This window comes from Gossypium hirsutum, chromosome A10 (genome assembly GCF_007990345.1).
Source record: "Gossypium hirsutum isolate 1008001.06 chromosome A10, Gossypium_hirsutum_v2.1, whole genome shotgun sequence".
NCBI lineage: Eukaryota > Viridiplantae > Streptophyta > Magnoliopsida > Malvales > Malvaceae > Gossypium > Gossypium hirsutum.
Window position 1 is genome coordinate 113,057,800 of NC_053433.1, and position 72,089 is coordinate 113,129,888.

General features: G+C 32.2%; 4 protein-coding genes, 1 long non-coding RNA gene and 1 pseudogene across 6 annotated transcripts; 3 read left to right on the plus strand and 3 right to left on the minus strand.

Annotated features, from left to right (window-relative positions):
* The first annotated feature begins 4,778 nt into the window (after positions 1 to 4,778).
* LOC107897796 (ABC transporter B family member 6) lies at positions 4,779 to 12,951 on the plus strand. The gene is given in 12 exon segments (XM_041078128.1): positions 4,779 to 5,530; positions 6,885 to 6,939; positions 7,040 to 7,215; positions 7,328 to 7,528; positions 8,300 to 8,559; positions 8,634 to 8,854; positions 8,857 to 8,943; positions 9,061 to 9,281; positions 9,389 to 9,729; positions 9,863 to 10,641; positions 10,731 to 10,972; positions 11,150 to 12,951. Coding segments are annotated over 12 exon segments (4,218 nt in total). The 5' UTR covers positions 4,779 to 5,125; the 3' UTR covers positions 12,380 to 12,951.
* A 13,447-nt stretch (positions 12,952 to 26,398) lies between these two features.
* On the plus strand, positions 26,399 to 29,106 carry LOC107895852 (receptor-like protein kinase THESEUS 1). Its single transcript, XM_016821068.2, has one exon. The coding sequence runs from the start codon at positions 26,429 to 26,431 to the stop codon at positions 28,931 to 28,933; it is 2,505 nt and encodes an 834-aa protein (XP_016676557.1). The 5' UTR covers positions 26,399 to 26,428; the 3' UTR covers positions 28,934 to 29,106.
* A 4,249-nt stretch (positions 29,107 to 33,355) lies between these two features.
* Positions 33,356 to 34,747, plus strand: LOC107897797 (aquaporin TIP1-3). The gene is made up of 3 exons (XM_016823367.2): positions 33,356 to 33,653; positions 33,781 to 34,031; positions 34,118 to 34,747. Exons 1-3 carry the CDS (start codon positions 33,521 to 33,523, stop codon positions 34,490 to 34,492), a joined length of 759 nt encoding a protein of 252 aa, XP_016678856.1. The 5' UTR covers positions 33,356 to 33,520; the 3' UTR covers positions 34,493 to 34,747.
* Positions 34,748 to 37,412: 2,665 nt separating this feature from the next.
* LOC107896177 (F-box protein At2g39490) lies at positions 37,413 to 39,542 on the minus strand. Of its 2 annotated transcripts, XM_016821292.2 has the most exons (3): positions 38,604 to 39,528; positions 38,087 to 38,239; positions 37,413 to 37,979 (listed from the first exon to the last, which is right to left on the minus strand). In XM_016821292.2, exons 1-3 carry the CDS (start codon positions 39,396 to 39,398, stop codon positions 37,809 to 37,811), a joined length of 1,119 nt encoding a protein of 372 aa, XP_016676781.1. In that variant the 5' UTR covers positions 39,399 to 39,528; the 3' UTR covers positions 37,413 to 37,808. The 2 variants fall into 2 exon arrangements, with proteins under 2 accessions (XP_016676781.1, XP_016676782.1); XM_016821293.2 differs by lacking the exon at positions 38,087 to 38,239 and having other exon boundaries at positions 38,604 to 39,542.
* Positions 39,543 to 56,345: 16,803 nt separating this feature from the next.
* On the minus strand, positions 56,346 to 58,528 carry LOC107895853 (F-box protein At2g39490-like; annotated as a pseudogene).
* Positions 58,529 to 59,192: 664 nt separating this feature from the next.
* Positions 59,193 to 60,021, minus strand: LOC107897798 (uncharacterized). The gene is made up of 2 exons (XR_001684280.2): positions 59,785 to 60,021; positions 59,193 to 59,486 (listed from the first exon to the last, which is right to left on the minus strand). It is a non-coding gene; the product is annotated as an uncharacterized lncRNA (long non-coding RNA).
* Between the last annotated feature and the right edge of the window lie 12,068 nt (positions 60,022 to 72,089).

Genomic DNA, 72,089 nt, shown 5'->3' on the forward strand with positions numbered 1-72,089 from the left:
GCAAGTAAAATCATAACACAAAAGGTTTTATTATCAATATGCGTTCATAAAAAAGTTGCTCACTTGAATAAAGTTAGTGCTCTCAATTCTAGTTACAAAAACCTATATAAGTCTCTCAATTTATAAAGAATATTTCAATACTTGCTAAGGTAGAGATATATATAATAAAATAATAATAATTAAGGTAAACAAGAATTACTAACAGCTAAATTTTTAGTAATTCAATCCAATCCCACTTTCTTGATTCTAGGGATTAAATAAGGGTAATATGATTTTATCCAAGCTTCAAAATATGTTTCCCTAAGTGAAATGATCTTAATTAATGACCTAGATGACGTCCATATACTCAACGTAGCCATTCAAACCGTTTAATAAATTGCCAACACTTCAAATATAGAAGTTGTCTTCTCACAGATCTAGCGCTAGGAAAGTGCCCACTTCCCTAACACTCAATGACCAGTTTCATATTTTTCAACAGTAATCGTACTGTCGACTTGGACTAACATATTATATAAAAGGATTTAATTTAGGTTTTGTTACTTGTTTAGAGATTTTTTTACAAGTGTTATTGACAAAATTTATATTAATTAACATGTTTTTAGAATTTAAAATTATATAGTTGTGTAATTATAATTAATACTACTAAACATGATATTCAAAATTACCATATAATTACACTTTATCAATCATGTTTAGAGAACTAAAATTTTTATATTTAGAATAGAACGTATTTATTGTCCTTATAATTATATGTTTATCCAATTATTTTACCGTATCTAAAAAAATAAATATATTCCCCAATTTCAAAGAGAATAGTGGATTAATTTTAAAATTTTCTAATGCATCATCTTTACCAAGTGTCATTTGTTCAATAATGCATTAAAAAATCATTTTTATTATTAATATATTTATTTTTTGTAATTACGATTTTAATTCTTATACTTTAATTTCATTTTTAGTTATTATAACTTTCTAATTTTAAAATTTTGGTTTTTGACATAGGTTGTATCCATAATTTCATTAAATTAAATTATGTTATTTTTATAATTTTATACAATAATCATAATATCATATATATAATTTTATATCAACTTGTTATTTTCATATGATATTTATAACAACAATAAAATATGTTATTTTAGTTAATGGATTTGGCATCTACTGTTTGAGTTAGTATTAAAATTTCATAATTCATATAATGTTGAGACTAAAAGTATCAAATTAGAGAATAGAGACCAAATCCATAACTTATACATAATAGGGAATTAATTGCATAATTTAACCTAAAAAATTTATTTGTTATATTTTAAATAATTTCAATTTTTTTTAAAATATAAAAATTAAATAAGTGACCTTAAAATTTCACCAATAAAATTAAAATGATTAATGTTTTTTAGTGAATTTACAACAAAAAAAAGAAAAGCTTTAATAATAAAGCAACTAACGTGACTCGAACTCAGGCCATATTTAGAACGGTGAATATCCTGACTATCAAGCCAACATATAAAGTTTTAAACTTATTAATTTTTAAATTAACTTAACTTGATTCATCATTTAGGGTAGTTTAATAGAAATTTAATATTACATGGTTGTGGTATTTTCGCAGCCTCTCACTCTTAAAAGCAGTGAAGTGTTTAATGGTATCCAAAGTTTTTAAATATTTTATTGATGTTTGTGGCAATAGGACATATGCTCCAATCTGTCCATGATCAAATACCCCATATTATTATTATCTAAAACAACACAACACAAATTTTGGAATCACAATTTACCCCCTTTTTTTTCTAAAAATAAATCTTCTTTTCTTGGTTTCATCTAAATGAATCCATTGATGATTCTCCTACTTTGGAAATAGGTTTAAATTCAACCAAGAAACTTTAAAGGAATTAGTTCATACTTTTTTTGTAATCAATCTTTTTATAGTGATCATAACTTGTATTTTAAACTTGTCAAGTGGGAATGCTCCTAAAAGAAATTATGCTATTAATAATCAAAGCTTAAGATGTATTACATAAATGATATTGGTTTTTAATCCATATCCCTCGAGAAGACAATTAGAGGTTAACTATATTACTAAGATGGTCTATAACTGTTCCTAGAAAATTTATTAGATTATTTTTAATTTTATCTGTTTTTTTTAAAATGCAGATAAATGATGTTGGTTTTTAGTTTTATACGTAAATTTGAGTTTTATATCTTTAAATATGATACTAATTAATTTTAGGACATTTCCAAATTGCTCAATTTTTTTAATCATTGTTTAAATTTTAAATTGATTTTTAAATTTCAAAATATTTTAATTGACTTAATAAAAATTAATATCAATCAACCGAGTCTTTTAATCAATTAAGGTATCATTTTGGGCGTTAAAATACCTACTAAAACACATTTAAAACACATATTTATTGCATTGATGACTTATATTTAACGCATTAAAAAGGACAATCATCATAAATTTTAAGAGGTTGTCTTTTTTTTAATATGCTAAGTCTAAACTATCTATATAATAAATTTACATGTATTCATAATTTAATCAATATGTTTTAAATATGCTTTAGGTAAAATTCAAACTAGCTTTTGATATCCAGATTGTTTAATTCAATGATTAAATTAATAGAAAAACTTAATGGTAAAAATACTATGGAGGTCACTGTACTAAAAGTCAGATTACATTTGGCTCCATTTATTTCTGTTTGTCATTATATATTAGATCAAAGAGTAAAGTGATTATTTTGTTAAAAGTTCCATCAATTTTAATTGTTAAAAATTGATATTTCTACATCAATATGAGGTACACGGGTATACTACATGTCATTATCTAATTATTCTATCAATCATGCTAGTTTTTAACAGTACAAATGAACAGAAATTTTAACAGAATTAATCAATTTATTCTTTAATCTAATGTACAAATATTAATTTTCCTATTTTTAATATTAAAGCCTCTATAATACTTTTACCGAACTTAATCGATTTAAAAAATAAAAAATAAAAAATTGAAAATAATAATAATTAACAATCATTGGCATAACCAAATTGTATATAAAAATAAAGGAAAGGAGAAGACAGAAAGGGAGAAAGTGAAAAGATAAAAAAATCAAAGGGAACAACAACAAAGCAAATGGACTGGCAATGGCAGAGGGGAAATCAAAAGGTTTAGAGCTCCTTTGGATGCCCAGTTACTACCGGTGCAGCACGTTTACCCTTAATTTTGGTGCAATTGCACCACGTATAGCTGTTTGGATAACATTCAAATTTGGCCAGTTAAAATCCTTCAACGCACTGGAGAGGAAATTTTAGACTGGAGTGTTAAACACCAGTAAACAAAAAGAAACGTCAGTGGGTAATATTTTTACCATTTTATTTTTCATATGAGTGTGAAAATAAGACATTTTAATATTTTAATGTTATAACTATTATTTAAATAAATACAAATATAATAATTTATAGGATAATAAATATAAATAAATAGAATATTAAAAGATACATTTTAATATTTTATTAAATGAATTTATAAATTCACATATTTTAATAATTTTAAAAAAGTAAAATAATTTAAAAAACTTATATTATATATCAATTCTAATTTGATGTCCTTAATAGTCATTTCTTATTCTCATCTCACCGCTACAGCTGCGTTTGAATCCAAACACACACTCCACCATTGTTTCTAATCTCACCGCTACAGTATCCAATCTCACCGCTACAGTAATTAATCTCACCGCCACCGCTGTTTTTAATCTTACCGGAGGTAAACACACCACCCATCCAAACTAATCCTTAGTCTCTAAAAATGTTCCTCTGAGCAATGCTAAACTTACCCTGACACTTACACACATCCACACGTGTCATTATTTAAATATCCAATGTCAAGCGAAGATCCAGCTGTTCACCCTATTTCCCAAAAATATACTTTTAAATTTGGATTACACTAATTTACTTCAAATCTTCTTCTTCTTTTTTTAATTTTTAAGTCATGAATAAATTATTATTATTTTCATATAATATTAAAAAATATAAATACATTTATTAATGAATTTAATGATTATTATTTTAAGTCATGACTAAAATTTAAAAACTTAAAAATATAGAAATTAAATATAATTAAATTAAAAAACTGAGACTAAATAAATAATTTTTAAATAACATGAGATTAATAGTAGAAATTATTGTATAGGTTTATCTGTTATCTTTCGGGTTTTGAATAAGAATATGAAAATTTGAAAATATAAATAGTGGAAGGACTAATACCTGTATTTAACCTATAATTAATTTTTGAGAAAACAGTTTTTTGAATTTAAGACACATTGAAGTTGGTATTAATTTTCTATTAATAAACAACACCAATTATGGAATTTATAAATATTATAAGTAGGCTTTCAAATATACTTTAAAATTATTTTCACCTTTTAGATTTATATAATTCATTTTATTATAATTTAATATCTATACTACATATTTAATTGAATTAATATTAAAAAACTATGATTTTACTAAATAAATTATATTATTTTTTACATAAATCAATAAAAAATACTTACATAATATCCTATAATTATAAAATTATTAATAAACACAGATCAATATCATAAAATCTACTTTGAATATATTTTCAGACAATTTAATTAAGAAAAAATAATTAAAAAAAGAAAATTGAAATATCTTATAAGCATTTTACCAGAAAAATATATATCCTAGAAGCAAAATTTTGTCAAAAAAAAGAAAAATCCTATAAGCAAATATATATATGTATATACTTTTTGCCGTTAACAAAAAACAAAAAATGGAATCATTAAAAAGCCTCCAAAAATCGAAATCTCCTAAATTTTAATTTTTTTTTCTTTTGCTTGAATGTAACCGTGGGTTACTTCAGTTTTTTTTTTCTTTCTTTCTCTCTTCTTTCTTATGTTTCTTCCGCCATAGTTGACCTGCTCTCCAAATTTTTAATAAACAAAAAACCCAATTTATATAAAAGAAAACCCAAACCTTTAATTAACTAAGTGGAGGAAAAATCTGATATTTTTTTTGCAATTTTTTTGGTCTCTGAATTTAGCAGATCGGCTTAAAGTTTCTGCTAAATTTAGAGGAAGAGTACTTAGGGTTAGGGTTTGGGTTTGGTTTCAAGATGATGATATCAAGGGGTTTGTTTGGGTGGTCACCACCCCATATACAGCCGTTGACACCAGTATCAGAGGTTTCGGAACCACCGGAATCGCCTTCTCCATACTTGGATACATCTGCGGAAGCAGCAGCAGCTGCTGCTGCGGCGCAGGTGGAGGCGGAGGAGGAAATGGAGGAGGCTGAAGAGCTGGAGCCGCCACCGGCTGCTGTTCCTTTCTCGAGACTCTTCGCCTGTGCTGATAGGCTTGATTGGGTTCTCATGATCGTTGGATCGGTTGCTGCTGCTGCTCATGGAACGGCTCTTGTTGTTTACTTGCATTACTTTGCGAAGATTGTTCATGTTCTTGGAATTGGGTCGTCACTAACGGGGCCGGAGAGATTGGATGAGCAGATTGACAGGTTTAGAGAGGTTAGCTATATTTATTTATTTATTAAGGAAGTAAAGAAAAAACCTAAATTTTAGGATTTTAAAGGTTTAGGTTAGTGTCTTAGTTGATCAATTTATAGTTTCTCAGGAATTTGCAATTTTGACAGTGTAGTTAACTATGTTTTATATTTGGAAAGTTGGTATAATTTGGGAAGATGGACCATTTGATTCTGAATTTAAGCAATTTCCTTACTCTTTAATTTTTGGTATATTGGATAATGTTGTTTATTGAAAATGTGTTCTGGAAATGACAAGGTGTATAAAAGTTTTGGGTTTTAAGTTTTGTTGGCTTCCAATTGGCAAAAGCAATTTATTTTTGGTTTGTTGTTTTTTATTTTTTTTGGGGGGGGGGGGGCGCTGAGATTTTAGCTTTGAAATGGATCGTAAGGAAATTTTGTGGTGTCAAAAAACATGAAATGTTGGAAATCTATTTTATATGAGATTAAGATTAATGGTTATTGCTTTTATAGGCTTCTGTACTGTCATAGTAGGATATTGCTGTTCTAGTATTTTGGGTGGATGGATGGTCTTTAACCTATGTTATATGGGATCTTCATTTTTCTTAAAATAGAAGATACCTTTGTCTTGACACCTAATCCTCCAAATATTTGGACATGGATATGGATATAATCCTCCAAACATATTGAAAACTTGGGACAAACTTGAGCATGTCTGTATTGGACACATTACCATATCTGACCCTAACCCTCAATCCGCTAAACATAGGCTTAATTACTTCCTTCCCTCTAGGTTGGGGACGGCATCATTCTTACACATTCAAGCTCAAGCCTTCATTAGAAGAAATGATTAGCATATTATTCAGAAGTGAAGGATGTGTTTCATCTTTAGATTTTTTGAGGCTTTTATATTTGTTAGCGGAAAGAAGGTGGATGAATAGGTGTGAACTGCAGAGAGAATGGAATTTTTAATTTGATGGTTTAGTTAATTGCAAATCGAAATGTGACATTTTGGTTGTAGTTCCAGTTTGATGCTATGTGTATTGCAACTCTCTCATGTAATTGCTATCATGGGTGCATGTAAACCGATTCCATGTGAATATCTCTACTTGTTTGCAACTAATATATCATTTTTAATTGTTACTATGAAGATGTAAAAACTCTCTATCTTCTGGATTAAATCTGGATTGCTTTTATTCTTATAGGTGTTAATGTGTAAATAACATGGGAAAAAGCAAAACCATCTTTTGTAGCTTTAGTTTTTGTCTAATTCTTCTCTTCTTTTGCTTGATATAAGCAGCTAAAATTTGTAGTCTTCTTCAGACTCTCTGTTGTTTGTACTTCTGCATGCCACCAACTGTTTCATTCTTGTTTTGCAGCTTGCTTTAACCATTGTTTATATTGCTGCTGGTGTTTTTGCCACTGGCTGGATTGGTAAGTTGATCTATATCAAATCCGGTTATTTCTTCATCTCTGTTTCCTTCTGATTGATGCATCATTCCTGCCACTTGTCACTGACTTCTCTGTGTAATAGAGGTTTCGTGCTGGATTTTGACGGGAGAGAGGCAGACTGCTGTCATCAGGTCAAAATATGTTCAAGTTTTATTGAACCAAGATATGAGCTTTTTTGATACTTATGGGAATAATGGAGACATAGTGAGTCAAGTATTGAGTGATGTACTGCTCATCCAGTCTGCTCTTAGTGAAAAAGTATGTTCAGTTACATGTGGGTTTCCCTACTTTTTTTAATTAGTGACTTATTCTTTGGTGGTATTTCCTCATAGATGTCTGCTCCAATCCTAATATTCCTATGATGATACAGGTTGGGAATTACATTCATAACATGGCTACATTTTTCAGTGGTCTAATTATTGGTTTTATCAACTGTTGGGAGATTGTTCTCATAACACTAGCTACTGGTCCATTCATTGTTGCTGCTGGAGGAATATCCAATATATTTCTTCATAGGCTTGCTGAGAACATCCAAGATGCTTATGCTGAGGCAGCTAGTGTTGCTGAACAGGTTTTTCTCTTCTCTCCTGGCTCCATTACTTTTAACCAGACTTATTTTTCTCAATGTTGTTAAGTGAATTTAAATTGGCTACTTTGCTTAATGTTCATTTAAAGTGAGTTGTCCAAATGGTATACACTGACTTATGAGTGCAGTTATTGTTGACATTTGAGCATGAGTTTATTTGAACTGGCCATTAATATAGGGACCTATGGACTAAACTTTGCTAGTTATTTGTATTTGAAACAGAAATGATGGCAAGGTTTACCTCCAATGCTTGCTTGATGTTTAGATGCTTAGTTTAGAAGCCTCTTCAGCCAGGCTGGAGATATGGGAAAAAATTGCTGCTAGCTTTTCAAAGGTGTTGTCGATTTGAAATAACTTTTTTTACATAACAATACCTTCTGTTTATTTGAAGTATCTATTAAACTTGTATGTAGAGGTTCTTGTCAGAAGATCCCTTTCAGCCTGCAGAAAGCTGATTTGCAGTTTCTTTATAAGCTAAAACAATTTTATTAAAACTCTTTTTGAACTTTGGACACTGCTTCTGCTTTCTGGAGTAAAGAAGCTGCCCAAAGCTAGGGAGAACTTGCACTAGAGATTTTCTTTATCATCAATGCATCACGCACATTATACCTTTGAGGGTTCATTACTGTTGAATTTGTTGAAATGATGACATGAATTCTTTGTTGAACTTCACTTTCTACATAGAATCAGCCTTCTCTAAGGGTAAGCACAGTAGAGAATGATGCTAATATACATATAGTTTTCGTTTTTTTGCAGGCAGTCTCTTACATTAGGACCTTGTATGCATTTACAAATGAAACTTTGGCCAAATATTCTTATGCAACCTCATTGCAAGCAACTTTGAGATATGGTATTTTGATTAGTCTTGTTCAAGGGCTTGGGCTTGGATTTACATATGGGCTTGCTATATGTTCTTGTGCCTTACAACTTTGGGTCGGAAGGTTCCTGGTCACACATCACAGAGCTCATGGTGGTGAAATAATAACAGCTCTTTTTGCTGTAATTTTAAGTGGCCTGTAAGCATCAGCTTCTCTTTCTTCCTGCTCTGTCTAATCTGCACTTCCTTACCAATCCTTTCCATATTGTGCAGTGGGTTGAACCAGGCAGCAACAAATTTCTACTCATTTGACCAAGGACGAATTGCTGCTTATAGACTTTTTGAGATGATTAGTCGGTCATCCTCTGGCTCTAATCAGGAAGGGAACATGTCACCCTCCCTTCAAGGAAATATTGAGTTTCGCAATGTATATTTTAGTTATCTCTCTCGACCTGAAATCCCTATATTGAGTGGATTTTACCTCACTGTACCTGCTAAAAGGCTGTGGCCCTTGTTGGCAGAAATGGCTCTGGGAAAAGCAGTATTATTCCGCTCATGGAACGGTTTTATGATCCTACATTAGGTATTATGATCATATGATGTTATCTATCGCACTGCAGTGGCGTGCCATTTAGGTGTTGAAACCATTGCATGGTGTTTAGCCAACATGATGTAAATGATTTTATTTTGTGTGATGCAGGGGAAGTTCTTCTAGATGGAGAGAATATTAAAAATCTAAAGCTGGAGTGGCTGAGAAGCCAAATAGGACTTGTTACTCAGGAACCTGCATTACTTAGTTTGAGCATAAAAGATAATATTGCTTATGGACGAGATGCTACGCTTGATCAAATCGAAGAAGCTGCAAAAATAGCACATGCCCATACATTTATTAGTTCGCTTGAGAGAGGATATGAGACACAGGTGAAATATGGGAGCACAAGATATACTACTTTTGCCTATCTTGCTGATCATATATATATTTCTTATTTGTGTCATATTTTGTTAAAATCATTTACTGTGACTTTCAGGTGGGGAGGGCTGGCTTAGCATTGACAGAAGAACAGAAAATCAAACTTTCTATTGCTAGAGCTGTGCTTTTGAACCCAACCATCCTTCTGCTTGATGAGGTGACTGGTGGACTTGATTTTGAGGCTGAAAGAACTGTACAGGAAGCTCTAGATCTTCTCATGTTAGGGCGTTCAACCATAATAATTGCTCGACGTCTTAGTCTCATAAGAAATGCTGATTATATAGCTGTGATGGAAGAGGGTCAGCTGGTTGAAATGGGTACACACGAGGAGTTACTAGCCCTTGATGGCTTGTATGCAGAGCTCCTTAAATGTGAAGAGGCTGCAAAACTTCCAAGGAGGTAATAAGAACTATAGATGCTTTTATTAAAAAGGCCGGAAGATTATGAAAGTCTGTTTCATGTTAGTGATTTTTCTTCATTTAGATTAAACAAAAGTACTCCTGTGTTTTTATGATTGTTTATAATTTTTCAGGACACCAGTCAGGAACTACAAGGAGATGTCTACTTTCCAGATTGAAAAGGAGTCTTCATCAATTTACAGCTTCCAAGAATCATCATCTCCAAAATTGATCAAATCACCATCTCTTCAAAGAGTTCCTGGTGGATTCCGGGCCCATGATGGTGCTTTTAACTCACAAGAATCACCTAAGGCTCATAGTCCACCACCAGAGAAAATGCAGGAAAACGGTTTGCCTGTGGATGATGGTGATAAGGAACCATCAATCAGGAGGCAGGATAGTTTTGAAATGAGACTACCAGAGTTGCCAAAACTTGACGTTCAGTCTACCCAGAGGCCGAAATCAAGTGGTTCAGACCCAGAATCTCCCGTATCACCCCTTCTGACTTCTGACCCTAAAAGTGAACGTTCCCATTCTCAGACTTTTAGTCGTCCTCTCAGTCACTCTGGTGACATCCCAATGAAAGATAAGGAAGCACATCATAGGGAAGCTCCATCGTTTTGGAGGTTGGCACAACTTAGTTTTGCAGAGTGGCTCTATGCTGTGTTGGGAAGCATTGGCGCGGCAATCTTTGGCTCTTTTAATCCACTTCTTGCTTATGTTATTGCTCTGATAGTAACTGCATATTATAGGCATCAGGAACCTCATCACTTACAGGATGAAGTAGACAGGTGGTGTTTGATAATTGCCTGTATGGGTATAGTGACTGTTGTTGCTAACTTTTTGCAACATTTCTACTTTGGCATTATGGGGGAAAAGATGACTGAACGGGTTCGCAGGATGATGTTTTCAGGTATCTGAATCTTCAAATCAATTTTTCAAATTTACTAGAATGCTGAATTCAGTGCATATTGTTTACCTTGTTTTGCCCATCATCGACAGCAATGCTGCGCAATGAAGTTGGATGGTTTGATGAAGAAGAGAATAATGCTGACACCTTGGCCATGCGCTTGGCAAATGATGCTACATTTGTACGGGCTGCTTTTAGCAACCGACTTTCAATATTTGTACAGGATAGTACTGCTGTTCTTGTTGCTTTGCTAATTGGGATGTTGCTACATTGGCGGTTGGCGCTTGTGGCATTTGCAACCCTGCCAGTTCTAACTGTCTCTGCTATTGCACAGGTTTGCATATCTTTTGTTATTTGGTTTTCACTTAATTATTGAAAAAGAAGTGGAGTTTCAATTTTATCCATGTATTTTGTTTGCTTCTTTATCTCCTCCATGCCGTTGCCTTTTTCTTATTGAACTTAAATTTTCCATGTCCGAATTTCTGAATTGTTGCATACTTAAATGTTGCAGAAATTATGGCTCGCTGGATTTTCTAAGGGAATCCAGGAGATGCATAGGAAGGCATCATTGGTCCTTGAGGATGCAGTGAGAAACATTTACACTGTTGTAGCATTTTGCGCTGGTAATAAGGTAATGGAGCTCTACAGATTGCAGCTGAAGAGAATATTGAAAAAGAGTTTCTTTCATGGAATGGCGATAGGGTTTGCGTTTGGCTTTTCACAGTTTCTTCTTTTTGCCTGCAATGCTCTTCTCCTTTGGTACACTGCACTCTGTGTTAAAAGACGGTACATGGATCTGCCTACAGCTGTCAAGGAGTACATGGTTTTCTCTTTTGCTACTTTTGCACTCGTGGAGCCATTTGGATTGGCACCATACATTCTTAAGAGGCGGAAATCTCTCACTTCAGTGTTTGAAATTATTGAGCGAGTCCCTAAAATCGAGCCAGATGATAACACAGCATTGAAGCCACCTAATGTCTACGGAAGCATTGAGTTGAAAAACGTTGATTTCTGCTATCCTACTCGTCCAGAAATGTTGGTCTTGAGCAATTTTAGTCTTAAAGTTAATGGGGGACAAACTTTAGCTGTTGTTGGAGTTTCAGGCTCTGGGAAGAGTACCATAATATCTTTGATCGAAAGATTCTATGATCCAGTAGCAGGTCAGGTTCTACTTGACGGACGGGATTTAAAAACCTACAATTTGAGGTGGTTGAGGAATCACTTGGGTCTTGTTCAACAGGAACCCATAATCTTCTCAACTACTATCAGGGAAAACATCATATATGCAAGGCACAATGCTAGTGAAGCTGAGATGAAAGAGGCTGCAAGGATAGCTAATGCTCACCATTTTATCAGCAGCTTGCCTCATGGTTATGACACACATGTCGGTATGAGGGGTGTGGATTTGACCCCAGGACAGAAACAAAGAATTGCCATCGCTCGAGTTGTGTTGAAGAATGCTCCCATCTTATTATTGGATGAAGCTAGCTCTTCCATTGAATCTGAGTCTAGCCGAGTGGTCCAGGAGGCACTTGATACGCTGATAATGGGGAACAAAACTACCATTTTGATAGCCCATAGAGCTGCAATGATGAGGCATGTTGACAACATTGTAGTACTTAATGGTGGTCGAATTGTAGAGGAAGGAACACATGATTCTTTGGTAGCCAAAAATGGCTTGTATGTTCGTTTAATGCAACCTCATTTTGGGAAGGGCTTGCGTCAGCATCGGCTGGTTTAGTTTGGCTTGCAAGTATAACATACCTTGGTTCTGCTGTATATTGCTCATTTCACTCATTTGAATTACTGGTACTACCACCAAGCTGTCGGCTACGAATCTCTTGGTCGAACAATCCTGAATCATTTCAGACAAATGGGGGATGATGCAACTTGTAACGATGTTCTATGTGGAAGGTGAACCACAGAACACACGAGAATGATTGAGGGTAGTAACGTCAACACCGGTGAGTAGGCACCACAGTGACTGTAGTTACATTTGTTTAAAAGTAGGGTTTTAGGAATAGGGTTTGTGATTGGGGTGGCTGTTGAGAGGGATAAATCCATTTCTTTCAAGGGAGCAAAACAGCATTTAGATTGGGGCTGTTCATTTGTCTCCGGGGTATATTAATTTTGTTTACTGATCAGAAAAGGGTTGATAATTTTAGTGTTATTTGAGGTGTGGTTTTTTGGATTTTCCACTTGTTTCTATAAATTTCTGCAACTCTTCTTTTACCAAAACTTGGATGATGTATGTGTTTTTCTGTAAATTTTTCCACTTTGATTACCAAAAGAAATGTTTAGATGAGGCAAAAAGTCAGGTTCTAATCTTTTTGTAAATAAATATGCAATTTACATTTCTTTTATACTTTGCCATTAATTGAGTGATGTTCTGTTGAACCTCGTATATTTTGTGCTGCCTAAAAATAGGTTTAATATTCAATTTAGCCCTCGAAGCTTTTCCTCAATTTGATGCCATATTCGATGATCATTAAACTATTTATCTCAAGTGTTTGGTTTTTTTGGCATAATAGCCCCATCCGTATCCTTCTATCAGTAAATTTATCAAAAAATGTCATTTTAAAAATAAAATTATTGGATTAGATTGTATTTTCTAAAAATTACAGGATTAGACCGAAATAAAAAAATTTATTTAGAAAATAAGCTGAAAATGTTTTCGTTATTTCAGTCTAGTCCCATAAAAAATACAGTCTAATCCAATAACTTTTTAAAATTTTGGGAAATTTACTCTCCTTTGATAATTAAGATTTTTGTGGGGAAGGCTTTAATTTTGTATGGGCCCATTCCTTGTTGGACTTTTTCTAATGAAAGAATATATATATATTTTAAAAAAAAAAGTGTTTCTTTGTGTTACGGGGTCTATTAACAGTGTTGAAAAAAAATTATTTTAAATTTTAAAGATTTCGTATAATTTATTCAGTAATTCCATATAGGTGCCTGAGGTGGAAAAAAATTATACACATGACGGCTTCTTATAAGTTGGAGGAGATGGTCGTTATCGATGTTGAAAAATGGTGAATATTAAGTCATAAAAATATTACAAATTTTGGTTGTTTTAACTATTAATTTATATTACCGATTGAGTCTTAACTCGATTAGCAATGCTAATGATATTATTGTCAATGCAAGAATATATAAATTTTTTAAATACGTTGAAATGCTTTTATTCTCTTATTTAAAGGTCAATAAAAGATTTTTTTCGTAATCCAATAAGAGATTTTTTTTCTTTATTAATTAATCGTTTTTGATTCACCAGGTCTTATCTCTTTTAATTGAAAAGGAGTGATAAAAAAATCGAGAGATGATAAAGTTAACTGGAATTTTTTATTCTTAATTTTTTAATCTTTCGCAACTATTTCAAAAATATTCAAATTTCAAAGTTAGAAGTAATCAAATGATCTCGCCGAGCTATTATAATGAAAAACAAAAGAATTCTTTTTTTCATTATAGTAATATTTTTCTAAAAATATGTTATTGGTTTTACGGGAGGAGTAAAAGCTAATTTTTTTTTAAGAGAGGTAATGAAAAAACTATAAAATATTGAAGTGTCAAAACTAAAAATTTTATGTTAAAAAATCTTAAATTGGGAATTTTCAATTTTTAAAAAGGCCAAAAGTGCAGGTTTTTTTATTTGATTAAAGATAAAAGACTTAAATTAGTAGGTTTACTTTGGGGGGTTTAGAATTAAATTTCCCATTTAGCTAAGGCTCCACTAGCTACACCCTTGCGTTTTACAGTAAAAGCTAGTCTTATTTAGGTTAGGTAACATTGAGGTAAATTCCAATAAATCTTCCCATCTCTGTTTAAACCGTCATCATTACACCATATGTGGCAATAATAAGATCGTTGTAGTGACCATCTTGAGAGCCAACTCCTTTTAATCCCAATAATTAAGATTGATTTAGAAATATCAATAAAAGTTGCTAATTTTTTAAAAAAGTGACTAATTCGTTAAATTTCGAAATTGAATAGAGCTATAAAAGTGTTGTTTCCAAGAAAAATAAGGCCATAAAATGATTTACTGACACGGCAGAGAGACTTATAGTAGCTTCACCATGAAGTGAGGTTGCTGTTTACAGCTGCTGTTCCCAACAGTAACAATCTTTTACTTGTTTGCATGAATACAATATTTTCAATTTCAGGTCATGATGATGCCTGTCTTGGAAATATCAAATTTGGGATTTATTCTTTTTAACTTTCTCCATAGGGAGTGGTAGCTTTGGTGCAGTTTGCCACACTTCTGCAAAGAAAAAATAAAAAAGCAGTAGCTCGAGATAAGCTAATAGGAGTAATGGAGTGAGGCACATTTTACTGGAAAGTGGAAAGTATAAACACTTAATAGAGCAAACTCAACATCTATGAGAGAAATAATCTCGGATTTGAGTGTGGGGTATGAATATTTCTTGTACTTATATTCAAGTATATATGGAATATGACTGATTAATTAAATTTATATTATAAATCAAATTACATTTTATTTTATTTTCTTCAAAAAATAGATATGTTAGACTTTGTATATTAACTTAAAAAATAAATCGATCATTCTATTATAAATTAATATGAGCTATACGTGTCTATTTGATTATTTTATTAGTTATATTAAATTTTAATAGTAATATATAAAAAAAATTATCTATTTTTTTGAATAAGATGAAATAAATTTATAGTACAGGTACTTGCATGATATATATAACAAACTGAAAAACCAAAAACCAGCTAAGAGGTGATTGAGGGAGTAACAGCCAATTCAGAGTATTGAAGGCTGAAGCAGCAGGAAGCCTCTCATAAAGCATTGGTTCCTATTTGGATGGGACAGTCAAAGTGGGGACTATTCCTTTCCCACTCTCTTTGCACGCCTCAGTTTGTTCCTTTTTGTCCTTTTTATTCCTGCTATGACACGTGATTCAATTGATAGTAATTCATTAAAAAGGTAATTACACCCTTCTTTTCCTGTAATTAAGTACATAAACTTAATTTGTTACTTAAATCGTTTTAGGTTTAAGTATCCACTTAAATTTGGTTTCATAGTTTAAATTTATTCAAATAATTAAGTATAATTTAAATTAAAAAATTAAATTTAAGTGCCAATTTAATTTAAGAAGCTAAATTCAAATATCTAATTATAAGAAAAAAAAAACAATCCCGAGACACTAATTTAAACTTCAAAATCAAAAAATTTAAATACTAGTTTAAACGTTGAAGCAAAATTTAGATACTAAACTAGTTTGTACTGTAAAACTATAATGGGGAATATATAATATGCAATGCCATCGGTCTAACCAACTCAAGCCCCATTATATTTGGGGTAAAAAAGGGTCCTATAGATTGAATATCAGTTCTTGGCTTAAAGTTACTTAATTTTCTCTAAGCAATTCTGTCTGTCATATATGAATCTGATAAAGAAGAGCCACCCATGAATGTCCTTTAATCATTAAACTACTTTTTCAGACATTTTTTCCCCTTCCATTCATTGGGTATAATATCAATTCTCCTTGCTGTTTAATTATCTCTTCTTACAGTGTTGGAGACCTAAAAATCTTTATGTTTTATGTTGGATTTGTAAATATCATGAAAATAAAAAGTTAATATTGTAATAATTTTAAGATATTTAAAATAATATGATTGTTATAAATATAAAAATTATATGACGTGGGATTGGATTTGATAAAGAATATTACGGTAAATTGATTTCTCTTTCTTATTGTTTCCTTTTTGTTACACAATCTTAATGATAAAGGTTATAACTTTATATGAGTTTTTTTGTGTGTAATTCTAATAGTTTGAGGGAAAATCAATATATAATAATCAAGTTTTAATCTAATATTATATCCATCAAACAATTAAATGGATGACTGTGATTTAATTTCTATTAAAGGAAATAGCTTAATTGCCTTACATTAGACCACTTTTTTGGGGCCTTACATTAAAAATAAATATTTAAAATGAAATAGGTACTTGTCAATTTTTCAATACTACTTGTGAAATAAAAAGTACGCTAGTAGTGTACCAAATACTAACCCATATAGAAAATCCTTATTTGGGTTAGTGGTTTGGATTATAAAGAATCCTTGCATCATGTTGAATATATAAGTAGTAGCACCAGAACCAAACCACCAAGTATTCTGTTGAATTTTAATTTTCATTCGAAATATACAAAATATAAAAAAGATATTTCTTTTCGAACCAATCTTTGCATTTTTTGGCAATTTTTTTATAATGTTTGATTTTCTTATAAATGTGACACTTATATGACATATGTTCTTTTTTTCCCACCATTAAAGACATTCACATGCATATTTTTCTTCTTCTTAAACTTATTAGTTTTTACCAGAAGTCTTTGTTAGCACCTTGATCCATAAGTTTGATGGAAAAACTTCCTTAACTCTATAATCATGCCTCCTGAATTCATTAACATTTCACTTATCGTTAACAGTGTTATAGTTAATTTGGAATATTGAACTATAATTCGAAGGTAATGAATTCAAAATTAACTACACTAAGGGGTCATGTAGCACCCCAAACCCGGCCCAGAAGTTATGGTCGGATCCGACATGCCACATCGAAGCGTTCAAAACATTTTATATTGTTGATCCAAAAAATCGTACTTGATGTTCAAAAGATTAATTTCATTATAGGTTAAAGTGAATGGAAGCTATGCACCAGGTAGGAAACCGGAAAAGAGGTGGTCAGTCCATCGGACTGCTTAAGTACCAAGCTCCCTTCGGATCCAATCCTAGACATGCATACCGCCATTGCCACACCTTAACGTCATGGATATTTCTAGGAAACCGATTTGATTAAGTCATTTTTAGGAAAAGTGATTAATTTTGGAAAATACTTTCATTGCGGAAGTTTTGCTTGTTGTCGTGTTATTTTGAAATCAATTGTTGTTTTTTTTTTTTGAAAACGTGCCCTAAAGCTATCCAATTTCAACAGTTAAAATAAGTAATACCTATCTTAGCAAAACATATCAAAACCATCAAAAATAATTAAGCGGCCTTATTACATTTAAAAACCCAAAACTTCAAACGTAAATAAAAGGATGTCCAGTTCACCAGAAGAAAATCAAACTTTCAAAACGGGTGGCCACTCCGAATTCCCTCACAGCTTCAAGCCCACTATGGTTGGGGATTTTCTGCGTGGATGAAAATAAAAGGGGTGAGTTTGGGGAAACTCAGTGTGTAAGGAAAACCCATTCAAAATCCAAGTCAGCTCAAGCCTATTGGGCCTAAGCCCATTCAGGTAACAATGGTACTGGGCCAGAGCCCTTTTCAGATTACAATAAACTGGGCCTTAGCCCCTTATTCAGATAACAGTATGGCCCATAGGCCCATTTCAAAATACATGCAACATCAGTAAACATATGCAAGCCCATTTGGGGAGACTACTCAACCCACCAACCACTACACTCCACCCGTACCAGCCATACACTCCATGTGGGGAATAGCTCAACCCACCCAGCCCAACACTCCACAGTTGCAGCCTTGTTGCTCAGTTAACAGTAAATTGAGGCAAAGCCTCCAGTACGTGGACAAGCCACTTTCAGTACTTCCTCCGTCAATATCCGAATCCCATGCATCAGATAATAACAACATGGCATGCAGTAAATAACAACAGTCAAACATGCATTTAAGTCAATTTAACCCTAGGGGTATTTCGGTAATTTATCTACCAGGGGTAAAACTGTAAATTTTCTACTTTTAAAGGTATTTCAGTAATTTATCTATTTTAGGGTTTTTCATGCATATTCCTACATTTCACGTACTAACAGAATCACTACCGAGGGTTCTTACCGAATTGGGCCCGTTGGCCCATCATTCCAATTTTGAACCATTAAGCCCAAAAATATCGAGGGCACAGAAATCATGCACTTTGCAGTCCAAACATTGCAGCTTACCAAAAACATTAATCGATTTACCTCACGAGCATTCGCACACTCGCAAATCTACAAAATACCGATTTTCGGCATTTCGACTTTTCGACTTTTGCCGATCCAGACTAAGAAAGAGGGTGTTAGTTACACACCTGTTTGCGACGATATGCTGACGAGATCCACACACGAACCGCCTACAATTGGATTACTAACACGTTAATCTAACTATTCAAATACAAACTACATATTAACCCCTTACAATATTCGGCCAACCACACCTACAGATCATAGTAAGCTTATAAGAAATCAATAAGCAACTCATTAACAAATTTTTGTCAATGTTTACCACGTAATCATAATTTCACTGCAAGCTGTCTTCCTGAGCAACAGTCACTAAATCATTTATAACTGGAGCTACGAAACTCCAAATCAAGTGCCGTTAATTTTTCCTGAAAATAGACTCATATATCTTATATCCATAAAATTTCTGAATTTTTGGTTTGGCCAATCAATACCAGATTTTTCTCAAAGTTTCGCATATTTCACTGTTTGACTAATCTGACCACTCTTCATTACGAATCAAATTTCTCATTGCACAGAATTCAAAATATGTTCTCGTTTATTCCATTTGAAACTAGACTCATTAAGCTTTAATTACATAATTTATTCAGCTTCTAATTCATCTCCCACAATTTATGGTGATTTTCCAAAGTCACGTTACTGCTGTTGTCCCAAGCAGATTTATTACCAAATTCACTCTTTCACACATAACTTGCATGCATGTTATTTAAACATGTATATCACCAATCAATCATCACATATCTATGATTTTACTTAAGTATAATCTCCATTTCATCATTTTAAAGCACAACATGTTAGCTGATTTTTCCCTTTAACATCTAAGGCACATGCATGCTCATTTGTTTGGCTCAACTTCACCTATCTTCCATTTTTCATCAAAAGAACATGAAACAACAACCATTTTCTTCATTTTAATTCATGACTAAATGCTCACAACACAACTAAAAATCAAAATATACTTCAAGAGTTAAGGTAGAATCAAGAAGAATTCATGAACCTCAAAATAGAAGCAAGGTACCAAAAACTTACCTTCAATTTTCCTCCTCCTAATGACCGAATACTCAAGAGCTTTCTTCTCTCCTTTCTCTTGTCTAACTTTCAGCTATGATGAACAAAGATGGACAAAACTTTGTTCTTTTCACCCCTTTTTCTTTTAATAAAACTTCATATTTCATCCATTTAATTCTTTAATACAAAAGACATGAAATTCTTATCATGAAACATTTACCTAACCCATTATCATGAAACATTTACGTAACCCATTATCATGGAACATTTACCTAACCTATTATTAATTTGTATCAATTTGTACCATAAATTATGGATATCAAGTGTACATTTTGTCTACAACAACATGATGGCTGGCCACTTCATGTAAAATGGGAGGTTTGTCATGCAAATCCTCCTATTTTGCACTCCTATTTATTTGGCCACTTCAATTTAGCCTATAGCATTTTCAAACATTTTCACATATGTTCTATTTCATAATTTCACCCCCTTTTTCTTATGGAACAAAAATTAACTAAAATTATCGGGTTCTATCTTAAGTTTGGGCTTTCTAGAGGCCCACTAACATAATTAAACTTATGCCAACATTCACAGGATTCCCGAAAATTGGGGCGTTACAGGTCATCCACCATCATCCTTAAGATCTTTAATCTGACAGCAATACTAGTAATCTCGATGATATATTCTTGTATTCCCCTCAACCCATCAAACTTCTTAGTTGTGAGTTGTGCCATTGAAGTACCAATAAGAGACTAGTATGCCGAATGAAAACATTCTTCCACAGATGTAAAAGCACTTTCAATTTGTGAAATTGTAGTCATAAATTTCTTGGCAGTAGTCATTAACAAAAACATAAGTCTCAATATGTTTTATTGTTCATGATAGGACCTCTCTTTCTCACTGCTTAAGTTAATACTAATAGTAAGTTTATCTTCTAATAGTGCCAAATTAAGATTCAAAACATTTAAATAAAACTTGACTTATTTACTCCATTTAAATTAAAAAAAATTAACCCATTAAATAAAGGAACAGATGAAGCTTACAAATGAAGCAAATAGCTGCAAAATAATATATCAATGCTAAAATTTTACTTTATGAATTTAGATAAGCATACAATTAAATATATCCTACTTCTTCTTTAGGTAGATTGACTTTAATGAACAAATAAATAATTACCATCGAATATACATTTTGCCTCCAGATATTTAAATATATATTTAATAAAAAATTAATGTTTTCATAATTTTCACTATTCATAGAATAAATAATTCATCATTGGATAAATTTCGAAATTCTAATGTATAGTAAGAATCAATTTATTAAAATTTTTTATTATAAATATTTTATTAATTATATGGGTATTCACGATTTATACATACATGATTTTATTCACATCTATAAAAACTTTCTAATTTAATTACTTGAGCGACTAAAAAATTACATATCATAGCCAATTAAGTAAATATTTGAACTTTAGAGGACAATTTTTTTAATGTCCATCTATATAAAATACTTAAAACACTCTTGATCTATTACCACCCAATTTCATCAGCATACTTAAAAACAAAACATGAAAAATAAACAATAAAATTTATCGAAACTATAAATTTAGTCCTCTATTATGCGTACAGTTATAAATTTTGTCTATATTCTCCAATTGAATCTTTTTAAGTCTTTTATATTTTTCAAACTTTAAAATTTCAATTTTGACGTAAATTACCTTCGTTAATCCATTATCTAAATTTTTAATGAATAATATATAAAAATAACAAACTGACATGAAATTACAAATACGATAATATATTTATCACATCAAATTTTAAAAATAAAAGTGAAAAATGACTTAATTAAAATATATGAATTAAATCTATAATTCAGTAGAAAAATAATAATATAATTAAAAAAAACTTAAAAAAGGATCCTCCCATATGTAACAGATAAGGTGACCAATCTCCAGCTGTTTATACATATATATCCATTCTATAATAATAAGATCCACCTCCTACCCTTCACTTCTGTAGCTTCATGGGATTTAGATTTGATATTAAAAAATAAAAATAAAAAATAAATGATGGAGTTTATATATAAATATTCATTCTCAAACTTTAACTGTCAATATTTTTGTCAGCTTATTATAATCTGTGTCAGTTTGACTATATATGCCAACTGAATCTCTTTCCACCTTAACTCTTATTCTTACAACATTAAAAACCTTGTATACTTCATACGCATGCTGTTTTTCTCTATTTATTTATTTCATTTTAATTAAAAAAGAATTCGCAGTTCATTCTCCTAGGCTTTACTGCAAATTACTAGGCGAAGACCCAGCTGCTACAAATCTCTCTCACATTGCTTATTTTAATCATAAACAGCACTTTTCGCGGTCCAATCTCCAATGATAACTTCCATGGAACTAAATTATTATTATTACAAAATCTAAGGCAAGTTGTTGAAACAATGTCTTAGGATCAGGCATGTGAACATGTGCTAAAACCTTTGCTTATGCTTCACAAAAGTTACACTGATAAATATCAGATATGAATAGTTTTTAATATAAATATATATATTTAAGTTTTTAAATTAAAAGATATTTTCGGTCTCGTTTAATCTAAATATTGAATGATTGTTAATTTTAAAAGCAAATAACTAGAATTTTATGTGTTAATTTAATAAATAAAATATTTTTTATCTAAATTTGAGTCATACTAATCGTGTAACGATTTTCTTTTTACCAATTTATTTTTAAAATTTTACAAAGTTTTAGCTTAGCTAAAAAGCTGAAAGATATGGAGAATATAATGGTAAAAACAAAAGGGCTAAAAAAGTAAGGTAGTTGGTCAACAAGGAATCAAATATGGTTTTGTTGCTTTAGAGAAAAAGGAGTCAGTTTGTGTTTTAAGACAGGGCCCCCTTCAATGACCCTGCAACATGTCTTTCTTTCTTTCTTTTTCTTTAGAAAAATATCAGGCCCTCATGTTCCTCACCTTAGATGCCGCAAAATATTAAATGAAAAAGAACCAAATCTCATAAAGTTTCAGTTATGTCAGTTTCATAACTCTCATCACCCCCTCCCCAAAAAAAAACCTTCACCTTTGACATTGAAATTTCTTTTCAGGTATGTTTCAACTGTTGCGGAAGCGACGATAATATTAATAACAATATTATCAGAAATATTTAGATAATTATTATGCCAACAATTATACTAAGAAAATTCCCAGTTAAATTGGAGGGGTCACAATGGTCCCGCTTAAAACCCAACAACTAGACAGAACTCACTTAGATATTTATAGCAATAATAACTAAATAAATATAACCAACATAAAGCTATTAAATATAAGCAAACAAATAAGAAATAAAATACCAGAGATTTAACGAGGTTCGGCCAATTTAGCTTACGTCCTCGGACACTACCAAATCAATATTTCTTCTAGAAATATTACAAAGGAGAAGATTTTGGGATGATACAACCAAAGGGGGAGGAGTTCTATATATAACAAACTAAACCCCCTCCATTTCTATCTTTTCCTAATGTGGGATATTGCCAATATTCAACAAATCTCCACCTTGGCGATATTCCACATCTTCGAACATCTTCTCATAACACTAACTTCAATAGTGTCTTCAAATTTGCAACCAATCGCCTTCTTCCCTTTTGGTAGTTGTGCCAGCTTCCACGTCTTGTTTTTCTCTAGAGATTGCATTTCCTCTTCCATTGCACCTAACCATCTATTATTCTCTAAACTCTGAATGGCTTTGGTGTAAGTGGATGGAATATTATCAACAACTGGAAGTGCATAAGCTACCATGTCAGTGAAACGAGCTGGTTTCTGAATTTCTCGTCTCTGCCTTCTGACTGCAATTGGCTCTGATTGCTGTTGAGGTTCTTGGGTAGAAACCTCTTCCTCATCTGACTCTGCATCTGCCAATGAAGAATCACTAGTGGTACCTTCTGCTGGAATTACCACACTCTGCTCAAACTCCACCTGCTGCGGAGTACACTCCACCTGCTGCGAAGTACTACTCACTCCTTCTGGATTTACCTTATTCAACATGGCAGATTCATGAAAGGTAACATCCCTACTGATTATCGTCTTCTTTGCCTCTAGACACCACAAACGATATCCCTTAACACCAGCATTGAAGCCCATGAATAGAGCCTTCTTTGCTCTTGGATCTAACTTTGATTCTTTCACATGATAATATGCAATAGAACCAAAAATGCGCAAGGTGTCATAATCAGTAGCAGGTTTTCCATACCATTTCTCCAAAGGAGTCTTGCCATTTATAGCAGATGATGGCAAATGATTGATGAGATGTTGAGCGTACGTCACAGCCTCAGTCCAAAACTTTCTATCTAATCCAGCATTAGATAACATACATCGAACTTTCTCCACAAGCGTTCGATTCATACGCTCTGCCACCCCATTCTGTTGCGGTGTTCCACCTACGGTGAAGTGCCTTACTATGCCACAATCTTGGCATATCTTCAGGAAAGGATCGCTTTTATATTCTCCACCGTTGTCTGATCGGAGAACCTTAATCTTCCTTCCTGTCTGATTTTCAACTTTAGTTTTCCACTTAAGGAAAACTTCAAGCACCTCATCTTTGTTCTTCATAGGAAACACCCAAACTCGTCTGGAAAAATCATCAATAAAGGTGACAAAATAACGTCTTCCTCCAGGTGATGGAGTCTTGGACGGTCCCCATACATCAGAATGCACATAATCCAGAATACCTTTAGTATTGTGAATCCCAGTGCCAAATTTCACCCTTCGTTGTTTTCCCAGAACACAATGCTCGCAAAATTCAAGTTTGCAAGTCTTTGTACCTTTCAATAATCCTTGCTTGGCTAGAGTTTGCAAGGATTTTTCACCAGCATGGCCCAAACGCATATGCCACAGCTGTGTTGCCTCAGCGTCCTTCTTGGTACTCGTAATTGCTGCTGCTGTTGTCCCGACCACTGTACTACCTTGGTAGTAATACAGATTGTTCTTTCTTATGCCTTTCAACATCACCAATGCTCCTGAAGTTGCTTTAAGAACTCCATCTCGTATTGTCACAACTAGGCCTTTAGATTCTAACGACCCCAAAGAGATGAGATTCTTCTTCAACTTTGGGACATATCGTACATCCCGCAAAATTCTAGTAGATCCATCATGACTCCTCAGTTTAATTGAACCTATCCCGGCTATTTTACATGTGTTATCATTACCCATGTAAACAACCCCTCCATCTAGTTTTTGAAATTCAAAGAACCATTCCCAAATGGGACACATATGATAGGAACAACCAGAATCCATGATCCACTCATCTGCATATAATGTTGAAGATGTCATACTAAGAGAAAAGTCTGACTCTGCTTCACTATTGCATTCTGCAACATTTGCATCTTGCGGAGTCTTCCCTTTTTTCTTCAATTTTGGACAATCTTTCTTCCAATGTCCTTTTTCTTTGCGAAAGGAACATTCATCTTTGGCAACAACTCGACCTTTGGACTTTCTTCTCTTCCCATTAGACTGACTTTGCTGACGACCTCTTGTTACCAATGCTTCCACTGCTGCTTCACCTGAACCTTTCAACTTATCCTTTCGGCGTAGTTCATAGCTATACAATGCAGCAGTTACTTCATTGAAAGTTACTTCCGATTTTCCATGAAGTAGAGTAGTTTCAAGGTACTCAAACTCCTCAGGAAGCGATCCCAACAACATTAACGCCAAGTCTTCGTCTTCAAAAGTCACATCCAAATTCAACAAATCAGCCACCAGCTGATTAAAATTGGTAATGTGCTCGTTCATCGTGGTACCAGGAACATAACTGAAACGAAACAGTCTTTTCTTCATATGTAACTTATTTTGACTGTTCTTCTTCAGAAATTTCTCCTCCAATGCTTTCCACAATTTACTTGCAGAAGTCTCTTTACTGAATGTATACTTCTGCTCTCTGGAAAGACATGATCGAATTGTACCACATGCCAATCGGTTGATGGTCTTCCATTCTTTATCATCAACCCCTTCTGGTTTTTCTTCCTCAATGGCAATATCTAGACCCTGTTGAAAGAGGGCATCTAGAAGCTCGCTTTGCCACATGCCAAAATGACCTGTTCCATCAAAAATTTCCACTACAAATCTCGTATTTGCAGTTCCAATCCTCGGCAAAATGTACGAAGTGGAAGTTGTTGATATGGATGGTTTTTCTTCTGTCATTTTTGCCATAGCTTCTACTTAATAGCCACCAAATGCAGAATACCCACAAGCTTTAGGAAATGTTTCTGATGTGTAAGATCAGACTAAGCTGCAAACACAGAGCATACTACAAAACCTTGGCTCGGATACCAATTGTTGCGGAAGCGACGATAATATTAATAACAATATTATCAGAAATATTTAGATAATTATTATGCCAACAATTATACTAAGAAAATTCCCAGTTAAATTGGAGGGGTCACAATGGTCCCGCTTAAAACCCAACAACTAGACAGAACTCACTTAGATATTTATAGCAATAATAACTAAATAAATATAACCAACATAAAGCTATTAAATATAAGCAAACAAATAAGAAATAAAATACCAGAGATTTAACGAGGTTCGGCCAATTTAGCTTACGTCCTCGGACACTACCAAATCAATATTTCTTCTAGAAATATTACAAAGGAGAAGATTTTGGGATGATACAACCAAAGGGGGAGGAGTTCTATATATAACAAACTAAACCCCCTCCATTTCTATCTTTTCCTAATGTGGGATATTGCCAATATTCAACATCAACTTCAAACTGTGTTCTCATTAAGACAAGCTATGTATTAGAAAAATGGAAGTTTCAGTTGTGTTGGTCTTGTTCTTTTTCACATTTCTTTTCTTTGTTCAATCCATCAATTGTTCTGGTTTTACTCCTGTTGATGTTTTCTTAATTGATTGCGGCGGAAGCAATCCTGTCGAAGTTGATGGTTCTCGGGTTTTTCGACCCGATAATAGTTTTCGGAATGTGAAATTGTCACCTTCTAGTGGCATTGTTGTTTCTGGGGATGTAATTAACGGTTTAAGTAACTCAGCTCTTTATAGTTCTGTTAGAATCTTTGAAAAAACATCAGTTTATGTTATTGGAACTAAGCAGATTGGTCGCCATTGGTTAAGGTTGCACTTTTTTCCTGTTCAAAACACAAGATACAGTTTGAAATCTGCAGTTTTTTCAGTTATGGCTAATGGAATCACGTTGCACCGGTTTTCGTTTTCGAAATCGAGTCAAAACTCTCCAGTAATGAAGGAATATGTGATCGAGATCGGAGATTCGGGTTTGGAATTGAAGTTTTCTCCAAGCAATGGCTCGGTTGCATTTGTTAATGGGATTGAGGTTGTGGCTTTACCCGACACGAATTTCCCTTCCGGTGTTGTGCCGGTTCCGTTTGGACCGGAAGTTGAGATCCCAAAACGTGTAGCTTTCGAGACGGTTTACAGGATAAACATGGGAGGCCCTGTTTTGACTCCCAAGAATGATTCTATGTGGAGGACATGGGAGACAGATCAAGCTTATTTGATAAGTGCTGCATCGGCCAACAATGTTTCGGTGAATCCGAATTTGATCAAGTACATCGATGGTGTCTCAGCTGAAATTGCACCGAATTCGGTTTATGCTACTGCACAAGAAATGGCTGAAGCAAACGTGACCGATCAGAGGTTTAACATTTCGTGGAGGTTTGATGTCGATGAGGGCTTCACTTATTTCATTAGGCTGCATTTTTGTGACATTGTTAGTACCGTTCTTAACAACTTGATTTTCAATGTTTATATCAACAAACAATCTGCTTTGACATCTTTCGATATTTCCAGTAAGACGATGGTGTTATCGGCTGCTTACTATGCCGACTTCGTCACAAATGTTTCGATGGGATCTAATCGGATTTTGGTTCAAGTCGGTCCACCTGATTTTAGAAATCTTCCAACCAATGCAATTTTGAATGGTTTAGAGATCATGAAAATGAGCAATCCTTGTGGTAGCCTTGTTGGAAATCTGTGTGAAATCCGAAAGAAATCGAAGTTCCCGAGAAGAAAATTGGTTGCTCTAGCAATTTCCTCGGCAGTGGTTTTCGCAGTTTTAGTGTTCGTCGTAGCAGCTCTGTTATTGCGTTTGCACCGGCCAAAGAAGCCTAAACGTTGTCCCTCTACCTGGTTTTCTCTCCCAACGAATGTGGGAAATTCTGATTCGAAAGTTTCGATTTGCAGCCTTGCTTCAACTGCACAATCTCACGGTTTAGGCCGGGTACTATCATTCGCAGAGATTCGTGAAGCAACCAAGAATTTTGACGAGAGCTTGGTCATTGGTGTAGGTGGATTTGGGAAGGTTTATAAGGGTGTTCTAGAGAATGGGGTCATGGTTGCGGTAAAGCGTGGAAATCCCGGATCCCGGCAAGGACTAACCGAGTTCAGGACGGAAATTTTGATGCTTTCCAGGTTGAGGCACAGGCACCTAGTTTCTCTTATAGGCTACTGTGAAGAACAAAATGAGATGATCCTCGTTTACGAGTTCATGGCAGGCGGTCCATTGCGGAAACACTTGTACGGCTCCAATCTTCCATCACTAAGCTGGAAACAACGGCTCGAAATCTGCATCGGAGCTGCGAAAGGCCTGCACTACCTTCACACAGGAGCATCGGACACAATCATTCACCGAGATGTGAAAACAACGAACATACTCCTCGATGAAAATTTCACAGCAAAGGTCGCGGATTTCGGATTGTCGAAACTAGGCCCTACATTAGACCAAACTCATGTAAGCACTGCAGTGAAAGGAAGCTTCGGTTATCTCGACCCAGAGTACTTCCGCCGACAGCAACTCACCGAGAAATCCGATGTGTACTCATTCGGAGTCGTTCTCATGGAAATTTTATGCGCTAGGCCTGCAATTAACCCTGCACTTCCAAGGGAACAAGTGAACATTGCTGAATGGGGTATGTATTGGCAAAAGAGAGGTCAATTACAAAGGATCATAGATTCAAATCTAGTCGGATTAATCAACATCGATTCCTTGAGAAAATTCGGCGAAACGGCTGAGAAATGCTTGGCGGAACACGGAGTTGAAAGGCCTACAATGGGTGATGTGTTATGGAACTTGGAGTATGCTCTTCAACTACAAGAGGCTTCGATACAAAACGATTCATCCGATAACAGCGCGAAACATATTCCGGAAATCCCAGGATGGATCCCTCAAGTCGAATCGGTTGACACCGATCGTTACGATATTGTCAGCGATCAAGTAGCTTCGGATGCAACAACAACGAGTGATGTGTTTTCACAGATTATGGATCCTAGAGGAAGATAGAATTGGAAGGGGTAGGGCCTTATTTGTTTCATTTTATTGTGTGTTTCAAACATTTTACATTTTTGCATGCAGAAATATTAGTTTAGTTGATCATAACTTGAATTTTATATTGTTTTGATTATTGATACTAAATGAAAATTGAGTGTTGATAAATTTCTGTTTTTGTTATGAAACAGCCCTGTTGTGGTGCCTATAAGTATTTACAAAAATTACATGGTTCAAAACAAGTGTCAAATATAAATGGTCTAATTCTGGTTTTAGTCCCTTTGGCATACTTAAATTTGGGATTTAGTCCCTCTATTTTAATTTTTTCCTTGGTTAATTTGATCCTCTAGTTTTAAAACCTCATTCATAAATCCAAATTAACAGCATTATTACTTGATGCCATTAATGAGTTTTTTTTGGGTTGTTAGCAGCGAAGTTAGAAAATATTTAAGAAAGGTTGAAACTGAGATCAAAATATAAATTTATCATTGCATTAACATTGCAAATTTTTAATTAAATTAGTAATTTCACCATTTTTGGGACAAAGCCACTGTCTACCCGCCATTGTTACTTGATCACATAGTCAACGTCATATGAAAATTTCAATCATGTGCAACCTATAATAAATTTACATTGTTAGCGTTGAGTTATTTATTTATTTATTTATTATTAATTGAAGGTTTAGTTGCAACTAAAGTACCAACTAAAAGAATATAAAAGTAGAAATTGACATAAAAATTGATTACGCAGTTCGAAACCTTTTTATACATTTGTTGAGATTTATCAAGAAATTAATCTATCATCTAGTAATTATAGAAGTGGATAATTTAAGTTAAAGACTCATTTATTAAATTCCACTAATATTTTTTCCTTAAAAACTTAACTACAAACAAAACATCAAAACAGTTTATTTAGAAGTATTTTGTACTAAAACAATTGAATAAAATAAACAAGTTTCTTCAAATAAACAATGTAGACTTGTAATCTTCAGTTAGAGTGAACAAGATATACAACTGGAATTGTTTTTCAATTAGTTTCTCTATGGCAGTGAAGTTCTTTCATTTGAATTTCTATACAAATTAGATCTCCTTCAAACTCTTCAATTAAAATTCTTGCTTGAACTTAAAATCTAAGAAAATTAATCACATAATTTGTATTAAAATATGTAAACATATATGATAAGTTGAATAGTTTTTTAGTTGCAAAGTGAATTGTAATTAGAACGTGTAACTAGCATTAATGTATATGTTTATTGAGCTATTAATAGAGTGGCAAAGGACTTGTGCTCAAGTCTTCAATTAACATCAATTTCGAGTTAAATTTTGGACAACTCTCACCCTAACCCTCTAGAAGATAAATAATAATCAATTTACAAATCAGCAGGGTTAAAGTTAAGAAAAAAATTTAGGGGATTGAAATTAAATTGTCTATGTCTTTATAATTTTTAAAGAATTAAAATAAATTTTTATCATTTTTAATGGGGTTAAAATGTAATTTTACGTTTACTAATTTAAATTTCTTAAAATTTAAAGGGTCAAAATGACAAAATTTCCATTTTAGGGGGGTCAAGGCTCCTGCCAACTCCCCTAAATTCGCCTTTACATATCAGTTAAATGCTTAAAACTAATTTTCTTTTTTTAAAAAAATATAATTACTTTAATGACATCAACTAAAAGTATTCTTTATTGGGACTTTTTTTTTTTGTGTTCTCTATAATCCATGCTTAAGATTTATGGTTGTTCTTCTTAACAATTTTGTAATTTGTCTTATCACTACACCCAACACTTGTCGGTATTAGTTTAGATTTATTAATAACATTATAAAACTAATATATTAAATAATGTCAAATTAAAGTAGTTAGAATAAATCTCTAATTTCAATATAGTAAAAATGTATATAATAATAGTGTAAAGCTTAGTCTCACATTTATAATTGCTTCTCATTATTCCAATATAGATTTGTTTATAAACTGAGTAGCTCACGTGACTTAATTGGTCTAACTCAAATTTAAATTAAATAAATTTTAAAAATTTTTATTTAAATTTAACTATAAAAATATAGAAATATTTTAATATTTTTAAAAGTGTGCCTCAGCTATCCATGAATGACTATATAATTTCCCAGCTTAATTTGACTTGGCATATGAATAACTTTAATAATAGAATCTAAAATAAATTATTACCCTAAACTGGGGAGGAAAATGGGCAAATCATAATATTTTATTCAAGTCACGTAAATTATAACAAAGAATTAATGAAATAAATTATTACGTCTTTCTGGAGACGTGAGGAGACAAGTGTTCAATAATAATCAACAAAAATTGCACGATGGATGAAATAAATCAATCATAGAAAAAGAATAAATGTGGAGAAGGAAAATAAATTCAATTATTAACAAAAAGACGTAATTGATTGTACGAGAAGCTCTTTGTTGGGGAGATGGTCGGTCCAATATGATCTGACTCTACATTATTAATTTTGCATTTACATTTCACATCTCATTTTGTCCCCCTACCAATAATTTTGGTTTCTTCCTCTCCTTTTCTCCTTTTAAGTTTATTTAAATTTTCAACCCAAGTCGAAAAATTATAGTTAACTCGATTTAATATGCTACAAATTTTAAATATTTTATTATTTTAATAATAGCTTTTTAGGTATAATTATACAAAACCAAATATTAATATAAATTTTACGTTAAAGTATTAAAAGGCTCTCTCGGATATAATTTGAAAATTAATTGGGTCTTTAGTTGAAAAATGTAATCAATTAAACTTTAAATCCAAAAATAACAATCAATTGGGCCTTTCGAATTATCGTTTCTATTCATGCTCCTAGTAGATTATTAAATGCTCATGAAAATTTTGATGACATGACGATTGGCGTGGAGGGCTTAATTGATTTATTATTATTATTTTACGAGGTCTTAATTGACTTTTTAAGTATTTTAGGAGAGCTTAATTCATTTTTAGGGATTATATAACACTTTCAAAAATTATAAAAAATAATAAAAATTTATAAAAAAGCAATAATTTTAATTTTTTATAACATTTAATAACTTATATATATTTTTATAATTTTTAAAAAAATTTATACTATTATAGTAATTTATAATAAGTTTTAAGTTTTTTAATAAAAATTACTACTCTTTTTTTTTTTTTGTTTTCCCATACATGTTGCCCCACGTCAAAATGTAAACCATCCTTATCAACGTGCATTGATCATGTTTCCTCAATCAAAACCATTATTCATTACTTACCTTAAATTACCACACACTAAATCTATTATTTCTTGAACCTTTTACTCAACACCCCATCCAAGTCGATTATCATCACATCTCAAGCTCCCTTATTAAAATTTAATCCAAACCTTCAAATTTTTAAAAAAAGAACTATAAGTTTCTTATACATATTTTAACTTTTACAACTTTTTATACTTTCAATAAGCTTTTCTAACTTTTTTATTAATTTTTATAATTTTTTATCATTTTAATTAATTTTATATAATTTTCTATCATTTCTAGATTTTTATAATATTTATTTAATATTTTCATTATTTCATAGCATATTAATAAAATTTTATAACATTTAGTAATTTTTTAAAATTTTATAATATTTAATAATTTTCTATAAATTTTATAATAAACTTAATATTTTCATTTTAGTTATTTTTATAAAAAATTCTATAATTTCATGAGAATTTTTATATAATCTCAAAAATCAATAACACTTCAATTAAACCCTCAATGTCAGCCATCATATCATCTATCACATCATCCATTACGTTAACACTTAATAGTCCGTGAGAGACTTTTAATGAAAATGACAATTCGAAAGACTCAATTAATTATTACTTTTGAGTTAAAGGTCTAATTATTTATACTTTTCAACTAAGACCTAATTGATTTTTGAAAAGTTTTTCAATATTTTTACCTAAACTTTATTATTATATATTTTAAATCAATATAAAAGAATATTTTAATAATTATATTGTGACAAAGCTGGCTGGTTTTTCATAAACTCACCTTAAAATCCGGTTTAAAAAATCTGACCTAATCAAATTGAGTTGGATCAAAACCCATCGGATCCGGGGTTTTTCATCCCCGGAACTCAATACTAGGGGTTGCATTCTAGTGGGTCCGTTTACAACCACATTAAATAGCCTATCCCTATGGGCCCGCAATAATTGCACGTTGTGATATAGAATATTCAAATGGTCGGTTTCTAGCCGCCCATCTCGGTCGCCTCTACGAGACTCTCAATGGACCACACACCACACAATTATCATCTTGGCCCACCGCATCATTGGGTCGGCTATCAAGCCGAATTCCCCGTAACTACAATCAATCACAGCCACACAAGTGGCAATCAGAGGTCCCACTCATTAGCTGTAAAGTCACCGACATGTGGCATAAAAAACCACGGCCCCCTGCTCTTCCACTGTGCTCCTTTTTTACCGGGTACCTGCATTACCGGTTACTTAGCCGTTATTTTAGGTATATTTAAAATTCAACCTCTTATTAAACACTTTATCACACAAAAGCTACTTTCTTAGAAACCAAAGTAGCAAACTTGTTTTGATCAAAGAAAATTTAGGCTGAGTAAAAATGCCGATGAATAGAATTGCGGTTGGGACAGCGGGAGAGGCCAGCCATCCGACTGTGATAAAAGCGGCTTTGGCTGAATTCTTTTCCATGCTTATTTTTGTATTTGCCGGAGAAGGGTCCGGGATGGCTTATAGTAAGATTCAAAATTCATTTGCTTTTGTTATTTTCACGTAGAATGGATGATTAAAGGTTCAAAATGAAAAAATTATTAATCTAACAAATAAGTACTATTAAGGGGCTAATGTTTTATTTGATGGCAGACAAGCTAACGAATAATGGGTCAAGCACACCAGCGGGGCTGGTAGCTGCATCATTGTCACATGCCTTTGCCTTGTTTGTGGCGGTTTCGGTTGGTGCAAACATTTCAGGTGGTCATGTTAACCCTGCTGTCACCTTTGGGGCATTCATCGGTGGCCACATTACTTTGTTACGAAGCTTTTGGTACTGGATTGCGCAGTTGCTAGGCTCCGTTGTCGCTTGCTTGCTTCTCAAGTTTGCCACCGGTGGAATGGTAACCCCTCATATCCATAGCTTTAATTTCATGTAAAAAAAAGTATTAGTTTAATGCTTAATATTGCTTGTTTCGATGAACTGTAGGAAACATCAGCTTTCGCGCTATCCTCGGGTGTATCCACCTGGAACGCGCTCATCTTCGAGATCGTCATGACATTCGGCCTAGTTTACACGGTATACGCCACAGCAGTGGATCCAAAAAAGGGAGATTTGGGGATCATTGCTCCTATTGCAATTGGTTTCATAGTTGGTGCCAACATCTTGGCTGGCGGTGCTTTCGATGGTGCCTCGATGAACCCGGCAGTCTCATTCGGTCCTGCTGTTGTCAGCTGGACATGGACTAACCATTGGGTCTATTGGGTTGGTCCCTTCATCGGAGCCGCCATTGCTGCCATCATCTATGACAATATCTTCATTTGTGATGGCACCCATCAGCCTCTCCCTTCCAATGATTTTTAATAATAATAATAAAAAAAAGACAAATTCATGTCAGGGGCCAAGTTTCTCTCTGACATTTTTAGGTCAAAAAGAAAATAAAAAAAAGGGAAATGAATTTAGAGTTGTTGTAGTTGTAATTTGTTTTCAAATTTGTGTTGTATGAGCATTTAGAAGCCTCTTGATTTTACTGAATCCCACTTAAGTTTTTGATTATGTTAAACACGTACATGTATCACACATTCACTCGAATTTTAATCTATTTAAATAGTTTCATCATTGCAAGTTTCCCACTTCAAGTTGTCCATGAACTTCTTCAATTAAAGACAGCTGTTTCAAAAACAAGACAACACAAGCTTTCACTTTGCAGGAATTGTGTTGTTTGTTTCCAGATATCTATCTACCTGCAGGAGCCATATGCTATCTTCCACTGTTCAAAATATCTATGAACATCCTATTTATAAACATCAACAATTCCATCTTTAAAGAGTGACCTAAATGCAAAATTAACCCTCTATCACTTTGCCCTTTTAGGTATTTAAAACTTTCTAATAAAAAGTATTTGAATTATTAATTTTGTCTCATTTTACCCCAAATCATAATATTAGTTAATAAAACAAAATTGATAGTTTAGTAACAACTTTTGACAAAATTTTCTAGATATTTGAATGAAAAAAAAGGATATAATTTAAGGATCAATTTTATAATTAAGCCTAAAAAATGCCCAAATTTCCCACAACAAAGATGACTAAAATTATTCTTCCTCTTCTTTCTAAAATTCAAATATCAGACTATCAAAACTCTATAAAAAAGTATTTAATTGATAATTAATGAGTATGGTTTGATTCATGTTTAGCATTGGTTTACTTATTTATTTATTTTATTAAATTATATAATAAAAAATTAAATATTAGAATATGCTTAAAATTTTTGTACGTATTTGAAATTTAATATCTATATTTTTATTTTCGGGAATTTAATCCCTCTACTTTTCAAATTTAAAATTTTGGGTTCATTTAAAAACATTGTTAAAATTCTTCTATCAAATTTGTTGGTATAACATTTTGAAATTTGAAAAATAAATACTCACTTGGTATCCATGTAACAAAAAAATGAAATTATAATTGACTTGAATTTAATAGAGAATTTAAATGGTGTTATCAATTCTTAAAATTCACGTAAGCATTTTAATCAGAATAAAGTATTTCGACTAACTAATGACATTATCAAGTTGAAAAATTATGTTAAAATTAAAGTATAGAAATTAAATTTCAAATTTAATTGAAATATAGTGATCAAAGCTTAAATTTAACCATAAAAATTAAAGAGATTAGAATTGAAATTTAGCCATTATCCTTTCATGTCAAATAAAGAAAAAGAAAACATTGGGCATGTGTCATGTAAGGAAGGCCTTAGGCTATTGATTTGAGAGAAATATAAAGATCAAAACTGAAATTTAACTAGGTTTATTAGAATTAAAATTTAACCATTATTTTTCATGTAAAAAAGAAAATTAAGTGAAATATAAGAATTAAAATTAAAATTTAACCATAAAATTAAAGAGATTAGAATTAAAATTTAGCCAAAAAAAACATTGGACATATATCATATAAGCAATAGATTTGATTGAATCATAACAATTTAAAGAAATTAAAATTCAAATTTAGCTAATATTATCTTCTTATGTAAAGAAAATAAAATATTGGACATGTGTCATGTAAATAGGACATTCCTATAGGTATATATAAACTTATACTTTTTTCCCTCTCAGATTCAATTCTTTCTACAAGTAAATTATTCAACCTCTCCCATCAGATTTCTTTTCGTGGATGTGACACTCAACACATATTAAGATATAATTTGCCCCCTAAATTTGTTCATATATATATATATAGGTCTTTTAATTATTTTTGATTTAGTTAATTTTTAAATTTGTATTTCATTAATTAGGTTAGTACCTCTACACTAACATCATTAAGTGTGCTAACGTAGTACTATAAGTTAAATCGATACTGCCACGTGACAACACTAGCCAATTCGGTAGTCCCACATAGTAATCTTTTAATGTGCCACATGACAAACATAAATTAAGAAATAAAAAAATAAAAAAATAAATTATGTTTATCAAGTGGCACCACTGGATAGGATAGAAATGTCACGTCACCACAAAATGACAGTGTTAGTGTGAAGAATCAATTTGGCTGACGGAATACAAGTTTAGGGACCAACTAAATAAAAAAAAAATTTAATGGCCAATTAGGTACAAATGAACAAGTTCAGAAACCAAAATATATATTATCTCATTCCTTAATGTGAGGAAAACTTAAAAAAAGAAGTGCACATTTGGATATTTGATCAAGTGATTAGTACAACCTATTCAAAGGTCGGGTCAATCATTTAAATCCAAAGGTTTATCTAAAATTTAATAGGGTTTGAGAAAAAATATTAAACTCAAAATTTAGACAAAAAAATAGATTTGTTTAAATTATTTTTTAAATAATTGTAAAAGATAATATAGGCGAGCCTAAAATAGATTTGGGTTAACTAATAATTAATATGGACGAAATTAAATAAAATTTTAGACTCATATTTCAGGTCCGGTTGGACTTGGACAAGTATAAAATGAGTAAATATTACACCTAAGTCTAGCTTGGTCTATGAAAACTTCTATAATTCTAGAGAGGAAGAAGAGGTCTTGATCCCAAAAATGATAAAATTACTGTTAAATTTTTATAGATATTGTAAAATTGGGAACTAATATATGACAATTTTAATTTTCCAAAAATTTATAATCCAATTCTTTCCTCTCTATTTTTATTTATTTATTTTGACTTTGCGTTTGCTATTAAAAAAGACTCGCTAAAAAAAGAAACCTACGAACATATTTTCTCTCTCTTCATCTTCAAACATGTAGCACACCCTTTTCTTTACATTTTCTCTACTTACTTTCCCTGTAACCAAACAGGGAAAAGTCGTATGCTTTCATTGCTCCTGTTTAAGTATTCAACTTTAAAAAGTTTGAAGAAAAACAAGGAAAAAGGTAGATATTATTAATTCCCATGATCTTACTAACTATGTATATATTTTTAAAGTGTAGAATTTATATAACAAAAAAATGCCTTATAAAAATAGTGTTGGAATCTATACTTATGATTTCGTAACCCTATAAATTTATGTGACCATGTTTGGGACATAACTGATTATTGTGTTTTACTTGAACGAACTTATAAGAATACATTTCTTGTGACACTAATGAATGAGACATCGTTCGGGAGTGAGAATCATGAGAAGGGACCCTAATCAAGTTTGGGAGACATATTCCGTTCGATGTCGATAAGATTCATGGCTCGACGGTAATAATATCTCGTAAACGTTCCATCAATAAAATCTCATTATCTTGATTGTCAAACCCTTCCAATTTGACCACTTTGAGATGCTGTAATTTTGTGCATCTGCTCACTTGCTTGGAACATTTAGTTGCATTTGGCATGACATAGCTATTGTGATCGATCTGCACAGGTAAGGATCAAAGTGAAAGGAAAATTGCAGTGCTATGTCTAATTCATGATTAAATGAAGTAATTTCACACACTCAAAGTGAAAGGAAAATTAAGCTTACAGTCACAAAGAGTAGCTCTAAGGAAGGACAAAGTTTTAAAAATGTGATTAAAGCATCACAATTGTAAAATCCCTTTGAATAATTATCGATCCACCATAGCTCCTTTAGTTTATAAAATTGGAAAAAAGATGATAGCGATGGACAAATTAATGCCTGTATTTGGAAAAAAAAATTAATTACATTCAATAACAAGAAAACATAATATAATATATTTTTAATTAATAAAGTTATCGATTTTGATATAAAAAATGTTAAGGTTTAAATGTCAAAATTTATTAGATGCCGCCTTTTAAGGATTACTGCACGAATCAAATGAATTTTAGTTTAGTTATTTTTATTTCATTATAATCATGTTGGAAGTCACATAATTTGATAAAAAAATAAGTTATAAATTTCTGGACTCAAATCTTAAACTGATGTCAACCTCTTAGAGGTGAATGTATGAATCAATTAAACTAAATAGAGTTTTTTTATTAGTTAGGACTAGAAACTAGAGTTGGAGAAATAGAGAACATACCTCAAAAGTCCATTTGCACAAGGTAAGAATTTCAGAATTCTTGATGGTCAGCAGCACTCGATCAAAATCACATGTTTTGAAGGTATTGAAAGCAGGGCCTTGCCTAGAATCAAGCATGGCATTTCCAAGGTTGAAATGAAACTCAGGCAGAAACCATGGAAATTTCCCTCTATACAAAAAGGTCCTAAGTTTATAGGATCTAATATGGAGAGATTTTAAGTGTGGACAATCAAAGATGGTTAAGCTCAAAAGCTTTGTATCAGAATCAATGCTCATTGATTCCAATCCATGGCACCCAATGATTTTCAGGTTCTCAAGAAGGTGAAATTTCGAGACCATACACGAAACTGCTTCACTGCTAATGTGGTTTACTGATGTCAAATTCAGGGTCTTAATGAAGAAAGTAGAGGGAGTTGGCTGATGGTCACTGAGATTTTGGGGGTTATTCAACTCTATTTGCCAACTAAAATGTTTTGGATTTTGCATGTTTTCATCTGAGAAATGAAGGTGAAGCTTATTGTTAGGTGCAAGTATGGCTGATAAGAGACCGTATTCCCCGAAATGGAACCGAAATCTTCTGGTATTCCTTGTTGGATTGTGTTCATCAAAATTTGCAATGAACCCAGAAACTGCAGAGGGAACATCTTCTTTGGTGCCATGTTGAACCAATGGCAGGTTCCATAGAAATCTCCATCGGGTTGATAGGAAAATGGTTTGGATTGCAGATTCAAAGGGAAGTAGAGAAATTATGTGGAAAAGTAGTTCATCTGGTAAACTACTTATGAAATCTTCCATGACAACTCTTTATAGTACTCAAAATTGGAGATGTTGGAAGCCCCTTCTCATATTGCTTGATTGTCTTGGGTGATTTGCAAAAATGGAGATCAATTGCAAATCAGGGTGATTTGCAAAAATGGAGATCAATTGCAAATCAATCTCAGCTGCTTATCTGATTACTTTGAGCTTTTATATACAAGTTTCTTTATGGGGTTTGCTTACTTTTAACCTTTAGTCAAATTCAAAAATCACAAGCAACTTTGATTTCGATAAAATTTTCTAATTATGCTAAACAATTGGAAGGAAATGCTGTATCAAAGTGTTAATAATAACCAAACACAAACTCTTGAGTTTATAAATATATATTTATATATATATCATTTTTTATTATATTTTTTTATAAAATTGATTTTAATTTGTTCTTATAAAAAATCCGAATTTTTACATAGAATTATTATAAGAAAACACTCGTTCTCATTCTCAATATTGTTTATATTAATAAAACATTAGAATATTATTAAATTAAATAAAAGGTTAATATGTAATTTGTCCCCTAAATTTGTCCAAAAGTATTTAGTTTGTATCTAATTTTCTTTTTTGTACATAGTTGGTAATTGAACTTGTAATCCATCACCGAGGTTGGTACCTCTGCACTAACATTGTTAGTTGCTGACATGATACTTATAACCAATCCATTAGTAGCACATGACAACGTTTTAGTACGCCATGTAGCATATATAAATTTAAAAAATTTATAAAATATTATATAAATTAATAAAAAATATAATTTTTTCACATTTAGAATGAACCTGGGCAATTTTTTTTATATATTTATTAATTTATTTAATTTTAAATATTTTTTAAAATTTTTTATTTATGCTCAACACATGACATACTAAAAGGTTGCATGTGCCACCACCAGATTGGCTATCGGTACCACGCTGATACAAACTAACGGTGTTAGTGTAAATGTACTAACTTAGGTGACAAAATGTAAGCTTTGGTACCAATTAGGTACAAAAAAAAATAGTTACTATCTAAGTACTTTTGAACAAGTTTAGAGGGCAAAACTACATACTAACTCTATAATAAATTAACTACTCTTTTAAATCTAAAATATTACCGATTGAGTCTTATTTTGGTTGACACTAGCAATGTTGCCGTTATGAGTTTGAACGTGTTGAATCGTGCTTATAATTCTATTTAATGACCTAACAAATAAATAATTTTTTCTCCATCATTTAAATTTAAATATTATCAAGAATAAACAGTGTAAGACTTTGATATCAATTGAAGAAATGGAGGGGATGCACTTGCCTAACAAACAAAAATTATGGTTAAAATGATGCTTGAAACTGTGGCCATGCACAGTTCGACTACGAAACAGAAAATGCATTAACAATTTAAAGAACACTAAGATTATTTATATATGTTGTTCCAATAGGGTCGGAAGCGTGTAAATTATTGTACTAAAAAATCACACAAAGTTCAATTCCCAGGAAAGAGAGGTGGATCATATGGATCTCTTAAATACCAAGTCTTTCCTTAGACAGAATATCCCTTCTATAATAATTTAATAGCACAATTAAATACTACTATTATACCCTCAAATATTGAAAGAAAAATAGGACAAGAAAGAACACAAGAGTTTTAACGAGGTTCGGTAAATTATACCTACGTCCTCGGGCACTAACACCAGATGATAACTTTACTATCTTCAAAGTATTACAAACAAATAGAATTCCTTAAGAATTCTCAAATGGGAGAAGAGAGAAAACTAAGAGAGAAAGATTGGTTGGGATGGTGTAAATGAGAAATGGTTAGGCCTATTTATAGTTGAGGTTCAGGGACTAACTTGCAAATGGCCTAAAAATTAGGGACCAAAATTGCAATTATCCCATTCAACTTTAAACAACTTGCCTACCATTTTTTTCTTTCGGTGCCACTTGCACCTCCCATTTTTTTGACTTTTCAACACCCCTTTTAATTTGTCTTTTCAACAATCTCCACCTTGAAGATTTGATTAGGATAATCACATCTTCACATACTTCCTTCAACTCCCCAAATTCGATAAAGCTATCTTTTGTAGTGCCTCCAAATGTGCTCTCGAGCGCCATACACCTAAAGGTGCTCAAATTCTCAAGATGTTAATCAAGTTCAAACAATGATTAAACTTGATTGTTGTTACCACCTTGGTCATCATATCTGCGGGATTATCTGCTGTAGGAATCTTCTGAAGTAGAATTTTTCCTTTTTCAAAGACTTCCCGCACAAAGTGATATCTTACGTCGATATGCTTGGTTCTTGAATGATAGACTTGATTTTTCGCTAAATGAATAGCGCTCTGACTGTCACAATATAAACTTATGTGACTTTGAACAACTCCTAAGTCTTTCAACAATCCATTAAGCCAAATAGCCTCCTTAATAGCTTCTGTAACTGCCATATATTCTGCCTCTGTAGTAGACACAGCTACTGTAGACTGTAAGGTAGACTTCCAACTCACTGGGGCTTTTGCAAGAGTAAACAGATACCCCGTAGTTGAACGACGTTTATCTAAATCACCAGCAAAGTCGGAATCAACATATCCAACTACAAACTGACCAAGTGCTTCATCCTGTTCAAAAATTAAACCAACATCTACGGTTTTTCGAAGATACCGTAGAATCCATTTCACAGCTTGCCAATGTCCTTTTCCAGGATCATGCATATACCTGCTCACAACTCCAACAGCTTGTGAAATGTCAGGCCTCGTACACACCATCGCATACATCAAACTCCCAACTGCATTAGCATATGGGACTTTCGCCATATATTCTCTTTCATCTTCAGTCTTCGGAGATAATTGAGCACTAAGTTTCAAATGAGAAGCAAGTGGGGTACTTACATGTTTTGTGTTTTCATTTACACCAAAACATTGTAATACATTTTTCAGATATTGCTTCTGATTTAAACAGAGCTTGCCTCTCGGTCTATCTCTGCTTATCTCCATGCCGAGAATCTTCTTGGCCTCACCTAGATCTTTCATCTCGAACTCTTGATTCAACTGAGCCTTCAGCTTATCTATCTCATTTTGGCTCTTCGAAGCGATTAACATATCATCAACATACAAGAGTAGATAAATGAAAGATCCGTCATGCAGCTTCTGCAAATATACACAATTGTCATATTTGCTTCTTGTGTACTTCTGCCTTCTCATAAAGCTATCAAATCGCTTGTACCACTGCCTCGGGGATTGCTTCAATCCATATAGCGATTTGTTCAGCTTACAAACCCAATTTCTACCACCAGCATCTGTGTATCCTTCGGGCTGAGTCATATAGATCTCCTCTTCTAACTCACTATGCAAGAAAGCCGTCTTAACATCAAGTTGAGCTAGCTCCAAATTCAACTGTGCTACCAAGGCCAACAAAATTCTAATGGAGGAATGCTTCACAACAGGGGAAAATACATCATTGTAGTCAATTCCCTCCTTCTGAGCGTAGCCTTTAGCTACCAATCTTGCCTTGTAGAGAATATCCTTCTTGCTAGGAGATCCATCTTTCTTTGCGAATACCCACTTACATCCGATTGCCCTTTTACCTTTCAGTAATTGCGCCAATTCCCAAGTATTGTTCTTCAGGAGAGACTGCATTTCTTCATCCATGGCGCTTTTCCATTTATCACTTTCTAAGCTTTGCATTGCTTCTTGAAAAGTGATAGGAATATCATCAACAACGGGAAGGGCGTAGGCCACCATATCAGTAAATCGAGCAGGTTTACGAATTTCTCTCCGTGGCCTTGCAACTGCAACTGGTTCTGGTGTACTTAGTGGTTCTTGGGTCAGAACCTCTTCAACCTCTAATTCCTCTATTGTGGATGGAGAATTAGACTTATTAACTGGGCAAATCCCCATCTGCTCAAACTCCACCTGTTTTGGAGTACACTCCACCTGCTGTGGAGTATTGCTCGTCTGAATATCTTTATCTGCTACCTTTTTCAATGTGGCAGATTCATCAAAGGTAACATCTCTGCTACAGATCATTTTCTTTGTGCTTAAGCACCAAAGACGAAATCCCTTCACTCCAGAAGTGATTCCCATAAAGAGAGCTTTCTTTGCCCTCGGATCTAACTTTGACTCCTTCACATGGTAATATGCAGTAGATCCAAACACATGTAAGGAATCATAATCTGTAGCCGATTTTCCAGACCATACCTCCATAGGAGTTTTTCTTTCTAATGTAGATGATGGTAAACGATTAACAAGATGGCCAGCGTATGTCACAGCCTCAGCCCAAAATTGCTTGCCCAACCCAGCATTGGACAACATACATCAAACTTTCTCCAGCAATGTTCGATTCATACGCTCTGCCAATCCATTCTGCTGTGGTGTATCTCTAACTGTGAAGTGTCGAACAATACCATACTCTTGGCACACATCGAAGAACGGATCACTTTTATATTCCCCTCCATTGTCCGTCCTAAGCTGCTTGATTTTCTTGCCAGTCTGGTTTTCGATCATAGTTTTTCCATTTAAGAAAAACTCTAAGCACTTCATCCTTAGTTCTCATGGTATACACCCAAACTCTTCTGGAAAAGTCATCAACAAAAGTAACAAAGTAGTGTTTTCCTCCCAATGAAGGTGTCTTGGAAGGCCCCCACACATCTGAGTGAACATATTCCAAAATACCTTTTGTATTATGGATAGCAGTACCGAATTTCACTCTTTTTTGCTTTCCCAGAACACAATGCTCGCAAAATTTTAATTTGTAAGCCTTTGCACCTTTCAACAATCCTTGCTTTGCCAGAATTTGAAAGGATTTTTCGCTGGCATGTCCCAACTTCATATGCCACAACTGCATTGAGTCCAATTCTTTGTTACCGGAAGCTGTAGCGACTGCTCCAATAACTGTACTACCTTGGTAGTAATACAAGTTATTTTTCCTGATGCCCTTCAATATCACAAGTGCGCCAGATGTCACTTTCAAAATCCCATCTCTCATAGTAACAACTGAACCATTGGATTCTAAGGCTCCCAATGAGATGAGATTTTTCTTCAAACTGGGCACGTACCGAACATCAGTCAGAACTCTGGTTGATCCATCTTGATTCTTTAATTGGATTGAACCTATCCCAACAGTTTTACAGGCATTGTCATTGCCCATATAAACAACTTCTCCATTTAGTTCTACTAAATCAGAGAACCACTCTCGGTTAGGGGACATATGATAGGTACAACCCGAATCCAATATCCACTCATCTGAATGGAACGACGATGATGATGCAACCAGTGATAGTTCAGAGTCACTAGTATCATTGATACGGGGTTGCGCGCGGACCAAGATCGAGTTGCCAAGTCACGAGAAACTCCTACGAAAACCCTGAACAATTAGATCTGAAACGAAACAGAAAATTAAAAGATTAGATTTTTGAATTTTCAGATCTGAAATAAAATCCCCAAATCAGCAAAGAATCAAATTGAGAATAGAAATAAGTGTTAGGGTTCTTGAAACCCTCAAGGAGATTGTGATTCTGCCCAATTGAACACCAAGATAGTTTTCCCCAAATTTCGACAATCTAATTTCACCCAAAAAGAGTATGGAAAAACCCTAGAAATTGGGGATTTTTGGGCTGATTCCTTAAGATAGAAAAAGGCTGAAAACACAATAAGAACAGAAAATAGATTAGATAATGATTCAGCACAAGTAGAAATAAAGAAAGAATTGACAGTAAGAAATTAAAAGATAAGTTCTAAGAAGCCTTGAAATCTCGAAAGATCTCACAACTCCCTTCAAACGGCTCTAATCTCCCCTCCAAAGAATATCAATGGCAAGAAGAAGGTTGAAGATGGCTCCCACAATTAAAAGATTGTTAAAACAACTTCTAAAGAAAACTCAAGAGAGAAATCTTGGAGAAAACTCAAAGAAAATTCTGCTCTCAACAAATCTGAAATTTTAATAATAATGATCAGTGTTTTACAAGGTGGACAGCCATGCCTTTAAATAGACCTTATAACTAGTCCTAATCTAATTAGAAAACTAAAATAAAAAAAAAACTCTTAATTATTTTAATATGGAAATTCGGTCAAAGGTCATTTTATCTGGGACTCTTGGATTGAATATTGACATAAAAATTTAAACTAAGTAAATAAATAAATAAAAATAAAAATAAAAATAAAAATAAAACTTTACAACTTGGGCCACTTTGACAATTTGGCCTGATTTTCAACTAAGTATGGATGGATTTCTTGATTGGGTTGGGAGTTTGCTTATTGGGCCTCGCCTTCAAGAATTTGGGCTTTTGTGACTCGTATCATTCCCCCCTTCCTCAAAAAGATTCGTCCTCGAATCTGAAAAATCAAATGAACTCGACTTTCCTCTATTGAACGGGACTAATGGCAATTGAGTCCACTGAGAAGAATAGCCATGAGATAGTAAATAGAAACGGAAACAAGCTTGTAGTCCAATCATAAACATAACAGAACAGGTATAACGCATGTGAATAGACAGATTCGGATTACCATGCAAACAATCTAATTTACTCACCACTGCCTCGTCAAATATTTGAAACAAAGATGGACATGTTTTAAGACATTCAGTCGTCTCACATTGTTCCCACAAACCATGAATAAATTGCGAGTAATAAATCAAATGGTAAACATAATCGTCACAAGTAGGTATTTGAAAAGATTCACATGGTTCACAGAGTTGCATAATCATACCATGCATTAATCGACGGTCTATAGATTCACTCACACATGCATTATCAAAAACAAAAATCTTTTTATCAACCATCAAAACAGATAGATCATCAATAAATAAAATAGGACAGTCAAGCACGTTTCGATCTAAGTGTTCATCAACACGATCTTTATCACTATCCGAGGAGTACAAAAGTGTTTCAAAGGTTTCAAGCATCTTACCTCGATAAGCAGAAGAATAAGGGTCGATTTTACCTTTTTCATTTAAAACAAACCTTCGCTCATCGGGGGCATAGTGTAGTCGAATCTTCGTTGTTGAGTTAACGTTTGTCAAATGGAACTCAAACTTCATGTACAACCACATAAATTGTTTAAGGCACGAATATAAATTGAAAACAAATTTGGAAAATTTCGTTACCTTATTCTCCAAAACAGATTTGGACAAATTCAAGGATTTTACACAAGGTAAATCAAGAGAATAACAAATCACGCTTCTTTTCGTAATGACTTTATCAACCACAATCGAAGAGTAACAATTAATCGGATCAAAATGAAGGGATCTTTTAAGAACTAAGTCACCAAAAGTTTTATCAATAATTTTCAAATCTGCACTGGACTCGGTTTCTAAAATTTCCTTACCTCGCTTACCTTCGGGATCATGTAGTGTGATTTCATCTTTGCTTAAGTTGATCGTATGAAAGCGTCTTTCATTTGAGAGGTATTGAAGTTGAAAGTTATCTTTCGATCTTTCGGGAACCTGAAAAGTAGCAACACAAGAAAAATTCATATCTTGGTTAGTTGAAACATTCCTCACTAGCCTTTCCTCGTCTTTTTCTTTTGTTTCTTTTTCTAACTCATTTTCTCTTCTTTCTTCAACTTCTTTTTCAATTTTCTTTTCTGTTTCACATTCCTTTTCACTCTCAATCTCTTTTTGCTCTTTTTCATTCTCTTTTTCTTTTTCCTCACTTGTTTTAACAGAATTTCTCAGTTTGATTTGGTCATCATGGACTTGTTCCGGAGTGAGCGGCACTAAGGTGAGTTTCTTTCCTTGATGCTTGAAAGAATACCTATTGGTATGACCATCGTGAGTGACTTTTCGATCCAGTTGCCATGGTTCTCCTAGCAACAAATGGCAGGCTTGAATAGGCATTACGTCGCACACAACTTCGTCTTGATACTTACCGATAGAAAAGGCAATGCGCACTTGTTGAGTGACCCTAAATTGGCCTTCGTTGCTAAGTCCTTGTAGTTGATAAGGTTGTGGATGCTTGGTAGTGGTTAAGCAAAGCTTTTCCACCATCGTCGTGCTGGCTATGTTCGAGCAACTTTCACCATCAATAATAACTCTACAAAGCTTACCTTGTACGTGGCAACGAGTATGAAAGAGATGTTCTCATTGCTGCTCGCTCTTTGGTTTTGCCAAAGATGATTGTCCATGATCATGACAATCATCATCCATTCTAGGGACATGTTGAGGGTTGCACCTATGGGGCTGGTTATCCCTGTCTTCCTTAATTGGATCTCGATATTGATGTTTTTGATTCACTCGTACCTCATTCAAAGTAGTATTCAATGCTTGAAGTGTAGCATTTATTTGTGTGATTGCAGCAGTATGTCTGTCTAACTGTTGTTGGACTTTCATAAGTGCATCATTATTATCACCTTTAGACATCTTCAAAACCTGTAAAAAATAAACACTCAATACTCAAAAATAAAAGTTAGCAAACCTCACCATTAATCACTCAAAAAGAAAAATCAAATTCTCAATGAGGTCGAATTCAATCTTGTGAGTTCTTTATCAGAGTTTATATCAACCAATTAGAGAGTGTGAACCAAACTACCAAAGAATCCTAATTTGCACTAGGATGCCAAAAACTGACGAGACACCAATTGATTCGTGTTGCACCGAGGAAGAAGTTGTGCACACGTTTAAATCCTACTAACACAAGAAACAAGAAGGTGTTAGATAACGTAAAGAAAGAATAAAGGTAAACAAATGAAAACCTACAGCTAAGAATCAATAAAAATTGCTGAAAACAGAAAACCTGAAAAACTGCGGAGTAACTTGACAACTTCATTCGAGGTGTTCCCGATCTCCAAAAATCACGAAATTAAATCTGGAGTGTCCTTATATATTGAATTTTTTATCTGGAAATTTTGGGCACCAAATTCAACCCGCTGAATCTTTTTTAAAATTTTTATTGAATTTCGTATTTTTTGATTTTTTTGACTTTTTTGACTGATTTTTTTGCGGGAATAATTTTTTTATATTCAATCACAGTGCCAAAAACATGTATGTAAAATTTCAGATCAATCGGACAACGTTTACCCACTCAAATGAATTTTTTTTGAACAATTTTTCTGGGTAAAACTGCTGTTTATGCTTTAAAAAATAGAGATCAATTTAGAAATCAACCAAGAACACCCAAAACGCCCAAAATCTGATACCAAATGATACGGGGTTGCGCGCGGACCAAGATCGAGTTGCCAAGTCACGAGAAACTCCTACGAAAACCCTAAACAATTAGATCTGAAACGAAACAGAAAATTAAAAGATTAGATTTTTGAATTTTCAGATCTGAAATAAAATCCCCAAATCAGCAAAGAATCAAATTGAGAATAGAAATAAGTGTTAGGGTTCTTGAAACCCTCAAGGAGATTGTGATTCTGCCCAATTGAACACCAAGATAGTTTTCCCCAAATTTCGACAATCTAATTTCACCCAAAAAGAGTATGGAAAAACCCTAGAAATTGGGGATTTTTGGGCTGATTCCTTAAGATAGAAAAAGGCTGAAAACACAATAAGAACAGAAAATAGATTAGATAATGATTCAGCACAAGTAGAAATAAAGAAAGAATTGACAGTAAGAAATTAAAAGATAAGTCCTAAGAAGCCTTGAAATCTCGAAAGATCTCACAACTCCCTTCAAACGGCTCTAATCTCCCCTCCAAAGAATATCAATGGCAAGAAGAAGGTTGAAGATGGCTCCCACAATCAAAAGATTGTTAAAACAACTTCTAAAGAAAACTCAAGAGAGAAATCTTGGAGAAAACTCAAAGAAAATTCTGCTCTCAACAAATCTGAAATTTTAATAATAATGATCAGTGTTTTACAAGGTGGACAGCCATGCCTTTAAATAGGCCTTATAACTAGTCCTAATCTAATTAGAAAACTAAAATAAAAAAACTCCTAATTATTTTAATATGGAAATTCAGTCAAAGGTCATTTTATCTGGGACTCTTGGATTGAATATTGACATAAAAATTTAAACTAAGTAAATAAATAAATAAAAATAAAAATAAAAATAAAAATAAAACTTTACAACTTTGGCCACTTTGACAATTTGGCCTGATTTTCAACTAAGTATGGATGGATTTCTTGATTGGGTTGGGAATTTGCTTATTGGGCCTCGCCTTCAAGAATTTGGGCTTTTGTGACTCGTATCAATCATGCTTAGCAACACAAGCATCTACAGCAGCTTTTCCCTTATTCTTCAGCTTTGGACAATTTTTCTTCCAGTGGTCTTTCTCATGACAAAAAGCACATTCATCTTTCCCGAGTCTGGACTTTGACTTTGATCTCCCCTTTTGAGTTTTCTTCCGAGTGTATGAACGACCTCAGACTACTAAAGCTTCTGTATCTCTGATTGAGTTTTTCTGTTTGTCCTTCTTTCTCTGTTCATAACTGTATAAGGCCGCACAGACTTCGCTCAGAGATATATCACTCCTGCCATGAAGTAGAGTAGTTTCTAGGAACTCAAACTCCTCAGGAAGTGACCCCAACAGCATCAAAGCCAAATCTTCATCTTTGAATGTCTCATCCATATTCAGCAAATCAGTGACTAACTGATTAAATTTGGTGATGTGATCATTCATTGTGGTACTTGGGACGTATGTGAAGCGAAACAGTTTTTTCTTCAAGTGGAGCTTATTTTGACTGTTTTTCTTCAAAAAAATTTCTTCAAGTGCCACCCACGACTTATTTGCAGAAGTCTCCTTTGAAAAAGCATACCTCTGCTCTCGAGAAAGGCATGATCGAATTGTGCCACATGCCAACCGATTGATCGCCTTTCAATCTTTCTCCTGTACATCATCTGGTTTCTCTTCATCAATGGCAATGTCTAGACCCTGCTGAAAAAGGGCATCTAGAACCTCACTTTGCCACATGCCAAAATGGCCCGTGCCATCAAAGATCTCCACGGCCAATCTTGCATTTGCAATTGTCGGTCTTGTCCACATGGACGATGTTGAAGCTCCTACACCGACCGTTTTCTCCATAATCTTTCAATATACCTAAGGAAATCTTTTCTGATGTGGAAGATCAGTTTAAACTGCAACCATAGAGCATACTACGATTAACCTTCGGCTCTTGATACCACTTGTTGTTCCAATAGGGTCGGAAGCGTGTAAATTATTGTACTAAAAAATCACACAAAGTTCAATTCCCAAGAAAGAGAGGTGGATCACATGGATCTCTTAAATACCAAGTCTTTCCTTAGACAGAATATCCCTTCTATAGTAATTTAATAGCACAATTAAATACTACTATTATACCCTCAAATATTGAAAGAAAAATAGGACAAGAAAGAACACAAGAGTTTTAACGAGGTTCGGTAAATTATACCTACGTCCTCGGGCACTAACACCAGATGATAACTTTACTATCTTCAAAGTATTACAAACAAATAGAATTCCTTAAGAATTCTCAAATGGGAGAAGAGAGAAAACTAAGAGAGAAAGATTGGTTGGGATGGTGTAAATGAGAAATGGTTAGGCCTATTTATAGTTGAGGTTCAGGGACTAACTTGCAAATGGCCTAAAAATTAGGGACCAAAATTGCAATTATCCCATTCAACTTTAAACAACTTGCCTACCATTTTTTCTTTCGGTGCCACTTGCACCTCCCATTTTTTTGACTTTTCAACACCCCTTTTAATTTGTCTTTTCAACAATATAGTTCGACCTTAATTTACATTTGCGGGGTTTTACCTGGAGCAATGATGCATTACCTCTCTTATAGTAAAACCAATGATTTAAGTCCTAACATTAGTCTAACAGTAATTAATTTAGCAACCTCACCGTTATATAAAGAGCAGATTACTCTCACTCTAAGCTTCTCTCTTAAAAACTTAGTCTTGCAATTCAAGAGACTCTCTTAATTGCTTACAAAAATAATGCACACATAAAACGTTCCTAACCTAAACAAATTGTGCTCTATCAAACTCTGAAGGTCTCGATTCTCTTAATGTTCAATTTGACCTAGACAAAACTTAAGTTTATAAACTAATTAAGTTTTGTTTATATAAAAATTATAATCTAATCATATCTCTATGAAGAAGTCTAAAAATCAATACAAGATACTACTTCTATAAGAGTTTTGATTTATTCCAATGCCTTCAAAATATGAAAAGTGACTTTCCTTATTTAATAAGGAATTTGTCTTGAGCCAAAAGAAATCAAACTTCAAGTTTTCAATTTCAACTCAACTAGTCTTCAAGATACGAACTTTATACATCTAAAATAATTTTATTCTAAAATTAATAGCCCAATAATTTTATTCTAAAATTTGCCAACACTTAAAATATAAAGTACTGTCATTATTTCAGCCACAAAAGCAACCCGAAAACAAACTTGCCTCCAAATATTTCATCCATCCCTTCATTGGAGCCGCCATTGCTGCCATCATCTATAACAATATCTTCATTTGTGATAGCACCCATCAGCCTCTGTCTTCAAATGATTTTTAACAAAAAAGAAATCATATCAGGGGCCAAGTTAAATTTGGATTTATCGTATTTTGTTGTAGTTGTAATTTGTTTCTATATTTGTGTTGTAAGATTGTTCATTTTACTATTAAAACTTAAAGTTTTTTTTATTAAAAATGATAGTTAAATTATTAATTTTGTCTCATTTTATTTCAAATCACAATATCATTTTTATTTGATGACGTATTTTTTAATAAAATAAGATAAAATTAATAATTTAAATATTAATTTTGATAAAAAAACTTTAAGTACTTAAGTGAAAAAAAATATAATTTGAAGGATTTTGTAATGAAGCCCACCAGAGTTAAGAATTGAAAGTCTCCCTCATCCCAATACTGTATTAAAAAATATATATATTTCTCGGAGCCATGTAACCATGCTGTGTCGTCCTCTGGTGCATCATTCGGTACCCAGATTTCCCGCAACATGGATGACTAAAATTTATTCTTGGTTAAAATAGACACCAAGTCCTTGTATTTTTTTTGTATATTTAGAATTTCATCCTTCAACTTTTTATTTTCAGGAATCTAGTTTATCTACTTTTTAAATTTAAAAATTCAAGTGAAAATGTTCAAACTGTTAAATTTATTTTCGTTAAATTTGTTGATATAATATTTTGAAATAATAAAAATACTGATTTGATAGCCATATAACAAAAGAAATAACATTGCAATGGACTTGAATTTAACAAAAGATTTTTAACCGTATTAATAATTGGAACTAGATTTTTAAATCCACAAAGTAAAGAGACTAAATTCTTGAAAATAAAAGTAAATAGACTAGATTCTAAATATATAATAAATACAGGGACTTGAAGGATATTTTAACAGCTATCTTTTTCCCATCACATAAATTTCAATATTCTTTCTAAAATTCAAATACAAGACTACAAATAGAAAAGTATTTGATTGATAGTTAAAGTCATTTCTCGGATTCAATTCTTTCTACAATCTACAAGTTAATTAAAACTTCTCCCATCAAAATTTAATTTCCCATGGATGTGACACTCAACACCTCCCATTCTTTAATATATGATTTTAAGCTTTAGTATATAGAATCAAAGTCAACCATCCAACCAACATATTACTGAAAACAAGAAAGGATTATATATAAATATATCAAGTAAATTGTCTAATTATTAATAAATTTATGTTTCAATTACTTTAAAAAATTATAAAATAGTCACTTAATTATTAAAATATTTTTATTTAAATTATTGAATCTAGAGCTGCCCATGGGCTAAGCCGGACTTGGACAAGAATAAAGTATGTTAATATTATGCATAGGCTTGTCTCAACCCAGCCTGACCTAAAATATGGGCATAAAAAGACTAACCCAAGCCCATTTTAGGCCCACCCATTTTGTTTTTGAATTATTTTAATTTAATATTTAATTATTTTAATTAATTTATTTATTTATTAAAATTTTTATCTAGTCACCTTAGCATTAATTTAATGTTTACATTAGAGTATATATATTTAGTATACATTTATTTTTTTAAAGTGTTATAAATTATATATAATATAAAAATAACATAATATAAAGTATTATAAACTTTAAAATGGGCTAGGTCGAGCTGGTCTGAGGACGGGCCTTGAATGTTCAAGTTTGAGCTCGACCCATACTTTAAACGGGTCTAATTTTTTGTTTAAACCCATTTTTTGGACATAATATTTTTGTCCAAATCCTCTCAAATTTCAAGTGAATCTTCAGACATGAATGAATAACCTAACTCATGAACAATTCTAATATAAATTGCTTGTATATACAAGTTTATCAATTGGATTGGTTTAGTTTTAACCTTATTCAAATTCAAAAGTCACAAGCAACTTTTATTTTGATTAATTTTACACGGTAGCCATTGGACTTTTTGATAAATTTTTTCCCTTAATGCTAAATAATTTCAAAGAAATGCTATTTCAGAGTGTGAATAATAACTAAGCACTTATCGTGTCTTTTTCTGCCAAATATTGATGCTCCAATATTCCATGTGTCTTCATGTTCCCATGCATGCTTTAATGATTTCGTGGCTTGTCTCCTTTTAAATATTTGCTAGATAAATTAGTTTGCTTTTACGTTTAAAATGTGATTACCATTATGCTACATTACTTTAATTGATTTACTCATGATCTGGATTCTTATTTCCACACTCAATCACTTTCTTTTTCCTTTCATGAATGTGTTTATAAAAATAATAATAATTCCAAATAATTTGTAATAAAGGCAACATTTATTTAATTACTATAATGCATGATTCTTTCATCTTGAAAGAAAAGATTTCATTAATTATAATTAAAGATGGAATGTTTTCAAAATCGAAAAATTGTTCAACTTATATTTTTCGTCAACTCGAGAGATATAGAAAAATACTATATTAAATATATATGTTATTAGTACATATATTATATCTATATATTTAAAACTCGGTTCACTCAAAAATAAAAATAAAATGTATAATTGGGATCATAATTAAATATCGAATTTTGAACTTTTAATTTTCGAGGCTCGAGACAACACGTATTTATTAATGTATTAATTTTGGGTGTAACGAGTGTGCTAAAATCTTCTTTGTGAGTAACCGGCTCCCAAATCAAAATTTTTCTTTGATTTTTCGAACACAAACCCAAAATTGCATTTTTAAAGAATTTTAAAACTTTTCTTTCTAAAAGATGATTTTATAGGTGATTGATCATACCTAACATAAAAAATTTGTGGCAGCTCCTATTTATTTAACAAAACCCGATATTTTAAAAAAAATTAACGTGATTTCAAATATCATCAAACTAATTTTTGGTCAAAAAAATGGTTTCAACAATAACCTAATAACAACATTTTCCATCCATATTCCAAAAAAGCCAAAGTTTATATACTTTGATGTATAACTTATTAGAACTTTGGTATGTGAGTATATAAAGTTTTGTTTTCTAGATATAACATATTACTCATGTGATTTCTTTCCCGTAATCCATATTTGAATTGGTCAAATATTTGCACAACACTCAATATTATCTAGATTCACTCTTTCACTAAGTTCTTTCCCTCAAAAACTTAGTCACCAATTAATCAAAACAGTAAATCCAACATTCACTCAAAACAAGTTTCAATCTTGAATAAATAAATGCTCTCTAAAACTTGTAAATAAAGCAATAGGCAAATAGTCTTTGATAAATAGAGTTGTATACTTGTAAAATCGCAATCGAGCTAGTATAATTGACACACACTATTAATATTTTACTCAATTTAGTACTATTTGCCAGATCGGTGGTGCCACATGGCAACATTAGCTAATTCGGTAGTCTTACATGGTAATTTCTTAGTGTGTCACATGATAAACATAAATTAAGAAATAAAAAATATAAATTATGTTTGTCAATTGACACCACTAGATAGGATAGAAGTGTCACGTCACCACAAGCTAACGGTGTTAGTGTGGAGGATCAATTTGGTTGACGGAATACAAGTTCAAGGATCAATTAGATCAAATTTTTTTTAATGGCTAATTAGGTACAAATGGACAAGTTCAGAGATCAAAATACATATTATCTCATTCTTTAACGCGAGGAAAACTTAAAAAAGAAGTGCACATTTGGATATTTGATCAAGTAATTAGTACAACCTATTCAAATATTGGGTTAATCATCGAAATCCAAAAGTTTATCTAAAATTTTAGAGGGTTTGAGAAAAAAATGTTAGACTCAAAATCTAGATAAAAAATTAGATTTGTTTAAAATATGGGTCGAGCTTGAGCTCACCCTAACCCATTTTCTAAGTTTTCAATATATTATATTATGTAATTTATAATCCATAAAATTAAATTTATAGTAATATATAATTATAAAATGTAAATATTATAAAAAATAAGTTGCCTATATAAAAACTTTTAATAAATAAAAAATATATATATTAAATATTAAATTAAAATAATATAAATATTTTTTAAATAATTGTAAAAGATAATATAGGTGGACCTAAAATAGATTTGGGTTAACTAATAGTTAATATGGACGAAATTGAATAAATTTTATACTCATATTTTAGGTCTGATTGGACTTGGACAAGTATAAAATGTATAAATATTATACTTAAGTCTAGCTTGGTCTATGAAAACTTCTATACTTCTAGAGAGGAAGAAGAGCTCTTGATCCCAAAAATGATAAAATTACTATTAAATTCTTATAGATATTGTAAAATTGGGAATTAATATACGACAATTTTAATTTTCCAAAAATTTATAATCCAATTCTCCCCTCTCTAATTTATTTTTTATTTTTTATTTTTGATTTTGACTTTGCGTTCGCTATTAAAAAGGACTCACTAAAAAAAGAAACTTATGAACATATTTTCTCTCTCTTCATCTTCAAACATATAGCACACCCTTTTCTTTACATTTTCTCTACTTACTTTCCCGGTAACCAAACAGGGAAGAGTCGTATGCTTTCATTGCTCCTATTTAAGTATTCAACTTTAAAAAGTTCGAAGAAAAACAAGGAAAAAGGTGGATATTATTAATTCACATGATCTTACTAACTATGTATATATCTTTGAAGTGTAGAATTTATACAACAAAAAAGTGCATTATAAAAATAATGTTGGAATCTATACTCATGATTTCATAACCCAACAAACTTATGTGACCATGTTTGGGACATAACTGATTATTGTGTTTCACTTGAACAAACTTGTAAGAATATATTTCTTGTGGCACAAATGAATGAGGCACTGTTGGGGGGTGAGAATCATGAGAAGAAACCCTAATCAAGTTTCGGAGACATATTCCGTCCGATGTCGATAAGATTAATGGCTCGACGGTGATAACATCTCGTAAACGTTTCATCAATAAAATCTCATTATCTTGATTGTCAAATCCTTCCAATTTAACCACTTTGAGATGCTGTAATTTTGTACAGCTGCTCAGGGGCGTAGCATGGGCCCCGGCCCCCCTAAAATGAAAATTTTCATTTTAGGCCTTTGAAATTTTTTAAAAATTTTAATTTAGTAAAGGTAAAATTGCACTTTGACCCACCCTAAAATTATAAAAATTCAATTTAATCCTTTACAAATTATAAAAATATAAACTATAAAAAATTAAAATATCATCCGGCCCCCCTTAAAAAAAATTTCTGACTTCGCCCCTGCATTTGCTCACTTGCTTGTAACATTTAGTTGCATTTGGCGTGACATAGCTATTGTGATCGATCTGCACAGGTAAGGATCAAAGTGAAAGGAAAGTTGCAGTGCTATGTCTAATTCATGATTAAATGAGTAATTTCACACACTCAAAGTGAAAGGAAAATTAAGCTTACAGTCACAAAGAGTAGCTCTAAGGAAGGACAAAGTTTTAAGAATGTGATTAAAGCATCACAATTGTAAAATCCCTTTGAATAATTATCGATCCACCATAGCTCCTTTAGTTTATAAAATTGGAAAAAAGATGATAGTGATGGACAAATTAATGCCTGTATTTGGAAAAAAAAATTAATTACATTCAATAACAAGAAAACATAATATAATATATTTTTAATTAATAGAGTTATCGATTTTGATATAAAAAATGTTGAATTTAAGTGTTAAAATTTATTAGATGTCACCTTTTAAAGATTACTGCACGAATCAACTGAATTTAGTTTAGGTATTTTTATTTCATTATAATCATGTTGGAAGTCACATAATTTGATAAAAAAATAATTTATAAATTTCTGGACTCAAATCTTAAACTGATGTCAACCTCTTAGAGGTGAATGTATGAATCAATTAAACTAAATAGAATTTTTTTATTAGTTAGAACTAGAAACTAGAGTTGGAGAAATAGAGAACATACCTCAAAAGTCCATTTGCACAAGGTAAGAATTTCAGAATTCTTGATGGTTAGCAGCACTCGATCAAAATCACATGTTTTGAAGGTATTGAAAGCAGGGCCTTGCCTAGAATCAAGCATGGCATTTCCAAGGTTGAAATGAAACTCAGGCAGAAACCATGGAGATTTCCCTCTATATAAAAAAGTCCTAAGTTTATAGGATCTAATATGGAGAGATTTTAAGTGTGGACAATCAAAGATGGTTAAGCTCAAAAGCTTTGTATCAGAATCAATGCTCATTGATTCCAATCCATGGCACCCAATGATTTTCAGGTTCTCAAGAAGCTGAAATTCCGAGACCATACACGAAACTGCTTCACTGCTAAGGTGGTTTACTGATATCAAATTAAGGGTCTTAATGAAAAAAGTAGAGGGAGTTGGCTGATGATCACTGAGATTTTGGGGGTTATTCAACTCAATTTGCCAACTAAAATGTGTTGGATTTTGCATGTTTTCAGCTGAGAAATGAAGGTGAAGCTTTTTGTTAGGTGCAAGTATGGCCGATAAGAGACCGCGCGTATTCCCCGAAATGGAACCGAAATCTTCTGGTATTCCTTGTTGGATTGTGTTCATCAAAATTTGCAATGAACCCAGAAACTGCAGAGGGAACATCTTCTTTGGTGCCATGTTGAACCAATGGCAGGTTCCATAGAAATCTCCATCGGGTTGATAGGAAAATGGTTTGGATTGCAGATTCAAAGGGAAGTAGAGAAATTATGTGGAAAAGTAGTTCATCTGGTAAACTACTTATGAAATCTTCCATGACAACTCTCTACAGTACTCAAAATTGGAGATGTTGGAAGCCCCTATATTGCTTGATTGTCTTGGGTGATTTGCAAAAATGGAGATCAATTGCAAATCAATCTCAGTTGCTTTTCTGATTACTTTGAGCTTTTATATACAAGTTTCTTTATTGGGCTTGCTTAGTTTTAACCTTAGTCAAATTCAAAAATCACAAGCAACTTCGATTTCCATAGAAATTTTTAATTATGCTAAATAATTGGAAGGAAATGCCGTATCAAAGTGTTAATAATAACCAACCACTTACTCTGTCTTTTTTCTGTAACTTAGGATTTTACAAGAAATTATTAACCTTGAGTTTATAAAAAAAAATCATTTTTTTCAATAATTTTCTTTGTATTTCTTCTTTTTATCAAATTAATTTTAAATTTTCTAAGAAAAAACTTGAGTTTTACTAGAGAATTGAGTTTTTATTATTATAAGAAAACTCTTGTTTTCAATATTGATTATATTAATAAAATCTTAGATGTTCTTTAAATTAAATAAAGGGTTAATATATAGTTTGCTCCTTTAAAAATATTTAGTTGGTACTTGAATTTTTTTTATACTTAATTGATACTTGAACTTGTATTCCGTCACTTAGGTCGGTACCTCTGTACTAATACAATTAATTTATGCTGATATGATACTTATAAATAATCAATTGCTGACACGTTGTAATAGGCCCATTTTGCCCGGGCCCATAAAAAAATTAACTAAACCAGAACCAAAAGTAGAAAAATAATAATAATAATAATAAATTAAAAAGTCCAAGTCCTTTTACAAAAATAAAGGCCTAAAACACTAACCCAAAGTCCAATTTATTGGCCCAAACTAAAAAAAAACCTATTAACTTAAACCCAAAACAACCCAAATAAAATAGCACTCCACTAAGCCCAATCCCAGAATTGGTCCAAATGGCCCGTGCAGGGGAAGCCTCTGGAAACACCAGGTCACCAGATTGCTCCTCTCACGAACGGCCTCCCCACGAGTGATTTCTTCTCCGTACGCCTCCACGTCAACAGAAACTACGAGAAGGAAAAACAAACACAGCAAAAGGAATACACGAGAAGCAGCAAAATATAATGGAAAAATAGCAAAAAGAAAAAATAGATTTTTAAATTTTTATTTTTCCGGCTATAAAAGCCACCGAGTGTACCTGCAAATATTTACGCATACTGAAATACACCAAAAGGCCACCAAAATTCAAAGGTGATTTTCGATTTAAATATCTGGATACTCTATTTTTTTTCCTGGTTTTCGTTCTTTTGGGTTTATCATTTTTATATTTGAAAGCAAATAAAAAGAAAGGAAAGAGGTTCTTACCTGGCAAATACGCCATAGATTTCCTTTTTACTTTGTTAAAATCGAAGCCAAGAGGAGATTTCAAGGCTGAAAAGTCATTCCCCAGGCTTGAACGTGTAGCTTGTTGTTTGGGGGGATGAGAATCGGCCAAATGAGGGGAAAATATGGGGCATTAGGGTTTTGATTCAATTGTTAGAGGAAATGGAAAAAGCCCTTTCAATTTCTTTTAATTTTAGAACAAAATAAAACGGCGTCGTTTAAGGGAAGTAGATCCGCATGCCGACCCGCTCCAAAACCTAGATACGCGCATTTGCGCTTAAAATGGGAAAATTATGTGGTTAGTCCCTCCCATTCGCACCGATTTTCAATTGGCTTTTATTTTTACTTTATTTGTTTTTTAAAATTTCCCTAAAATTTGTGTGCTGTTACGATTTAGACCACGCCTTAGCGCAGCGTTTTGAGATCTGGAATATTTCCAGATTTGGTCCTTGTGCACTTGCACACGTGGCGCGTTGGTTCTCTTTTTGATTATTTTATTTGTAAATTATCCCTTTTGTTTTAATTTGATTTTAATTAAGTTTTTTTAGATTCATTTCACAAGTCATTTTTTTATTCTTGTTTACTTATTTGTATATTTTGAATTACCTTGGTAATTGTATTTTTTTTATATTGTAAATTTGTTTTTTATCATATCATTTTCACATTTTGTATACTATTTTATGTAAATGTTTTTTTACACATTGTTATATATATAATTAATAATAAAGGTAATTTTAGTCTATGTATATTATTAATATTATGTTATTTCATACATACAACTGCTTTTGAATCTATTCACATATTTTAATATATATTTTGTTATTTAAAAGAAAATCCCACATGTTTTATACATTATTTAAATTATTATTATACATATACATTGGTACATATTTTTGATCTATATGAATTACTAGATCCATATATTCTATACATATATATATTTTTTCTTTGTATACATAATTATGTTTTTAAAGTATATTACATATATAACTTATAATAAAATTAATCTAATCTTATAATTCATATTTTTAAATTCCATGATTATTTTTGCATATAAATGGCTTATAAATCTATTTATATATATATATATATTGTAAATCTATTATGTGTATATTTTATTTCCTAAAATATTATTATGCATTCTTACTATCATTTCATATTTTATATATTATTTAAATTCTCCTTCATTGTATGTATATTGTCAATTTATATATATATAATATTTTTTTAAATGTTTGGCATATTATTTGATTTAAATATCTTCTTTTTGCAATATCAATTTTAAAAGAAAAATTAATTATTATATATATATTCTTTATTTTTTCTTATAAATTATTTCAAGTTCTAGCATATGTTGTTTGCTCATCCATTATTTATAGAAATGGTTTTTGTATCATATTGGTTTTATGTTGCTTGGTATTTCATGTGTTAATTGTTTTTATATCATTTCATGTACATTTGTTACACCACATTTATTCGTTTTTATGTATTATTAAATTAATTGTTGTTCACCCATGCTTGTGAATTTGATTATATTTTGGATTAATTATATTTAATTATTTGTTCTGAAGGTTGGTCAAATAAAGTTATCTTCATTCACTAATTATTGTATTTTATGCATGCATATTATCACATGATTTTATTTTTTCCTTTTGGTTTACAAATATCGCTCTATAATTTCCAAGTCCTTAAAATCAATTATTCCATTTTATTTCAAGTAAATTAATATGTTTTGAGTTTACAAATCTTTTTAAAAATCCTAAAATAAGGCAATGTTCAGTATTTAAAAATTCGAGAAATCGTGCCCTACTGTGCTGGGTTTTGATTTTTCGTTGGACTAAATATTTGGACATCCTTTTGTAATTTTTGACCTAAGAGCTTTTGGAAATCAAAACTCAATCGTGTTCTCAAAAGTATAAAGGATAATGTCCTATCGTGTTGGATGTGATGCTTTATACCTTTGAAACGAGAAAGTTTTGACGACCAGCTTAAACTACTCAAATGTTTTAAAAGGAACTATATTTCAAATTTTTTGAAAAGACTCTAGACATAAGGACAGCACTTAATCAATCTGGTACCAGTTTTTGGGCGTAGTGAGGGTGCTATTCCTTCCTTATACGTAACCGGCTCTCGAACCCATTTTTAAATTTACGTGGACCAAAATTGTTTTAAAATGTTTTATTAGGTGATCCAATCACGTCCAAACAAAAAGATTGGTGGTGACTCCACATTTTGTTTTAAAAGTTGACCCCCATTTTTTTTCAGATATAAAAAACTAGTTTCGACACACGTGATAATGTTTCAAAATGCCACATGACATATATAAATTTCAAAATAAAAAAAAAACTTAAAAAAATATAAATTAATTGTTTTTTTCCACATTTAGAATGAACCTAGGCAAAAAATTATATATTTTTAATTAATTTATTTAATTTCAAAGTTTAAAAAAAAGATTACTTATGCTCGGAACATGACTAACATACTGAAAAGCTGTCATGTATCACCACCAGATTAGCTATCAGTATCACGTCAATACAAACTAATGGTGTTAGTGTATATGCCAATTTGCATGACGAAATACAAGTTCAAGTACCAACTAGGTACAAAAAAATTTCAGTTACTAACTGAGTATTTTTGAACAAGTTCAGGGGATAAACTACATATTAATCCTATCATAAATTAACTACTCTTCTAAATCTCAAAAATTGCTGATTGAGCCTTTATCTTGATTGACATCAACAATGTTACTGTTACGAATTCGAATGTGCTAAACTGTTATGAAGAAATGGAGGGGGTGCACTTGCTTAAGAAACAAAAACTATGGCTAAAATGATGCTTGAAACTGTGGCTATGGTTTCTATCATGAAACATAAAGTGCATTAACAATAAAGAACATAGAGATTGTTTACGCAGTTTGACTTTAGTTTATGCCTGTGGAGTCTTGTCTAGAGCAATTTGTAATGCCTTGAATAATTTAGTTTGTTTTTGTGAAATCTAATATAAATATGTATTTGCTTCAGTGGCTAAGTATTTTAATTGTGTGTTTGAGGTCTTGGGTTTAAGTCCCACATTCGGAAAATTTTGTTATTTTTGATCCAAGCCTTATCCCTGTTGGGTGGGCTTATGTTATATTGTTTGTAAACTCATATTAGAATGAGTTTGTTGGTTTGAGTGATAAGGAGTTAGTTTGCCCTGAGGTCTTGAGTTCAAATCTTTATGCGAACGTGGATGTTAATTTTTATCTCGTTGTCTGATAGAGTTTTGATGGGGCTGGAATTCTGAAGTGTTTGGTTTGGGTTAGTGGAGTAATGGGGAGTTAGAGAGATTTTAGAGATGTGTTACAAAAATTAATTTGAGTTAAAAATCAAGAAGAAGAAAACTTTCTCTTTCTGATGCTACTATATTCTTCTCCTATCAAATTTTCCTTCTTTCTTCCTTTTTGATTCCTGTTGAAATTTCCTCTTCCAATCGCGGTGTTTTAGTTTTTGTTTCCATTGTACGGTTTTGAATGTAACGCCCCAATTTTCAGGAATTCTGTGAATGTTGGCATTGGTTTAATTATGTTAGTGGGCCTCTAGAAGGCCCAAGCTTAAGATAGAACCCGACAATTTTAGTTAATTTTTGTTCCATAAGAAAAAGGGGGTGAAATTATGAAATAGAACCTATATGAAAATGTTTGAAAATGCTATAGGCTAAATTGAAGTGGCCAAATAAATAGGAGTGCAAAATAGGAGGATTTGCATGACAAACCTCCCATTTTACATGAAGTGGCCAGCCATCATGTTGTTGTAGACAATATGAGCACTTGATATCCATAATTCATGGTACAAATTGATAATGGGTTAGGTAAATGTTCCATGATAATGGATTAGGTAAATATTCCATGATAATGGGTTAGGTAAATGTTCCATGATAATGGTTTAGGTAAATGTTCTAAGATGGGAATTTCATGTCTTTTGTATTAAAGAATTAAATGGATGAAATATGAAATTTTATTAAAAAAAAGGGGTGAAAAGAACAAAGTTTTGTCCATCTTTGTTCATCATAGCCTAAAGTTAGAGAAGAGAAAGGAGAGGAGAAAGCTCTTGAATGTTCGGTCACTTGGGGAAGAAAAATTGAAGGTAAGTTCATGGTAGTTTGCTTTTATTTTGAGGTTCATGAGTTCTTCTTGATTCTACCTTAACTCTTGAAGCATATTTTGGTTTTTAGTTGTGTTGTGAGCATTTGGTCATGAATTAAAATGAAGGAAATGGTTGTTGTTTCATGTTCTTTTGATGAAAAATGGAAGATAGGTGAAGTTGAGCCAAACAAATGAGCATGCATGTGCCTTAGATGCTAAGGGGAAAAATCGGCTAACATGTTGTGCTTTAAAATAATGAAATGGAGACTATACTTAAGTAAACTCATAGATATGTGATGATTGATTGGTGATATACATGTTTAAATAACAAGCATGCAAGTTAGGTGTGAAAGAGTGATTTGGTAATAAATCTGCTTGGGACAGCAGCAGTAACGTGACTTTGGAAAATCACCATAAATTGTGGGAGATGAGTTAGAAGCTGCATAAATTATGTAATTAAAGCTTAATTAATCTAGTTTTAAATGGAATAAACGAGAACATATTTTGAATTCTGTACAATGAGAAATTTCTGTCTTCTCCGATTTTAAATGATTGTAAAATCTTCAAAATAACAATGCCATGTTTTTTAAATTATTTTTAAAAAGTTTTTTGAGAATTTATATTGCAAGATTTTGTGCAAAATGGCTAAATTTTATATTTGAAGTGAAAATTTTAAAATTAATTATGGTATAAATAAATTAGTAAAACAATTTAGAAATTTGTTATTTGATTATTTTTATGTACGGTTGTATGTAAATTATTTGATTATTAGTGACAGACATATTTTAGGGACATAAAAATTGTAAACTTATTGTATAAGGTATTTAGCAACAAAATTTTAGAATATATATATCTAAGGATCCAAATAATTTTATTTAATTAGAGAATCAGCCACATCAACTTTAATTAAATGAAATTATTTATTGCAATAAGGATTTCATAAAGGATTATGGACATTAGATATAGCACAATAACTTAACCGCAATCTTAAATAAAGCTTAAGAATTAATATCTTTAGTTTTTATTAAATGTTTTATATTGCTTGATCACATACGGAATCTTTAGTTTATTCATAATTATCTGAAAACACCTATATGGGAATGTCTGATAACTGGTTGTTTTGCTCAACAACATCAGGGCTTTTACAGTGTAGGCTAGGTGATTAATGTTGAAGCTGATCAATATTTTTATTCCTCTCCGAGACAAGATTGTCCATTTATGAAACATCTTCACTATAAAAACTTCAAGGGAGGCTCTCCTGTCTTCCTTTCATGTTTAATGCTGACATATCATGTTCCTTTTGTCTGGTTTTCCACAGTTACAAATATTCTTATCTAAATTTAGTTTTATATTGAAATAAACTCTTAATATGCATCAATTTTAGGATAGATTACTTATTTGGGTATGATAATAGAACCAAAAGACTCTTGACTTGTAGAGAAGTAATTAAAAGTTTTTGTCGGATATTAGTTTAGTATAGGTTTAAATTCTGTCCTACAACTCCCATCTACTAGGAGGATGAAAAACACAAAAAATGTAAAACTATTTTTGGTAATGATTTTTAAAAAAATTATTCATATGGAAATAATAAAAAAATTACTCAACAACATACGAAAAAAAATATTAGCCATTATGAATAAAACGTTTAATAAAAACTAAATAAAATTATGATAATGAAAATCACTTAAAATTAGGAATAAAATGTTAATTATTAAAGTTAGAGACATTATCTTTAGTTAAATAAAATTATTAAAGTTAAAATTCCCGTACAAAAGCATAGATATTAAATTTCATTCCATAATTTATTAAGATAAAATTATTAAATGATTTTCATAGTTATTCATAGGAATTATGAAAATGAATTTAACAATTTTTATCAAAAAGATGATAAATAATTCTATCATAAAATGGATCTAATTGAATTAAAATTTTAGTCCACAAACAATTTTTATGTCACTAGATTCATTATTTAGCCCACAAAAATCGCTGAGAATTTCTAAAAATTAAATTTTCAAGAAAATTCTTTAATCAAATTCAGGGGCAAGCCAGGAAATTTCAAGTGGGGGGGCCGAGATAATGAAAAATAATAAATTTAAAAATAAAAATTAATTAAAGAAAAATAATTTAATAAGTAAAAATAAATTAGAAAGAAATCTTAAAATTTATTTGAATTGCACTCTTCGATCCTTGACCTTACTAAAATCATCAATTATTTCGTTTATATCAAACTTTTCTGCAATTTCTTTCTCAATGTACATAACCAAAGAACTTCTTAAAAAATCATCTTCCATCTTGCTACGAAGTCGAGTCTTCACAATCTTCATAGCAGAAAAAGCACGTTCTGAGGATGCTGTTGAAACTGGAAGAGTTAATATAAGACGAATCAACCTGTCAACGAGTGGGTACATGACTGACTTTCCACTTTCAACTAAGCTTCTGCAAAGTTCAGAAAGTGTTGATATTTTTCTCAAATCAGGATGCTTACATACATCAAGTTCATAATGCTTCAACTCATATGAGAGACCTTCTTTCTCTTGTTAAGAAAAATCTTTTGGATAGAACTTGTTCACAAGAATGAAAATTTTATCAATATCAAATAACTTGAAAAACTCCTTGGGATTTAAAGCTGTAGTAAGAGTGAGAAGCTTGACAACATTTTCGTTAAACCTGCTCTTCAATTCTTGCAACTGAGTATCTATTGTAGCAAAAAATATATCCACTCGATAATGATGCTCCACTGTAACATCTTCCTTCTTGTTGCGACTACGACCCACAATGTATTGAGCATTCATATCTGGAAAATCCAACTCCGAAGTTTCACAAAAAGATATCACATTTTTCAACAATTCATTCCATCCATCATCTCTCAACTTTTGAATTAAATCTTTCGTTGTCAAAACTAAACTCATGGCATTTAATATATCTTGAGAACGACGTTGCAGAGCTTGACAAAGGTTATCAGTTTTCCCTAAAATTTTCTTCATCACATGCAAAATAAAAATAAACTCAAAAGATCTCAATCTATTATATGCGTTATGAGCATCTCCTCGTTGAGAATAGTTAGAAGTGGTATTTTTTAGATTTTCAAGAATTGTGCTAGTAGCATTGTACATCTTCAGTAAACTAGTAACTGAATTTAAATGGGAACTCCATCGAGTCTCACCAGGACGTTGTAAAGTTCCAATCTGATTCATTCCTGTTCCAGTTGCTAACTCATTGATGGATACCAAACGAGATATTTCAGCTGCTTGGGCTTTTTGTAATTCATCGTGTCGTTTGGAAGAAGCCGAAGCAATATTAACAATATCAGACAAGTCTTTAAAAAATTGATGCACTTCAACCACTTCTGTAGCTGCTGCAACCAAAGCTAGCTGAAGACGATGAGCAAAACAGTGAACATAATAAGCATATCGACAATCATTCAAAATAAAAGCTTGCAAGCCGTTAAATTCCCCACGCATATTGCTTGCTCCATCATAGCCTTGACCTCGGATATTTTGTATGTCAAAACTATGTTGCAAGAGAACATTAAAAATTACATTCTTCAAAGTCAATGATGCAGTATCTTTAACATGGACTATATCAAAAAATCATTCTTTTACCTGTCCTTGTTTATCAACAAATCTCAAAATAATTGCCATTTGCTCTTTTTTCGACTCGTCTCTCGCTTCATCCACAATAATGCTGAACTTTCTATCACCAATTTCTTCATGAATTACATTACGAACTCTATTGGCATAAATTTGCAATATCTCTTTTTGTATTGTTGAAGAAGTATAACTAGCATTTTGTGGAGCACTTTTCAAAACATCTTCAACTTTCTCATCATACGATGCTAATAGTGATAACAGTTCAAGAAAGTTCCCACGATTTTTTGATCCCGAGCTTTCATCATGACCTCTAAAAGCACACCCTTGAAATGACAACCATCGAACAACATCTATACTAGTTTTCAGACGTAGACGATTAGCTGAAATTTGTTGTGTAGTTTTACTATCAAGTGATACATCAATATGTTAAGCTTGATTCATTAAATCTACATAAGCTCGTTGTGCATTGTTATGTAGTGAATTCGGATCTTTTCCCATATGTGTCAAAAAAGCACAATTACATCCATCGTGTACCTTTTTCCAATTACTAAAGCCATTATGAGTAAATGTAGTTGATCCAAAACGACTAGTTGGATTGCTATTAAAAAGAAAACAAGGCAAACAAAATACTGCATCTTTAGAAGGTGAATATTCTAACTAGGAAAATTGTTTAAACCATGATGGTTGAAAATAATGAGGATGCTTTTTTGAATTGGAAGCAGGATATTCTGAAAGAATAGGTTGATAAGGTCCAGCCTTAATATAAGCTCTTTGAATTTCATCACGTATATTAACTGGATACTCCTATATTTGCTTACGTAACCCAGGTTCACGTTCTAAGTTAGACAAATCAAGTGCCTCATCTTCAACTCTAGGAATTTTAGAAGGACGAGCATCAGAGTTTAAAGGAACAAACGATGAAGGTGGTACCTCAATTTGAGATGCTTCTGAAGGTGATTGTGTAGTCTCTGTACTTTTCTTTTTAAAAAACGAACCAATTGTTTTCGACTTCATAACTACAATATCTTAAAAGATAAAAAAAATTAATAACTATAAAATAAAATTAAACTATAAACTTTAAAACACAATAAAAACAAAGTTAATAACTACAAAATAAAATTACAATCTAAACTTTAAAACACAATAAAAACAGTTGTAAAATTATAAAAAGATGAAAAGAAAAACCTTAGAAGATGAACTCGAAGCCGCGTTTGAAGGAAAAATGTTGATGACAATAGTTGTTAATAGCAATAGGAAAAGAGACTTATTTTTCACTAGTTAACAAATTGAATTTTAACCTAAGTTCACATTTAATATTATATTAAAAACTATCATCTAAAAAAAGAAAGTTGGAAATATATCAATATTATATTTAATGTTATATTAATGTTGATTACAATAATATATTATATAAATATTTAAAGTTAAATAGTTAAAATATATTATATGGATAAAATAAAAAAATAAAGTTTTTTTTTAATGTTCAAAGTTGGAAAGGGGGGCCAAACAACAATTTAAGGGTGGGGGCAAAGTTTTAAAATCTAAGGGACTAAACAATAAATATTTTTTTATAATTTTAGGGGGGGCGGGGCCACTGCCAGCCCCCTCAGATTCGCCACTGATCAAATTATCTAATTAAACAATTCTCACGACTGCCCAATTTAATTCTACATCAAATTAATCGACTCAGTTAAATTATTTTCAAATTCATAGAATTTTCTTCCAATTCAAACGTAGTCTGATTGAACTTTTGTTGAGGGACCAATCAAATATATACAATTAGACTCTAGTAATTGCAATTATATCTAGAAGCATCGTTCCAATAATTCACAACTTATTTAATCATGGAAGTTAGTCAACAAGAAGTAACATGATTGAAAACTTTTTATTGTATACCCTGCTTTATCTAATGACCTCGCCATGTGTGTGTTAGCTTTGTATGATATCCTTGATTCCTTCTTGTTAAATTTGTTCACTCAATACAATCTCAATTTATCTTATTGTCACCATTGTGTCCTCTCAATAATTAATATGATTACCATTAACAAAAGGCTGTGATAAATTGCTTGTTTGAGAATAAGCAACTCGTGGCCACGTTTCAGATTTATCAATCCACATAATTTCAATTAGAGGATATCATTAACTCATTAATCGAGCTATGAATTCTATTATTGCTAGTAAAGTCATGTCATACATAAGTCATGTATCCAACATCCTAGCTATGGGCTCGATCATCTTCAGAGCATAAGCCTCCACTTATATCAAAGCACACGGGTTACATACGCATGGTCAGTGACTAATTCAGGATTTAAGTAAATCACGCCATGAATGTTACAAGTGAATTAATTCACAAATGGATTTAGAATTAATTCAACTTGGGTCCAATCCAATGTATCATTCTTCTGATGAGTACATTTATGTCTCTACCCATGGAATCAATTGCTCCCATAGCCAAGAATAACTATTTCCCCAATTGAAATTGTAAACTATATATTAATCCTTCTAAGTATTTGAATCAAACACCCACTTTGATTCTTTTATGAGATTACAGACTTGTTTAGATTATCTACTGAATTAAGTTGTCTTTCTCATAATGTAAACATTTTTACAGTGTCAATTAACATCAATTTGAACTTAGGCAATCAATGAGCTAATATTTGCTTGTCACAGTGTAACACCCCCTAACCCTTAACAGGGTTACGGAGCATTACTGGACATTACAGATCAAATACCAATAATTCATAATTATTCACACATAAACATCATAATTCAATCATAAAGTCCTTTTATGAACCTTCGAGGCCCAAAACACGTGTTAGAAACAAATCGGGACTTAACCGTGTGCTTTGAAAATTTTTCGTGCAATTTCAAATTTTCCTAGATGCAGGGGTCACATGCCCGTGTGATCAAGGAACACACCCGTGTGATCAAGGAACACGCCCGTGTGGTCCTGAGACATACCCATGTCTCAAGTCGTGCCCTACCCCTTGCAACTCTTTGACTTACCTCACACGACCAAGCCACACGCTCATGTACTAGGCTGTGTTCCTCACACGGCTGAGACACACGCCCGTGTCTCTGCCCGTGTGGCAAAACCTGAGCATTTTTTTTGAAAAAAATTAAATTGCAAGGGACACACGGCCTAACCACACATCCATGTGTAAGCCGTGTGTCTCACATAGTCTGGTCACACGCCCGTGGGTCAGGCCGTGTGGACTCAAAGTTAGCCTTATACATCAAGTTTACCAACCCTGCCAATTTTGATCAAAAAACAACTCAAAAACCAATTGTTCAATCAATCTAGAACACATTCAAATACTTCTAATATATGCCAAATTCATCAATCTAAGAACCTAATCAAAATACTCTTTTAAATATTTCACATATAATGTCTAAATAATTTAATTAAACATCATTTAAACCATTCCTAAAATATATATAAATTTCAACCAAAATACTTCACTAAATTACTTAAAACATGAAACATATATTCACTTATATAATTAAACTAATTTCATATTATAACAATATCATTTACAAACATTTTTCCAAAATAACCAATATAAAACATCCTTGGTACATGTCATTACCAAAAAGAAAGGTACTTCACCACTTTGAGTTCGGGGTCGGCTTTGGATGCTGATTTGGCAATTCGACTTTAACCTAACCTACGCACGAAAACAAACCATACGCTGAGTATAAAACTCAGTGATATTTCTATAATCCGAATACTTTAGAGAAAATAATATTATAAAGCATACACATTTAACCATATGAGAACATTAATCAATCAATAATTCAAATCTTCCATATAACCTTCATTTCATCAATAGCTAATTCAAAAATATTTTTCTCACTTTGATTCACATAACATTTAGCAATAGCAATTCTCTTTTCATGAACATTTGATTCATGCATTTCATTTGCACAGTTCAATTGAATAACAACTTCCAGTTTCACATCCAATATCAATTTTATTGCCAGTTCATTTATTTACCCTTATTAACACAACTTGGACTTTGGTGGACACACGGTTCCAACCAAAATACACCAGTATGGCACCTAGTGCCTCATCAGATAATTCGAAGTATTAGATTAACACCCAGTGTCTCATCAGCCATGCGAAGTAAATTGGTACCCAGTACCTCATTGAATTTATCTAAAGCAATAGTTTGACACCCAATATTGTCTCATCGACTCGTAGTCAAAGTATCCTTGAACACTTCTAATCCTAAGGCATGTCAACTATATCCGACTCAACCCGACATAGTTAATAGGGTTTCAAATCACATTTCAATTTCCAACCAATATATATATTTTTAATTCAAAAATCACAAAGTCAATTCAATTCAATTCCAATACCACAATACTAATACTCAAATATCACATTAATCACAATTACACATACATCCAATTCAGTATAAAAAATGCTAACACTTACCATAATTTCTTATCATAAACATTTAAATCAAACACAACAATTAATAATTAAATTCAAATTATAGAAATACAAATCGTAATTCTCGAGCTATTCCTCGTTAACTTTATCTTTTCCTTTTCTAGTCGAGGTCTCCGGC

Excerpts from the sequence above, each read along its gene's own strand:
- LOC107895852 (XM_016821068.2), top strand. The coding sequence starts at position 26,429 with ATGGAAGTTTCAGTTGTGTTGGTCTTGTTCTTTTTCACATTTCTTTTC.
- LOC107897797 (XM_016823367.2), top strand. The coding sequence starts at position 33,521 with ATGCCGATGAATAGAATTGCGGTTGGGACAGCGGGAGAGGCCAGCCAT. Across the intron at positions 33,654-33,780 it reads AGGGTCCGGGATGGCTTATA|ACAAGCTAACGAATAATGGG; the intron begins GTAAGATTCAAA and ends ATTTGATGGCAG. Across the intron at positions 34,032-34,117 it reads AGTTTGCCACCGGTGGAATG|GAAACATCAGCTTTCGCGCT; the intron begins GTAACCCCTCAT and ends GATGAACTGTAG.
- LOC107896177 (XM_016821292.2), bottom strand. The coding sequence starts at position 39,398 with ATGGAAGATTTCATAAGTAGTTTACCAGATGAACTACTTTTCCACATA. Across the intron at positions 38,240-38,603 it reads TGTGCAAATGGACTTTTGAG|GCATTAATTTGTCCATCGCT; the intron begins GTATGTTCTCTA and ends TTCCAAATACAG. Across the intron at positions 37,980-38,086 it reads TAGAGCTACTCTTTGTGACT|ATCGATCACAATAGCTATGT; the intron begins GTAAGCTTAATT and ends TTACCTGTGCAG.